The sequence below is a fragment of the Terrapene carolina genome, unplaced genomic scaffold (genome assembly GCF_002925995.2).
Source record: "Terrapene carolina triunguis isolate 2854851 unplaced genomic scaffold, T_m_triunguis-2.0 Scaffold30, whole genome shotgun sequence".
NCBI classification, from domain to species: domain Eukaryota; kingdom Metazoa; phylum Chordata; order Testudines; family Emydidae; genus Terrapene; species Terrapene triunguis.
Window position 1 is genome coordinate 1,774,593 of NW_020664381.1, and position 67,853 is coordinate 1,842,445.

A 67,853-nucleotide genomic window follows, 5' to 3' on the forward strand; every position below is an offset into this window, starting at 1 on the left:
GTTCATTTTTTAAATTGGTGTGAGGGATTACATTCATCTTGGCAGAATGCAAGCAGGAGGCTCCCTCCTGCACCCCCCAGGAGACCAGTAACTCTTCATTTTTATGGAAGTCTTGGATGACTGCCAAAATTTGAGTTTTGGTGGTGGGGAACTAAGGTGGAGACTAGAGTAGCCTATTCTCAAGGTGGAGGGGACAAAGGCATTTGGGATAAAAGGGGGTCTTAATTTTTGTTGTTAAATTAAAAACTTCTCAACGGCCCCTCCAAAATAGCCCTGTTCAGATGGATAGTGATTTAAGATTTGCCACATGTGGCTAGGTCATTTCCCCCTCTTCTAGAAATCACTGTAGATAGTGTTGAGAACATGTTAGCCATAGTCACTAGTTGTGAACCCAAACTGACAGTTCAAATCCTCAGTATTTCAAATGTTCAAAATTATGATCCATACCCCCCCCCAAATTATGAGATTAAAAATAAATGTGAGGGGGTTATATGCCCTCTGGTTTCTGAGCCTTCAGGATGAACTCTGTCATGTTTTTCAAGCTTTCCTCTGCAACCATGAGGGCTAGGAACGTACTCTTATTTTTAAATGAAAGCTGAGATTCTCATGTAATCATTTTATTTCCAGGCATTGGGGCTTTAAATAAAGTCTCATATTGGAAAGCTCACTGTTAAAATTGCAAGAGCTAGCAACACTCAATCCTATGAAAATAGATGGGCACATACCAGTAGTTCACCTACAGCCTGCTCCCATCTACGTGAAGATGAGTTTTGCCACAGAGTTCAGCAAGATTGAGCACTTAACGTTAACACTGGGTCCAATCCTCTCAAGTGCTGAATGCCTCCTGCAACGATCTGTGAAGAATACCAATGGGCATGGGGGCAGCACAGCACCTTGCAAGATCAGATCCAGCATGGTTCCCTAACTTTGGGGAAGGGCAGGGGTTGTAATATACAGACACACATACCTTAATGATTTTAGTAGTTCAGCATTTGAGAAGGAATATCACATCACGCACCAAAACCCTTGCATTGTGTTATAGTTTTTCCTCATAATCAAATTATTTCAAAGCTGTATTGTGGAAATAATTCATGAAATCTTTTTGTGGTGTTTTTTTAATTCTTATTTATCCGTGCATTCTGTAAGCCAAAGAAAGTATACAGGGGTTGGTTTATTTGGTTTTTTTCCCCGTGTGTTTTCTCTTTATTGTTATGTAGAAATTGCAGAAGGAAACAGTGAAACTAACTATACTTTGTGCATTTGACAGCACTTCACCTTCCCACCCTCACTCCAAATTGTCCTTTTCAGTTCTAGTGATCCCTTAGGTGTTAGAGCAATAGTACTATAGGGTTTGGGGGGGTAGAGGAGGAATCACATAAATGTGACTTCTTTTTTTATTGCTTGCGTCTCATTGAATATAAAGCCGAAAGTTAAGATACATGTGAGCAGGGTACCATAAAAAACCCAAGTACACCATAGCATAGGATTAAATGATTACTCGAAGGGAACAGAGCCTGGTAATACAGTCCATATTTACATGTAGCTGCCCTACTGGAAAAGCTATGATATAAAGAGCAGAGTTGTTAATTAAACTGCTTTTAGCAACCAATGGCCTCACATTTACTCCTTGACATCCACATTGACTTCTGTGGGACGATTCATGTACTTAAAGTAAGGTATGTGTTTAGGTACCTTGCTGACTCAGGGCCTTAATGATAAGGAAACTCTGAATACATTCAGTTAATCTTCCCACCATTCAATTAAGGGTGAGCGATGTATTACTCAGGACAGCTATACTGCTGTTGTGCAAGCTACTAGCGAGCCGCAAAAGTAGCCGGCATATATGGAACTGGTTATCTTGCCAATCTTGTTATTTTAACAGCCCTATATAAAAAGTGTAGCTGTTTACCAAGGGTGTAATATGCTTGCATATTCCAAACAGGGTGAAACATTTACTCTTAGCACTCAGCTGTGATAACTTTTTTTAAATTTGTACACTAAAATAACTTGGTGCAATTAAGAGGACTGTGCTGTACAGATTTATTAGACTATCACTAATAAGCATGAAAAGAGGATGTCTTTTCTTTTTTTAAAAGAAATAACTACTGCTGTACATAAAACAATAAACACCAATTGTCTCTGTATAGTATCCTGTCATATGTGCCCAGGTCTTCCAGGTGTACCAGATCGTCTGTCTGCTCATCTGCATTAATAACAAGACTCCATGTTTACAGGGCCTCTTTACCTGTTTTCTTTTAGCAGCAAGCTCCTCCTAGCTGTGCCCGACCCTGTGTTGCTCAGTTCTTATTGTGCCTGAACCCATCGAGGAAGGATCCCTTGCTGCTCTATTAGGAAGCATAGTAAAGCTGTGTTGGGAGGCAGCCTATTAGAGGGGATTGAGGGACTAGTGAATAATTTGAGCCTAAGCTTTGATGTTTGCATAGTTTGTCCAGGTTTATGAACATGCCCAGCTCTTAATGGACAATTTGTTATATCCCAAAACCAACTATCACTTCATCATTTTTTTTGTCAGAAAAGGTCCTTTAGCAGAACAGAATGTCCAGATGTCACCTTGTGTGGAATCCTACAAAAGTAGGGCTGGGTGGCACCTCGACAGGTAATGTAGTCCAGCCCCGTGCACTGAGGCAGGATTATGTATACATAGTAGTATAGCAGTATTGGTTGTCAAGATGCAATGGTGTTTAGATGAACTGAATGGAGCTGTTTGCCTAAAGGATACTTAGTGTTCTGTGTGTTTAGTTTTTGTGTGTGTTTAAAAAAAAAAAACTGGAATTTTTTGATGTTCATTTTCCAAACATTAAAACTGGGATGAAATTGGGGTTTTAAAAAATTGGGGAAAAGGGAAAAAATGTTCATAATATACACATTTTACTACAGTATAATTGAAACATTTTTATGTACAAAGATATTTTTGTCTCACTCAGAGCTAGTAGTTTTTCCAGAAATCCTGATTTGCGTACGCTCATATAATTTTCTTCACAGTATCCTCACTCTTGTTGAGTCTCTTGCTGTCTTGGAGGTAGTCCAACTTTGAAAATAAGCACCCTGCATCAAGACATCCAGGGGGTACACTCAGAGCTCACCATGTCACTTGGCTGAAGTTGAGAAGTGTGTCTTGATGACTTCCAGAAAGCCAGCACATCCAGTTTCACATCAGGGTTAGGCATGTTCAGGTAAGTCAGTACTGGGTTTACAATGGTGCCATGGAGTCAGGTGCTTGCTCAGAAGAGGCCCTGGCCTGCTCCGCTTGCACTGAGCCCCCGCCAGCCTCTGGTTCCCTCTCCCCCGCCCACCACTTGCTCCTCTCAGCCTGCCTGCCGGTCGGCCAAGGGCTCCTCTTCACCCCCTGGCCCCATCTGCCAGCTCCTCTCTGCCTCCTGGTTGGACCCCAGTGCATCTCTGTCTCCAGGCAGACTCTTCTTCCTGTCATCTATGGGGCCCCACCTGTCTTCCCAGAGCTGAGCTGCCTGGGACTCGTGCAGAAGCCTGGCCAGTCTTGGCCAGTTGTGGGGGAGAGCCCTGGCCTGCCTGATCACGCCACTCCCGAGGAGCCGGAGTGATTCCCTGCCCCGGGACCAGCCCTGGCTGCGTTGCCGGCTCAACCTGGCAGACACAGTCACCTCCCAGCAGGGAGTGCGGGAGTTGGGGAGTGGGTCTCTGGGGGGACTGAAGGGGAGCTGGGCTGTGAGGGGGTGGGGAAGATCTGTGTGTGTTGGGGCACTAGGGAGTGGAGGTTCTGTGTGGGGTGCTGGGCAGTTGTGGGGCTGTGGGCAGGGGTACTGTTGTGCAGGGCGCAGTGCATTTGTGGCAGGATCTGGGGGGGCGCTGAGCGTAGGAAATCAGAGGGGTGTTCCCGTATTGTGTGGGTGAGCTCTGTGGTGTGGCATGGGCTCACCCCCGGGGGGAAGGGGCACGCTGACAGCACAGGGCCAGGCGGGCCATTGTGCGTCAGTTAACTACCGCTTTGTAAATAGTGCTCTCACACTGGGCTGGGTAGAGCGGGTCCCTGCCATGCCATGTCATGCCCCTGGCCAGCCCCTCACTCCAGGGACCGACCTCCACGTGCCATGCTCCATTGCCTCCATGATGGCCCACAAATATGTTTGTGGCCAGGCCCAGAAAAGGTTAATCCTGCCCTGAGGTAAGTAGTAAATTCTCCTTTTCAGATTTGAAATTCCATCTTTAGTGGCAAATGGTTGAAACACTCTGGCATAAGGGTCATAGTTAGCTGCAAAATTCACCATGAGGAACAGGTGCAACACCTGGATGACGTTCTAAAATGAATCTTCAGCACCAAACACTTCAGGGTTCATTGTGTTGAAGGTTTTGAACGCGGTTTTTTGTTTTCTTGTGTTCTGGGGTCGGAAGGATTTCTAAAAACAGCTGGGTTTTCTTGACGTATGTTTCTCCTGCAGCGTTTGTACTCAATTCAGCTGAAATTTTGGTTGTCAGGATATGGTAAATGTGTGTATTGGCAAACATGTTGGCAGTAGTCAGAAAAAACTCCTGTGCTTTCTGTGTGTCACACAGTGATACCAAGTTTTCAACAATGAACGTTACCTTGGTGTGCAGAATCTGGTGATCATTTTGGTTATTTGCCAGTCTCGTCAGAGTTTCTGCTTTAGAACCAACAAACTCAGGATGATCTAGGAGACACATTAGTACAGTTCATGCGTTATTTACATGACAGGCAGCGCAGTACAAGCTCATCCAACAATGTGGCACAAAGGGGTACGTAATTGGCAGCCAGTTCTGCACTCATCTCCCACTGTGTAAAACGGAGCCTTCAACTTGTTCGCAAACGGCCCTGAATCCAATGATGCATAATTTCATGTCTTTTATTTCTTCTGTAGCAAAGAAATAGGCAAGCAGCATCTCCTTGTGAGTCAATCATAGTGCAATATTAACATTGTTTGATTTTCGACTTCCATCAGGTGTGTGTTCTGCGTTTTACACTGCAGAACTGCTTCAGTCTCAGCACTGCAGGACACAACAATCGCATAAAGTGTTAGTGTTTCACAAAAATAAGTACCTGAAAAAAATATTAACCGGGTGTAAGTCAGTAAAAAACCAAACTCCCTTAATTAAAAAAATCTGGTAATTTGTCAATGAAAATTGGTAAAAACTGAAAACCCGGAACACTAAGGGTACTCAAGACCCCAGTCCTCGAATGAGCTCTGTGTGGGTGCTGGGGGCCATCTGAATGGAGCCCATTGTAGAATTGGAGCCTAAAGTATTATTTTTAGTTCACTGGCCAAAATGAAAAATAAAGTTCTGGGTTGACCTGAAATGAACCATTTCATTTTTTTACTTTTTTTGCTTTTTTTTAAAAAAAAAATAAAGTAAATTTTGAAACAAAGTAATTTCAAATGGAAAAAAATCAAAATGTTTTGGTTCAACTTTTCTTTAAAACAATTTTGAATTTTTCAGAATTTTTTTCAATCAAAACACTTGGGCAAATTTGACCTGTTCACAAAATGTTGGGGGTCAACCCAAATCTGCATTGTTTGGTGACAAAAAGTTTTGTTTGAAAAATTTCACCCAGCTCTACTTCTGGATAATCCTGCCAGCCTCTTAGCAGCTTGAATGCACACTTTAGCGCTATAATTATTCACTATCCTCTTCTCTCAAAAGGTATGTAAATAGAACTTGTTTCTGAAAAGGATAGTGTTTTGATTTGTGTGGGGGTATAAAGCCAGGGAGGGGTTGATTGTAATGATTTTTCTATCTCTCCCCCCCCCCCCCACACACACACACTTTTTTCTGTGGTGACTCTCTGCCTAAACTGACTTTTTTTTTCTATGGGTTTGGCCATACTGAACTATAAATCTATTCAATGGCCCCCAAAAATGCAGAGTTAGTGTTGCTTGGTGGTATGTCGTCCCGTCCAGTATATTAAGTTGGGCAAAACTCAAACTTCTGAAACAGGGTCTGGTAGTGGGAAGAGCCAGGCAACTTTAAGCATGGCCAGTGCTTCCAGCCTCACCTGTAATAGCATTGTGGAAATCATTTAACAGCTTAATTTATTAATTCTGTGTAATGTTTCAACAGTCATATTACAGTAGCCATCCTACCTCTTTGTGAATGTGCTTTGTAACACGTGGTATAGTGGCTGGGACATGTGCGGGTGTGAGTAATGCCCCATTGTTTACACTAACCGTGCACTGTGGGAAGGCTCCAGCCTGTTTAGTAATGCAGAAGATCTCATGTTTGTGTTAGCATCTGTGGGTTTAATTGTATGGTGCCGGCGTTTAAGTCCAGAGTATCCCAGTTAAAGCATAAAAGTATGTTTACACTACAAGCACTACAGTAGAGGGTAGATCCTTGCTACAGTGAGGGAAGTAACTCCTGTTACTGTAGTAAAGCCAGCGTGTCCCTTATTTTAAGATGTATTAAAACCGATAGCTTCCATTTAATATTTAAAATGGTATTTAACTGCATTGTATACAATAGAGTGGTGGAAATGTACACTGGAAAGAAGAATATGATATCCTAAGGGCAATGGTGTTTCCCTGACATTTCCTTTAAAACACAGTGTTGTCCTGTATTTTTCATGAGGTTTTCCCTTATTTTCATACACCACAGGCGGGCACCCTAATCCACCCCGTGAGGCAGGAGTTGGTCAATGGAAAAATTCTTCTGTGGCCTAAGCTGTGCCTACAGCAGGGGTTAGGTCTACCTACCTGCATCATTTCCACAGCGCTGAGCGATGGAGCAGGTGGCTGTAAGTCAGGGGTTCTCAAACTAGGGGTCAGGACCCCTCAGGGGGTTGCCAGGTTATTACATGGGGGGGGGTTGCGAGCTGTCAGCCTCCACCCCAAACTCTGCTTTACATCCAGCATTTATAATGTTAAATAAATATATAAAAAAGTGTTTAATGTATAAGGGGGGGTCGCACTCAGAGGCTTGCTGTGTGAAAGGGGTCACCAGTAAAAAAGTTTGAGACCCACTGTTGTAAGTGCTAGGGGCAGAGCAAGGCCGGTGTGTGGCAGCCTGCAGCACATTGGTTTGAGCACTGGCTGGGCTGCCCCGTGTGGGTGCACAGGATCCCCAGGTGTGCAGTGAGTGGGGGAGCCAAGAATAAGGAGAATCGTTGCAAGGGGACAGGGAGCGCTACCAAACCAGCTACAAAGCACTGACATAAGGGAGGAAGTATCAGAGGGGTAGCCCGGTTAGTCTGGATCTGTAAAAAGCAACAGAGAGTCCTGGGGCATCTTTAAGGCTAACAGATGTATTGGAGCATCAGCTTTCGTCTGACGAAGTGGGTATTCACCCACGGAAGCTTATGCTCCAATACATCTGTTAGCCTTAAAGGTGCCCCAGGACTCTCTGTTGAAATAAGGGAGGGTCCCTTAACCTGGGGCAGGCGCCCCCCCACCGCCCTGTGTTGCAGACGAGCTTGCAGGGGCGGTGGCTGAGCTCTGGCAGGCAGCCTCCCTCGCCGGTGCGTACAGCGCCCTGCACAGGGGCCGGGGCCCTGCCGGCTGCGACGGCCTCGGGGCGCGACTGCAACAGCGCTGTTGTATAGCCCCGCCCCGACAGCCCGGCGCGGCGCGGGAGTAGGCGGCCCCCTCCGCGAACTACGACTCCCATGGTGCTTTGCTGGCGGGCGGCCGGGCCGGCTTCCGGTGGCGGGTGGTTTCCGGAGCGGATCGGAACCTGGAGTCCGGATTCGATCCGGGTCGGAACATTCCAAAAGCAGGTAACGCAAATCCCCGCATTCCAGCGCGGCGCGCGGCGCTGCCCGCCCCTGGCCGGCGACCCCTCCCCATCCCTACTGCCCCACCACCGCGCGCCGCGCGGCCCCCGCCCCCCTGGGGCTGCCCCTGGCGCGCGGGGCCCCCGGTCCGGCTGCGCCGGAGCCGCCGCCGCCTCCATCTCCATCTCCAGGCCGCCTGTTCTTTGTTACAGCGGCCGCGCCGCCGCCGCCGGGGGGGCCGGGCGGGTCCGAGGCAAAACCCGGCGGAGCCGCTCCCGGATCCCGGCCCAGCCGCCCGCCCGCCCGGCGCCTTGCAGCTGCAGCCCGGAGCCGGGAGCGGCCGGGTCAGCCCCGAAAGGGGCCGCGCGGAGCCCGGCTGGGGCGGGGCTGGGGCTCGGCAGGTGCCGGGAGCCTGCAGGCCCCATGTCGCGCTCTGATGGCTCGCGTGCAGCCCACCCCCATTTCCCCGGAGCGCTCCCCCCGCTGCACACCACCCCCCTTGGTTCCCAAGCCCTTCCCAGGGCTGCAGCCGCTGTGAGCCCGGGCAGGAGCTAAGAGCTACCAAGTCTGATTTTCACTATAGCCACCCCCTCTCGCCCCCCTGGAGAGCCCGGCACGGGCTCGCTGCTGAGACCGGAGAGAGATTTTATCTGTTGTCGCAGGGGTGAAATCACCATAACTTAGGTGTTGATGAACAGACTCTTTATGAGTCTTTCCAATCCATAAATGCGCTAGCTGATTATTTAAACAGCATATTAAAATACAACGTGGAAACACTTTGCACGTCCACAGAGAGGCAGGATTTATTGTATATTTCCAGAGAGGGTTGTTATTACTTCTCTGTCTGGATACACAAGCCCTTTATGAGCTCTGTGCAGAGGTGAGATGTTTTGACTTCCAATTTTAAGGGGTTTGTTCTTCTGTCTTTGGGCTACACATTACCTAGACCTGAAAGGATTTAACTGTGACAAAGCATTATTCTGCCACATAAAGTGAAACCTGTGCTAAAGACCCCACCTCCAGTGAGGGAAACCACTGCTGTCAAAAGAAGCCACTTCAAAATCTCTCCAATTTTCTTCAATCTTTAAAGGCCACCTCTACCAGGCTGTGGGGCTTTTTCTGGTTGGTCCCTTACATATTTTTGAAAGATGACTCACTACTCTCTTGCACTTAATGTAAACAGGATCTTCGTTGGCAATGTTAACAGATTGCTTTGGGCCCAATCCTATCTTAAAGTTAAATTGGATCAGGCCCTTTGTAAGCAGGCTGGGAAGTGGTCTCATTTAGGAAATTATTATTAAGTATTATTTATATAATACAGGCATTACCATCATGGTATTGATATATAAATTTCTTAGTCTTTTTACATTTAAAATAGCCCAGCTCTATTGGCCTCCAGGGGAAATGTACTTTTCAGGCAGTGGTGAGGATGAAAGTGGTATGGTCCTCTCCACCCTGTAACTGTCATGGTTAGTTCTGTATTGTCATTCTGGCCTGTGGAAATGGAAGACACTTGAAAGTTTTGCAGTAACCTTATTTTATTTAGTAACAGTTACATTTTAGCCAAAAATGTAATATTGTGGCCCTATTAGTATCCCATCTATATTTCTTCAAAAACATTTATCTGCTTATTGGGGTGCATCAAATGGTATAAATGAATGTATGTGATACCTAGGTTTATTGCTAAAGTATGTGCTTTAAAGGCATGATGAAAAGTCAGGAAGACAGGACTAAGGGAGGGCAAGATAACCTTTCATGTTACTAGGAAGTACTTTGAGTTTTCTGATGGCAGTTAACAATGTAATGTTATGGTTTTTTATTTCAAGCCATTTAAATTATAAAACATATTGGTCCTATCATTTTGATTCTGCTTTGTAAGTGCTGGCCTATAACTTAAGAACAAGGTGTGATGCTGTAGGTTGAATTATAAAGGAAAAATGCCCTTTTCCATGGTGCATTCAGTGCTGTTTCCTATAAAACATTAATTCCTTGCTGATGCCTTGCATTAAATACACTTTGAAGTTTACTTTTTCTTAGTACGCACAAGTGATTATCGTGTTCACAGAGGGGCTAAATAAAATATGCTGTTTTTAAAAGGTACAGCACAAACTCAGTACTTTACATTTTGCTAATCTGCACTCTAAATGATTGGGGCATAAAAAATAGGACATCCTTTCCCCATTTCTCAGCAAAAAAATTAACAGTAGAATTGTATACTGAAGCCTTGTGTTACTAAAACTTTATTACTTGAGAAAATATACTGCAAGATATCTTTAGTATGGTAAGAAGTATTATAAGTAAACTACACCGTGAAATAAGTGAACAAAGTAAATTTCTGATGAATTTTTCTTGTTTTATGTGTGTATTTGCAACCTTCATTCAGTTGTTGTGTGTTCCAGTTATTTGTGCAAATTAGTGAAGTTCTACTGTAATGTAGAAAGGGAAACCTGTATCATACACTCTCATCCTCATTTGTTTTCATAATGACAGGTATCCTCATAAATTCAGACAGAATTAAAGGTTTGAGTCTATGCATCTTATGCTTGAGTTTTAAAAAATTATATTGTTTCCCTTTATATCTAGGTTACCAGTTCAGTTTGTGAAACCAAAATTGCGCATCTTGCCACTATGACTTACACATTTAAAACACAGAGTTGGAAAATGTAACAATATGCACTCACTCTGGTATGCTCAGATAAATGGAAATATTTTTATAAGAGCAATTTAAATATGTAGGTCCTGATCCTACAACTGGCACCATGTGCCTGTATAGATCCTCAGTGGGGCTGACTTCAATGAGGCTCCACATGGATTTTATGGTTTGTGCATATGGAAAAGCTTTCAGGATCGGAGCCTTAATACAATTGGAAAAAGGGAGTTTACCTGGTTATGTTCTTAGAGCTCTTGCTTACATACAAAATTGCTCAGGTATAAAATCAGAAAATAGGTATCACCTACATTTACAATCTGCTGATGATTATTAGATTATTACAGTAATGCTGCAAACTTTTGAGGGGTGAGTAAAATTCTCCCATTTACTTGCAAAATCTTAACTGGTTTAACATATAACTATTTATAGGATGCTATCTATCACTTGGGTATAGTTATGTATATTGGTAACTGAAGGGACAAACCAACAGATTCTCTTCACTAACTATTATATTAAAAGTATATCAAGCTGATGATAGCTTGCTGTTTGTGGGCTGACAGAACTCGTATGCTCCTTGGTGTAGATAATTTGCTAAAGAAACTTGGCTGTTCACACATCATTTCTTCAATCCTTGACCCCCAAAACAAGCGCAGGTCGGTAAGTCAAAAATCACCTATCAAGCTAGGGCGAGGAACTCACATCTTCTACTTAAAGGGTATACTGTCCTGCCCTTCCCGCATTGCTGAGAGTACACTCTGCACCTGTGATCTAATGGCCATTGTCCTCTTAGCTGAAACGATATTTGCAGAACTCCTCATGCATAGTGATGGGAACATTGCTGTTCATTTGCTTAGTCACCACTGAACTATTCCTGTCAGTGTCGTTGGGCTTCGCAGAAGTTCATTATCATCTCTATAAGCAGATAACTATGTGCAGTGGAATGAGTAACTTAATAGATTTCTCCACTAGTACGAATTTTAGTATCTTAGGGAGGAAATGAACATGGTCTTAGGGTTAGAGCAGAAACTGGGAGTAACAACTACTGGGTTCTATCTTCAGCTGTGCCACACAGTGTGACTTTGTACAAGTTTTTCCACCTCTTCAGGCCTCATTTACCTATGTGTTAAAGGGACATAATAACACATTTCAAAAGGGTATTATGAAAACTTACTTCAGGTTTGCAAAGACCTTTGAGGTCCTTGCCGGAAAAGTTCTATGTGAATGCAAAGAATCATCATCAATCCAGTTGTAGGGTTACGCTTCCTTCTTCGAATTTGGAAAAACCAAAGATGTAGAGACTAGACAGAAATCTGTATCATGAGAGTGCATATAGTAATGTACAGTAGTCTTTGAGATCTCTCTCTGCACCTGAGGTGTTTCCTTTAGCAAATTTTATTAGCTCAGTCCCAATGGATATATTTACACAGCGATTTTGAGTCTACTTGATACATAATTACGGCTTCTGGTTTTCAGGATTTTTTAATTTAATTTTTCAGGGCTTATTTTTAGCAAGTTTTGAGTTCCATGTAGATGTCCGAAATTGTTTTTTGGGAGGGACTTTCTCTTTGTACATATATGTAGTACTGTTTCAAAAAACTCTACGTTAAAGCGCACTAGGGGAACCTTTAGTGCACCCCAGCAGTCTACACCAGTGGTGGACAACCTGCGGCCTGCAGGCTGCCCATCAGGGGAATCTTATTGCGGGCTGCGAGACATTTTGCTCACATTGACTGTTTGGATGCACGGCCCCCTGCAGCTCCCAGTGGCCGTGGTTCGCCGCTCCCAGCTACTGGGAGCTGCGGGGGGCTGTGCCTGCAGACGGTCAATGTCAGCAAAATGTCTCGCGCCCCGCAATCAGATTACCGTGATGGGCCACACGTAGCCCACCACTGCCTTAGATACAAGCTGGGGAGCAGGGACGTTGCCTGAATAAACAAACTGCACTTGGAAAGGGGTGATGTCAACATGAATTGAGTAACCATTTCTGGTGTTTTTCTGGTGGTCATGGGATAAACAGCAATTTATTTAAGTGTTTCATTGGTGTTTGTTGGTGAAACCCTAAAATCATCAGCCTTATACATATTGCATTATCTGTTCTGTCAACATAATACAGTAGGTCATTGTGCTAAACTTGCTGAAAAGACCTCTGATGCATCAGAAATCATTGTGCTGTGTAGGAAAAAAAACACTTGTTTAGAAAGGTGGACATTAAGTTGATGTAAAACATTTACTGAGAGTTAGTACCTTCTTATCAATTAATTAATGAAGTGTATTTGGGTGACCTCTTGTTTTCTATCCACATCTCCTTAAAGGGTAGCATTATGATATTACTGTGTTCTCCCCTTTCTCTGTTAAATCACTCACACTTTCCCAAAGCAAATAGCAGTTTTGGTTCTTCCACAACAGTACACATCTGCATCCTCATTATTATCAAAAACATGTTTTGATTTAATCTGCTGTTTGTGAAAAATGCCATTCTGATAGTCCTGGAGCCAGAGTTGCTTGCACAACAAGTCTGACACAGGCAGTGTGCCACACCAATGAGTCTCAGCCCAATTCTATAGGGATTACTTTAGGACCCATCCACATGACGTATGGAAACCATTGCAAGGGCACAGACTATGTATAACCTAGAATTCCACAAGTGTCACAGCCATAGTCAGCACTGAACACACTAGGGAGAAGCTGTATGGGCTCTTTTACTCTAGAACAGTAGTTCTCAACCTGTTTACCATTGTGGGCTACATATGCAGCTCTCTGTGCGTTATGTGGGCTGCATCCACACAATATATATACTATCTGTATGGCCCTGAGGATGTCACATGGGCTGCAGCTGTGTGCTGATTGGACCGTGGGTTGAGAACCACTGCACTGGAAGCACATTTCATTAAAGCTTGAATGAGTGGCAATGGTTGGAAGTGGTGTCTGGTGGAATTCATAAGGAGACTGTGGATATCCAGATTATCGTCCCAGGGGGATGTTCCCTGGAGGACAGATCCAGGAGGAGTCCGAGTGACTGGACAATAGCGGCCCACCTTGTCCTCTTTCTTGCTATGGAACTTGCCCAGTGGAGTGTTAGCTCAGATCCACTTGGTAAGGAAACAATGTTGTGCCTAATTGATCGGAAATAGCTTCTTGATTTCAGAAGGAGGAAGAACATGTTTAGTATCTCTGTGCAGAGCTGACCCTGTGTTTCAGTGATCATCAATATGGCTGAGAGCTGTAGGGGAAATATCAGATATTGCTTTCTGGTACATATATGTGATACTGGCAAGTCTGCAGCTTGGGTTATTGTGCTAGGAGTGTGAATTGCAGGGAAGTCTTAAAAATATCCCGGGGGCTCAATAGAAAGAGTTGAGCATGAGTTGACCTCATTTACGTGGTAGGGCTGTTGATAAGAATGGCCATACTGGGTCAGACCAAAGGTCCATCCACCCCAGTATCCTGTCTGCCGACAGTGGCCAATGCCAGGTGCCCCAAGAGGGAGTGAACCTAACAGATAATGATCGAGTGATCGCTCTCCTGCCATCCATCTCCACCCTCTGACAAACAGAGGCTAGGGACACCATTCCTTACCCATCCTGGCTAATAGCCATTACTGGACTTAACCTCCATGAATTTATCTAGTTCTCTTTTAAACCCTGTTATAGTCGTAGCCTTCACAACCTCCTCAGGCAAGGAGTTCCACAGGTTGACTGTGCGCTGTGTGAAGAACTTCCTTTTATTTGTTTTAAACCTGCTGCCCATTAATTTCATTTGGTGGCCCCTAGTTCTTATATTATGAGAACAAGTAAATAACTTTTCCTTATTCACTTTCTCCACATGACTCATGATTTTATATACCTCTATCATATCCCTCTTTAGTCTCCTCTTTTCCAAACTGAAAAGTCCTAGCCTCTTTAATCTCTCCTCATATGGGACCCATTCCAAACCCCTGATCATTTTAGTTGCCCTTCTCTGAACCTTTTCTAATGCCAGTATATCTTTTTTGAGATGAGGAGACCACATATGTACGCAGTATTCAAGATGTTGGCGTACCATGGATTTATATAAGGGCAATAAGATATTCTCCGTCTTATTCTCTATCCCTTTTTTAATGATTCCTAACATCCTGTTTGCTTTTTTGACTGCCGCTGCACACTGCATGGACGTCTTCAGAGAACTATCCACAATGACTCCAAGATCTCTTTCCTGATTAGTTGTAGCTAAATTAGCCCCCATCATATTGTATGTATAGTTGGGGTTATTTTTTCCAATGTGCATTACTTTACATTTATCCACATTTAGTTTTGTGAGATCTTTTTGAAATTCTTCACAGTCTGCTTTGGTCTTAACTATCTTGAGCAGTTTAGTATCGTCTGCAAACTTTGCCACCTCACTGTTTACCCTTTCTCCAGATCATTTATGAATAAGTTGAATAGGATTGGTCCTAGGACTGACCCTTGGGGAACACCACTAGTTACCCCTCTCCATTCTGAAAATTTACCATTAATTCCTACCCTTTATTCCCTGTCTTTCAGTTCTCAATCCATGAAGGGATCTTCCCTCTTATCCCATGACAACTTAATTTACGTAAGACACGATTTCCCTTTACAGAAACCATGTTGACTTTTGCCCAACAATTTATGTTCTTCTATGTGTCTGACAATTTTATTCTTTACTATTGTTTCAATTAATTTGCCCGGTACTGACGCTAGACTTACCAGTCTGTAATTGCCAGGATCACCTCTAGAGCCCTTTTTAAATATTGGTGTTACATTAGCTATCTTCCTATCTATCTAGACTGAAGCAAAGAATTCATTTAGTTTCTCCGCAATGACTTTGTCGTCTTTAGGTGCTCCTTTTGTATCTCGATCGTCCAGGGGCACCACTGGTCATTTAGGAGGCTTCCTGCTTCTGATGTACTTAAAAAACATTTTGTTATTACCTTTTGAGCTTTTGGCTAGCTGTTCTTCAACCTCTTTTTTGGCTTTTCTTATTACATTTTTACACTTAATTTGGCAGTGTTTATGCTCCTTTCTATTTACCTCATTAGAATTTGACTTCCACTTTTTAAAAGATGCCTTTTTATCTCTCACTGCTTCTTTTACATGGTTGTTAAGCCATGGTGGCTCTTTTTAAATTCTTTTACTATGTTTTTTAATTTGGGGCATACATTAAAGTTGGGCCTCTATTATGGTGTTTTTGAAAAGTGTCCATGCAGCTTGCAGGGATTTCACTCTAATCACTGTACCTTTTAATTTCTGTTTAACTAACCTCCTAATTTTTGCATAGTTCCCCTTTCTGAAATTAAATGCCAGAGTGTTGGGCTGTTGAGATGTTCTTCCCACCACAGGAATGTTAAATGTTGTTATATTATGGTCACTATTTCCAAGCGGTCCTGTTATAGTTACCTCTTGGACCAGATCCTGCGCTCCACTAAGGACTAGGGCTAGGTCTACACTACCCGCCTGAATCGGCGGGTAGAAATCGACCTCTCGGGGATCGATTTATCGCGTCCCGTCAGGACGCGACAGTCGATCCCCGAATCGACGCTCTTACTCCACCAGCGAAGGTCGGAGTAAGAGCCGTCGAAGGGAAGCCGCGGAGGTCGATTTTGCCGCCGTCCTCACAGCGGGGTAAGTCGGCTGCGATACGTCGAATTCAGCTACGCTATTCGCGTAGCTGAATTTGCGTATCTTAAATCGACCCCCCCCCGTAGTGAAGACGTAGCCTAGATCGAGAATTGCCTCTTCCCTTGTGAGTTCCTGTACCAGCTGCTCCAAGAAGCAGTCATTTAAAGTATCGAGAAATTTTGTCTCTGCATTCCATCCTGAGGTGACATGTACCCAGTCAATATGGGGATAATTGAGATCTCCCACTATTATTGAGTTCTTTATTTTGATAGCTTCTCTAATCTCCCCTAGCATTTCATAGTCACTATCACTGTCCTGGTCAGATGGTCAATAATAGATCCCTACTATTATATTCTTATTAGAGCACGGAATTACTATCCATAGAGATTCTATGGAACATGTGGCTTCATTTAAGATTTTTACTTCATTTGATTCTACATTTTCTTTCACATATAGTGCCACTCTCCCCACCCCCACCCTGCACGACCTGTTCTGTCCTTCCGATATATTTTGTACCCCGGAATGATTGTGTCCCATTGATTGTCCTCACTCCACCAGGTTTCTGTGATGCCTATTATATCAATATCCTCCTTTAACACAAGGCACTCTAGTTCACCCATCTTATTATTTAGACTTCTAGCATTTGTGTACAAGCACTTAAAAAACTTGTCACTGTTTATTTGTCTGCCCTGATGGAGCTTGCATGCTTATCCTATGCGCATTTTAGGAGCCATCACCCAGAATGACTATTGCTCCATTCAGAAGCAAGTGCTGGTGACTGTGAGATGGTTCTTGGATATTTCTGTTTGCTGGACAGGCAAAGTGCATGAAGCATGAATTTTTAAGAAATCTGATTTGTACAAGAAGGGACAGTGTTTCCATTGTCAAAGGGGGTCTCTGCCTCTACAGTGATCCTGGGTGACTGCTGTGCTAGATGCATCTTTAGTGAGCGTTTCCTATGGCAGCATGAAGACCTTTCGATTCTCAGATCAGACTAGCTTTGCTGTTTATCACCATCTGCTGGTGGTCTTTCTCCCTCCTCCCTCCGTTTGCAGTTTTAATCTCTCATTCTTCTGCATTTATCCTCTCTCAAATGCATCCAGCCTCTTTCTCTCCTTCCTTAGTTCTTCTGCTGGTCATTTTGCCTCCTCCTCTCCCACTACAGCTCTGGGAAGAGCCTGTCCCTTGTTTGGGGGTTCTGCTTCTCTTTCTTATGCCTCTGGATATGTCACTACAGGACCAGAATGACCTCTCGGAGTTGGGAGAGAAATGATCTTCCTGACCTTGTTTGTGCTTGCCCATTTTTTTGCTGTGAGCCCCAGATAATCACTAACAAAATATAGGGCCCAGTTATAACAACCGACCATTGACAGTTTAGGTTATTTAGACATCAGTGAGAAGCAATTATCAAATGATTTTCATCCGTTAACACTCGAAGTGCTTTAGAAGTGAGGGTACGGGTTCTTAGCCTCATTCACTGGTGAGGGGAAACTTGTTTGCATAGAGGTCAGGTGACTTGAGTAAGTACAATCACACAAGTCAGTGGCAGAGCTTGGACTAGACTGTACGTTTCCTAACTCCCAGTACTTAGATTGTAAGCTCTCTGAGGTAGGGACTGTCTTTTGTTCTGTGTTTGTACTGCGTCTACCACCGTGGGATCCTGATCCATGACTGGGGCTCCCAGTAATAATAATACTGCATCCTCTCCATCAAAGCACGCTACCTCTCTGGACCAGATGTGCAAAGGCATACATGATTTACAGCCACCAAAATTTAACCCAAGCTTGTGGTTGGTGCGTATCAAAGAAGTAACTCTCCTCTCTCAAATAGAGTTTTTCCTTTGTTGTTCTGTAATACCAAAAATAAATCAAATAAAATCAGTCTTCCACAGCTGGGGTTGCCATTTTTAGAATCCCAGCTCCTTAGGTCTCTGACCCATGACCAAAAAACCCAGCATGATGACTTGAGCATTGGGATTCACATTGCAGCATTTCTCCATTCTGCTTGCTCTCTCCAATCTTCTTAGTGAACAGAGGATTGGCGCTACGGATTCTTGTCATTTTCAGAATGTCGTCTTGTCTTGGCTCAGAAGAACGGTATTTGCAGGTGGAGGGAGGAATGATGACGTGACTGTGCCCCACACCAAAGCTGGTAGACCTCATTTCAGGCTTGTGAAGCAAAGACATTGAGAAATGAACAGGAGTACTTGTGGCACCTTAGAGACTAACAAATTTATTAGAGCATAAGCTTTCGTGGGCTACAACCCACTTCTTCGGATGCATATTGAGTGAAAATATGTTAGTCTCTAAGGTGCCACAAGTACTCCTGTTCTTTTTGCGGATACAGACTAACACGGCTGCTACTCTGAAACCTGTCATTGAGAAATGAGTCTTCTACTTCATGCTCAACTTGACACTTTATGGCTGAGAGTTGTGTAGGATCTGAGCTCATTGTGTGAGGTTATGTACCATGTGCTGTACTGTCTAGATCAGGGCTAGGCAACCTATGGCACGTGCACCGAAGGCAGCACGCGAGCTGATTTTCAGTGGCACTCACACTGCCCGGGTCTTAGTCACCTGTCCAGGGGGCTCTGCATTTTAATTTAATTTTAAATGAAGCTTCTTAAACATTTTAAAAACCTTATTTACTTTACATACAACAATAGTTTAGTTATATATTATAGACTTACAGAAAGAGACCATCTAAAAACATTAAAATGTATGACTGGCACGCGAAACCTTAAATTAGAGTGAATAAATGAAGACTCTGCACAACACTTCTGAAAGGTTGCCTACCCCAGTCTAGATGATAGAGGGTATGAGTTCCTGAATAGTTGGTGCACACTTAAAACATTTGTGCCCCCTTTTCTGTGAACCTTGCCTTAGCTGACACATTACTAACAGGTGCTGTTGTAATGTACAGTGGAATGCATTTAGAGTAAACTCAGAGAGAAGGTCAGTTTATAGTGAAATGGAATAAAAATCCCACATTGTTTAGTGGGTGTCTATTCGTAGTGAGCCGTTATGTGGAAGGGAAAAAATACTTGACAATAAAAGAAAAAGTTACATTGTGTTTATGTGCCTGCTTGTAAAGGTGTGATAGTGCATGAACTGGTGTGAACTGTTCATAAATGATTGTGTAAGGATTAAGGATTGAAGTAATGTATTTCCATTCTTTTCATTAAAAAAAAAAAACCTGCATGAACAGAGTGGTTAGGAAAAGCATGATATTTAGCATAGGAGGGGTCTTGCAAGGCACCTGACATCACCCTTAATATAGACATTAGTGGATCATTAACCACTTTAATTTGTGTTTTACGTTCTATGAATGATATACTCTGCTAGGGTTCAGTAGTCTCTTTGCACACACATTGGGTCAGTTAATATTATCACTCAGTAGGTAACTCTTTCATTAGATCTGCACATTAGAACTGTGTCAGGAAGGAGCATTTACATTATGCTCAGTTTTCTCCTTTGTATTTTGACAGGTTTCAGAAATGGCAGAAGATGGCAGCGATGAGACCATGTTTATTTGTAAGTACTAGAAGAATAATGATGGAGTCATAATGTGACGTGTATTTACAGAGCATTAATTTTAAAGCTCAAACCCACTTACTCTTGTATTGTTTTCCCAAAGGTGATTATTTAAGGGAAATCTAAATAGTTTATGGCAATGTGGAGGGAATCGCACTAAAGTTAAGAATACAAATTCTCAATTTTTTGTTGGGAAATGCAAGAAATGGCTAGATATGAATTAGTAGCTCAGCTTATTAATTGCTAGCCTCCAAGAGACTAAGGGTATGGCTACATTGCAATTAGACACCTGTGACTGGCTCATGCCAGCTGTCTCAGGCTAAGGGCTCTTTAACTGCAGTACAGGTGTTCCGGCTCAGGTTTGGACCCAGGCTCTAGGACCCTGCAGAATGGGAGGGTCCCAGAGCTGTGGCTCAGCTGGAGCGCGAACGTCTACACCGCAACTAAACAGCCCCTTAGCCTGAGCCCCACGAGCCCAAGTCAGCTGGCATGGGGCAACCGTGGGTGTCTAACTGCAGTGTAGACATATCCTAAAAGCCTAAAGGTCATCCGTGGCTGAATAGTTTCCTTTAGGTTAAGTGACTGCTGCCACTTTGTCTGACACACTGGGGAAGGAACCGAGGAGCTCCAGAGTTAAAAGCTTGAGCTGCTACAGCTTGGGCTAAAGAGTCAAGACTCTCTAGTGGGGGCTGAGACAGTGTTGCATCCTCTGTGGATATGTCACAGAGGTGGAACTGGAACTGGAACACACACTCACCAATGAGCTGCACTTACATAAGTGGACGAGACCTTGATCTATCTGGCGTGGGGAGATCAAGAGCAGAGAGTGCTGCCTTGATGGTATGTGTCATAGTCCCTTCCCCTCGCAGTCCCTGTAGGTGCACTTCAGGGTTGGGGCTCCAAAGGTCAGGACGGGACTGACTGGGACATCTTCTCGCTTTTCAAAATTTGCTAGGGTTCCCCCCCAAACAGTAATGCTGATTCAGTTGATATAGTCTTACTTGGATTGTTCAACTCCAGAGGGAGCCTTCTTCCCTTGCCCCTCCTCAGAAGAGCTGTAGAAACTGGAGAGGACTAGGAAGCAGAGAAAAAGGCTCTGATCTCTATGGGTTTCGGGGGGCCAGTTATCTTGCCAGTTCCACAGATGGTGTATGTCAAACAACCCCCCTCCCCCAACCCCAAATGGGACAAGATGGATGAATTCATGAAGTTTCTTGCCTCCTATGTGAGATTTTTCCACAGACTTTAAGGGCCGCTTCTGTTTCAGAAAAGTGAATTTCTAGACCTGACATTGTGGGCTTCCATAGTTACTGACCATCAGTGAGTTTCATATCCAGTTACCTCAGTTTATAAGCCAGACAACTTGTTTCTAAAATGCCAGTTCTTATTGCTCAGTCTGGGGCCTGAAAATTGTGGCTGACTCTTTCTGTTCCATGCAGCATCACCAGAAATAAGAGTTCACAGTCGTGTTGGTAAACCTGAGGCCAAATATAACATGCGGTGCTCTTCAGCAATTATGATGACTTTGCAGTGCCAACAGCAGTGACACTTTTTCCTTTCTGCCAGCAAACTAAGCACGTGTGTCTGAAAAGATGCACGTAAAGTCCCGTACTTCGACTTCAGTGGGAGCAGGGAATTCTGTCTTTGAATTCAGTGGGAGCAGGATTGAGCTGTCATTAGGGAATAGGAATATGCAGTGGAGGGAGTTGTAGTCTAGTGGTTAGAGCTGGGAATTGGAAGCAGACTTCATGTGTTCTGTTCATAACTCTCCCAGTGACCGTGCCAAAGTTTACCCAGTTGCAAAATGGATGTAATACCCACCTCATATGTTACTAAGACTTAGTTGTTCGCAGAGTGCTCTGAGATCCTTGAATAAAAAGCACTATATAAATGCAAAATATATTAAGGTTTGTACTTTTAAAATATGTATTGATTAGAGTTATTCTTCTACCATAAACTCAATTTTAAAAGGCATCTTCACTGCTAAAGCCCAACTGCATACACTCCCCTTAGAGAAATCTACGGTTTATCTCTTTGTGTCTGACTTTGTATTTCTTCTGTGGTCGTAAGCCCTTAAGTATCACATATGGTGAGCACTCCGATTCAGGGGAGGGTCTGGTATGAGGCATCCTGTACAGATTCTGTAGACTTCAGAGACATATGTCAGAAAATGCTAGAGTTCCCCACTTTGATGATCTTTAATCCTCTAGTGGATGAACAAAAATGATATATGCTTCTTGTACTCCTCAATAGTGCTGGACAATAAGAAATGTGGAGAGCCCAGGCTGTACAGTGTGTGCTATCTTTGCACAAGTTTCAGGCACTCTTAATTCGAATGCTGAACATTGAGTGAAAGCTTCAGCTACAGCAAATCCTTTAAGGAAGTGCTATGTAAGTTTCACAGACATGAACACTGCTGGTGAGAGTTTAGTTTCCCATTGTAAAAGCAAGGTGTTCTTTCTCACTAGCTACAGTCTGGAATTAAATTCTGTATCACATTAATTTACAAACATGTATGTAATAATATACTTGTGCAACCTTACTGAAGTCCTCAAGGTTCCCCACGTTTGACTTGAAGCAGAATTTGGCAGCTGGGGAATATCCCCTCTGTGATGACTTCTTGTCCCTATCCAATCAACTGGCTTCACAGTAACATTTTGACAACTCTTTATGACAGAAATGTTTGTTTCAACTAGTCCTAAATTGACTCTTACTTTATCATTATCCAGGGCTAAAGGTTGTTTCTTGGGATCCCTTTATCCCTGGATAACTTACAGTATTTTAAAATAAAAGTCAGATTAGGGGAACTGAAAGCTTGTATTATTTTGCCCTGTAATAAAGAATTGCCAGATTACATTGGAAAGGGACCAGAGGTCCAGAAGAGCTGTTGCCATTGTGCCAAATTTCCCCCCCAGCCATACACATGCAAGGGAGGGTTGCATAGGTACAACTGTGGTAAACTATGTGCTGTTTACTTACAGGGTGCGAGGATTGTGGTCAGTACCATGATTCGGAGTGTCCTGAGCTGGGCCCAGTGGTGACAGTCAAAGACTCCTTTGTGTTGAGCAGGGCAAGGTAAGTAAGTTTAGCATGACTATATGGCTTGTTTGTTTTTTAAAGAGAATTTCGTCTTTGTGAAAGGTGCCAGACTGACAGCTGAAAAATGAAGTCCTCTCTTGACAAAATAGATACAGCCTCAAGTAAACAAAGAATTGAAGCATATGCTTAAATGATTTGCTGAAACAAGGCCTAAGAGAGTCTGTTTATGCATTCCTTGGCAACTCTCAGAGATTGCCAACAAAGGAGTCAGATAGTACCAGTTGTGGTGGTGACTTGTTTCCTATATTGGTTGAAAATCTTTGATATTTATCCCGTTCCTCCTCCTTACATGTGCTGCACTACATTTTCAAATTTCAAAATGGTTCATGGGAATTTCCCAGTGGCATTAATAAGAGTTACACAGCTTTGCACTGCCTCTGTAATTCCTCTACTGTGAGAAGCAAAACTTGGGGACTTTTCCATCTTTGTAAATCTTCTAAAGAGTGATCATCAATCCCAGTTTTGTCAGTAAATCTAGGTCTATGATACAATAGCAGAAATATTTATGCTCCCCAAAAGAAAATAACAAATTAAATATAGATTTAGGAATAGGATAAAACAAAATTGAGGAGTAAACTTTATATTGAAGCATTAAATGTTTCCATTTGGAATTATATTCTGATGTAGAGTGTTTGATTTTTTGCTTATAATGGCTGTTGACACATGGTAGGAACACAGGAAATCAGAGAAGGATACTGATCTCTAACGTATAGCATGGGGGCAATGCAGTGAATGTTTGATCAGTACCAAACTGACTCATTGAGAGCTAAACTGTCCATATCAACTTTCTCTTCTTCATAGCGCCTCTGGTGGATGAACACCCCCTCATATCACCAGCAATTACAGTAATGCTTAGATAACCCAACTGGTGTCGCTGTACAAATGTATTATAAGAAGAGATGGTCCCTGTCCTGAAGAGCTTACAGTCTAAATAAACAAGATAGGCAACGGGTGGGAGAAATATTGCCATCCCTGGTTTACATTTGGGGAGCTGAGGCTGAGCGAGATTGACTTGCCTAAGTTCAAATGGGAAGTCTGCAGCAGAGCTGGGACTGGAACACAGATCTCTTAAGTACCAGTCCAGTGACTTAACCACAAGATCACCATTCTAACAAATGTCCTTTCCTCTCTTATAACAACATGATCTCTTAGGATATTAAAACTGCTTTTAAAACTCTCCTTTGCTTTTCACTAAAAGTTTAATTGGTTTACTTTCTGTATTTCTCTCAGCCTTGACAGTGAAAATAGACTGGTCAGATTCACCTTTGTTTATAGTTGGTTTCTAGCCAATTTCATTCTCAGGTTCTCATGCACTAGAGCGGTGTTGAAAAGTTGCGTAGCAACAATGCAGGGGGACGTTTGTCTTTTTATAAACTTGACTTAATTGGAATTTTAAAAATGTTTGGAAACCATTTCCCTTGAGCATAGGCTTTGTAACAACTTGCTTTTATAAAACTTATATTTGGGCCAAATTTGACTAGCCAGCATAACTTTTTGAAGGTTAAAGTTCTATAAATGCACGGGGTCAGATCACTCCTCCAGTAGGAAAACACATGGGGGAATCTATGGGGGGGAGAAACTTTGAATTACCCCATGTACCCCATCCCTCCCTTCTGAGGTGAGTTATTGAGGAGGGAGAGGGGCATGGATTTTGGAGGCTCTGCCCCATGCCAACCCCACACATCTGGAGAACTTGGGAGCATGGAGGGAAAGGAACTCACTGGCTTTTCTTTCTTGTAACGCAGCTGTTACTGAAGCTGAGTTGTCATTGCCTCAGTCCCCCTGCAGGTGAGGAGCGCCGCTCAGTGGGAGGCAATGACGGCACTAGCGGTATTATTTGCTGCCATGATTTGCATGAGGAAATCTGAGCCCAAAGGAAGGGATGGTATTGTGGAGAGCAGCCCCTCCCTGGTCTCTTTTCCTTACCCTTCTACAAAGCCCTTTCAGCGCAGCTCTCACTGGGGGCATTCATGAGGGGCTGGAAGGGGGATAGTATAGAAAAATACAGTCCCTCCTCTCCATTTCTATGCCTAAAGTTTGGGCCACAGTAAGTTAAATAGGAAAACAGATTTACTGGGTGTGGCTGCAACACTTGAATATAAATGCATGCTTAGGCTTCTTACACCAACATATTTTTCTTCTGTTTGTTACACCAGTATTGAAGAACAATGGAGAATGGTTTACAATCTTTTACATCAAGTTCCCATACAACTATTACCTAAACTGCATGGTGGCTCTCGTCACAGAAAGTTATTTTCAAATGTGTGTCACATTTGGATACGGTTCCCCTTAAAAACAGATTTGGAAAAATGGTGAGGCACCAATGACCAAGGCACCTATAATCTGAGGGAAAGCTACTGCTAACCTCTGGATTTAGAAAGGAGACAGGATTTGACATCAGAGATGGGAAAGATTCTGATTAAAGAGGAAAATATGTTGAAAGCAAGTGATCTTTGAAAAGGGCTCAGATTTGGACCAAAAAATAAATTATTTTAAAAATCAGCTTTTATAGAATTGAAGCTCAGTAGAAATGTTTCCATTGTTTGTTTGTTTTTTTTAAATTCCAATGGAAACTAGTTTTATTCAGCGTAACAACTTCCTGTCATTGCAGCATTGAGAAATGGGTGCTGATTTCTTTTGGACATTGCAAGAATTGTGTTCTGCACAGCTACTTTACATGGTATTTAGATTCTCTCATTTTTGTTTTCAATAGGTCATCCCTTCCTTCCAATCTGGAGATCAGACAACTAGAAGATGGGACTGAAGGAGTATTTGCAGTGACGCAGCTTGTCAAACGTACCCAGTTTGGCCCATTTGAATCCAAGAGAGTTGCCAAATTGGAAAAGGAGTCAGCATTTCCACTGAAGGTACAATATGGCACCAGCAAAATGATACTGACATGAAGTTAGTTTTAAGGTCATCACCTACAGATGATGTAAAGAAGCTGATAAGTAGAGACGGGTTCAAGCCACAAAACTTGGAGTCAGCTATTGAACTGTCGGGTGCTCCAGGTATTTTTAATGAAGGGTTCGATTTGATCCCACTTCTCTAATAGGTAGTCACAAAAGCCAGTACACTTTTGCCTTGACAAGAACATAAGATGTGGTGGTGCTGTTTACATAACATCCAGAAGAAAAGTTTGTTTCTTTCTCATTTTGTTTCATTCTCTCCCCTTGAAAAGTTCCAGTGAAAAACTACTTTGGGTGTTTCAATCCAGTCTTCCCTTCGCAGTAATATCTGATTCAGCAATAAAGATCTAGAAACCAAATTCAAGGGTAATAAGTGTTCAGGATTTTTCCCCTTACCCTTAATAGGTAAACAAGTTAAATGACATTTCTGTTTTGAGGGAGGAATTGTGATCTAGAGGCTAAAGCAGCTTACTTTGAGTCAGAACTCCTGGGATCTTCTCCCACTTTGCCACTAGCTTTCTGTGTGACCTTGTGCAAGTCTTTGTGCCTCAGTTTACACATCTGAAAGCATATGTGATGCGTACCTTGCAGGAGTGTTGAGGCTTGCTTTGTTTCTAAAGCGTTTTGAGACCCATGGATGAAAGGCACCATCCAGGCACTAAATACACACTTATTTATTATTAATAACAATAATGTGTTATAGGGCTGTCACAGTTAACTATCACAGTTAACTCATGCAATTAACTCAAAAAAATTAATCACGATTAATCGCAGTTTAGTCGCACTCTTAAACAATAGAATACCAATTGAAATTTATTAAGTATTTTGGATTTGTTCTACATTTTTAAATGTATTGATTTCAATTACAACACAGTATACAAAGTTGACAGTGCTCGCTTTATATTATTATTTTTTATTACAAATATTTGCATTGTAAAAATGATAAACAAAAGAAATAGTATTTTTAAATTCACCTCATACAAGTACTATAATGTGTTCCCTTCATTGTGAAAGTGAAACTTACAAATGTAGATTTCTTTTATTACATAATTGAGCTCAAAAACAAAACAATGTAAAACTTTAGAGCCTACAAGTCCACTCAGTCCTGCTTGTTATTCAGCCATGCTCAGAGACACAAGTTTGTTTACATTTACAGGAGATAATGCTGCCTGCTTCTTCTTTACAATGTCACCAGAAAGTGAGAACAGGCATTCACATGGCACTTTTGTAGCTGGCGTTGCAAGCTATTTACGTGCCAGATATGCTAAACATTCGTATACCCCTTCATGCTTCGGCCACCATTCCAGAGGACATGCTTCTATGCTGATGATGCTCGTTAAAAAAATGTGTTGATTAAATTAGTAAACTCCTTGGGGGAGAATTGTCTGTCTCCTGCTGTTTTACCTGCATTCTGCCATATATTTCATGTTATAGCAGTCTCGGATGATGACCCAGCACATGTTGTTCATTTTAAGAGCACTTTCACTGCAGATTTGACAAAATGCAAAGAAGGTACCAATGTGAGATTTCTAAAGATAGTTACAGCACTCGACCCAAAGTTTAAGAATCTGAAGTGCCTTCCAAAATCTGAGAGGGTCAAGGTGTGGAGCATGCTTCCAAAAGTCTTAAAAGACCAACACTCTGATGCAGAAACTACAGAACTTGAACCCCCAAAAAAGAAAACCAACCGTATGCAGGTGGCATCTGACTCAGATGATGAAAATGAACATGCGTCGGTCCGCACTGCTTTGCATCGTTATCAAGCAGAACCCGTCATCAGCATGGATGCATGTCCTCTGGAATGGTGGTTGAAGCATGAAGGGACATATGAATCTTTAGCACATGTGGCACTGAATATCTTGCATCGCCAGCTACAGCAGTGCGATGCGAACGCCTGTTCTCACTTTCAAGTGACATTGTAAACAAGAAGAGGGCAGCATTATCTCCTGCAAATATAAACAAATTTGTTTGTCTGAGCAATTGACTGAACAAGAAGTAGGACTGAGTGGACTTGTAGGCTCTGAAGTTTCACATTGTTTTGTTTTTTGAATGCAGTTATTTTTTTGTACATAATTCTACATTTGTAAGTTCAACTTTCATGATAAAGAGAGATTGCACTACAGTACTTGTATTAGGTGAATTGAAAAATATTATTTTTTTTTACAGTGCAAATATTTGTAATCAAAAATAAATATAAAGTGAGCAATGTACACTGTGTGTTGTAATTGAAATCAATATATTTGGAAATGTAGAAAACATCACAAATATTTTAATAAATGGTATTCTATTATTGTTTAACAGTGCGATTAATTGCAATTAATTTTTTTAATTGCGCAATTAATCACGATTAATTTTTTTAATTGCTTGACAGCCCTAATTTTATTATTTATTGTGTTTGTATATATATGCATTTTGTTTGTATGGGTGGCTCACAGGTTTTCCAGAAGGATGGGCCCCTGGTTTATTTTGATACCTCTAACGAAGATGACTGTAATTGGATGATGATGGTGAGAGCAGCCACTGAATATGAACACCAGAACCTGACTGCCTTCCAGCATGACAGTGATATTTACTTCACCACCTCCCGGGACATCCCACCAGGAACTGAGCTGCGAGTGTGGTACGCAGCTTTTTACGCCAAAAAAATGGAAAAGCCAGTGCTGAAGCAGGTCACTAGTATTGCCAATGGTACGTTTTGGGGGCCTTTTTCTTCTTCCCTAAGGGCCCAGTCCAACTAGGTGCTGATCATCCTCCTGAGCTCAGTGGCAGTTGAGGGTTCTCAGTACCTTGGAGGATCTGGCCCCGAATTTATAAATTGTGTAAAAAATTGGACTCTCAGATGCATTTCTGCCCTACAAGAAAGAAGCCTAAGTTCTGCACCAAGAGGTATCTGAGTCTTTAAAAAAAGATGCATGTCCTAATTGGTTCTGCAGCAGTTTGAGACCCAAGACTGGAGGAATGGTCGTTAGCTGCAGAATCAGTAATTTCATCAAAACGTTTCTTCATGGAAGAGCTTTCCAGTCTCTTCCCAAAGAAATTCAAATGTCAGCACAGTGCAAACACCTGAGAAGCAGTCTTCTTTTCTTTTAATTGCAATGAAGCTTTCTGTCCTTGCCATTGAGTGTTGTACAATTGGGAGCAATTACATGCGCCTTCGGAAGTCTTGTGTAGAGCCCTGTGAAGCAAGGAGATGAGTTCAAACTGAGCTTTTGTTCCTCATGATTACTCGAGCTTCTGCAAAGGAAGGTAGACAGCTTTGTTAGAGTTCTTTAAACTGATGTTAAAGCTTCTATGCTTTGTGCTATGGTAATATAAATAATAATAATTTCCTCCTCAATTCTCTTCTACCTTTACATTTCTGCAGCCAAACAAACTTCTAACATTGCAGAAGTGTTATTGTTGCTGTTTAGTTGAGAATACTTTAATGTACAGTGTGGTTCCTGGACTGAGAAAAATTTCCAGGATTATGAATGTAGCCATGATTGCTTAGTGATGTGCCAGCACCATCAGTGTGCTTGGTAACTTTGTGTTCTTGACAGTGCAGCAGGCAATCTGAAGTGTCGTAAAGCTGATTGGTATTTAGGTCATTCTGGCAAAGTAGTTTTGGTCCCCCAAGATGTTTCTCAGTGGTGTAAATTGAAAGCCTACCTTTTGTTTGGTTGTTTGTTTTTTTCTGAGCAAAAGAGCACCAGGGTTGGTTAATCTTGTGAATGTGTTGCGAGATTAAATCAAATATCCTCTGTCCAAGTTTTCTGATTAGCTTAGATCAAGCTTCAAGTCTGTGCTAAATATTGGAATGAATATATACATTTGTAGGTTAATCCCTTCCAAATGACTTCAAAGCATTGGTGGCTTATATAGTGTTAGTGATCTTTGTTGTCGAATGAAAATATGGACACCGTACATACCTCTGTAAGGTAGTATATCCATACACAGTGAAATCCATATGTTTGCATCCTGAGTGCACACCTATGCTGTGCGATGCCGCTGTATCCTGGATTCTAAACTGGAAGCTATTCTGCAGAATTCAGGCATACGTAATGTTTTGCCTTGATTAGGCTCTCTCGCAGAGTAAGTTGTCGAAGACCTGCTGGGTGGCATAGCCTGCAGCACCCACATATGTCACACTGGCACGACAGCAAGGATACCAGTCAGATATTGGGAAAATAACAAAAAGGAACTATTTTTTCCTTCACCGCAGATATATGCTTAGTAGTGATGGAATGTGACAAGGAAGGGAACAAAATCTCTTCAAAGCCTCCCAGTGCAGTCTTCTCTCTTAAAAAAATCAAGAAGTCCAGTGTGCCTGTAGCTGACTTTGCAGGTAAATAAAATATTTCATCCTCTGTTCCTGTCTGTGCTGTATGGAGCCAATAGTGACAGTTTAAGGGCAGATCTGGATGGAGCAAAGGAGCTGCTCAGTGCACAGTGTTTCTGCGGTGATGGAAACATCATGATTATGTGACATACAGTAAATATGTAAGCGCTTAATCCATCTCTGATAGTTAATGGGGAGAGAATTTAAGTCTATGGATTTTCATTTTATTACCTTCCTGGGTGCTGTGCTTAAAAATCCACTGAAGATAAAAAAGGGAGTGAAGGGACATGGAAACTTTTTCAAGCAAATGTTTCTTATCCTAAATGCCACTGACTGTTTTTAATTTGTTTTTTTTCATATTACCTCTTTTTTTTTTTTTTTGGAAGACATAATATCTGAAATGTGGTAGAATACAGGAAGAAAACCAAAAAGATACAGCAGAGTGGGAGCAACGCCATTTTGGAGATGGCAAGAACAGTGGTTACCCCTGAATCTTGTGTTGGCTAAAGTAGAAGGATGTAGTTAAAAATCTTAAATAAACTTGTAAGCCAGGTGGATAATATTGATAAAGAACAGATCATTTGGAAAGCCTAAATGTGTTATAAAGATTGGCTCCCACTTCCCATAGGCATGAAGCAGAAAAAAAAAATCTAATCTTTGGTAACTGGGGCAAAGAAAATTTTTAAAAAGCATTAAACTTTTAGAAATTGCCACACTAAAAACCCAAATCAGGGTACATTCATGATCCTGGAATCCAGATCAAAAAGAGATCATCTGGGATTGGTCTTTGAAAAGTAGTTACGCTAACTTTTGCATATTAACATTAAAGATGTCATTTTCGTGGTGGCAGAAGTGTAAAACACTCCACCAGAACATCCCCCCTTTGTTAGTTCCAGTACTGTTATTGCCAGAATGTAGAGCTGGACAGGAAACTGAAATTCAGTTCTGTGAGAAATTTTAAATTTTCAGAAAATTTTTCATCCACAATTGGGACAAAATATAAGACTCAAGACATTTTCATGGAATTAAGCTTCTGCAATATTCTGTGTTGGAAATGGGAATGTGATTTCAAAATGAAATATGGCCCTTGGGATTCCTGGCTACCCACATGGCAGGCTGTGAGATTTCAATAGATTGTGAAATATTCAACTTTGGAGATCTTAAACAATCTGCAGAATGTTCTAGATTTCTCAGGTCCACCTGATGGATCCTTAGATGACCTGTTTAGAACTTAATCTCTGTTCACAGCGCACAGTTATTTAACAGTTTTCCTGATTCTGTTACCTTCCTTTTCCCTGAAAAATCCATAATAGCATTATGTGTCTCATGGTTACTTAAAATAACGTCCTACTTTTCTTTCTTTGTATGTAAGAGCTGGGAAGTTGCTTAAGCAAAACATCAATATGCTCGTCTGGCAAAATATCCAGCTCATTAAACTGTTCAAATATGTGATTTCCTTATCACCACCCTTATTTACTTTAACCCAAATGTTAGTGTTTCCATGATGCTTTTCAGACAGTACTTTGTTCAGTCTGTATCCCCAGTTTGTCCAGAGCTGGGTAACTCCGGTTTTGAAGGTGCCCAAGATTGGTTGCTCCAGGTGTGCTTTTTGTACTGTTTCTTTCATCTCCACTTAATTTAGGGAGAAGAAGATCCAATCTACAACTCAGATGAGACGTAGGAAGGCTCCCACCTCATAAATCTCTCCTGGTTTTTTTTCCAGTTTCTATTTTGTCTCCTTAAATGTTGGTATGAGAGAGTCCTGTTTGCAGCCTTCTCATGGAGTAAACGTTAGTCTTTGAGTGTCATTTCTGGCATTTTGTACATCTTAAAGTATCTGAGGAGGTGTGGTTTTTATCCCTCCTGTTCTTTACCAGACTACAATACTAGTGCCAAGATAGCAGCAGCCGCCTCCTGGGGTCTTTCATGACTGATTGATTGTAATCTGCTCTTCTGGGGGCTTCCTTACAGGATAAACAAGATAGTAAATCCCAGAAAGTTGCTGAAGGGTTTGCTGTCATCATTTTAAAAACTTGTAATAATTTCTCCTTGGCATGTCCTAGTGAGCGCTCCAGAGAGTAGTGGGCCCCTTGAAGCGGAGTCCAGCCAGTGGACATGTAAAGTGTGTTCATCTGTTTTCCCGGAACCTCAGCTACTGACAGGTAAGGGGAATATGGAATTCGTATAAAAAATATACCCAGAAATATTCTGGAAGTTCTGTCCTTCCAAGCCAACAGATTATGGGCAGGGAAGTGGCTTCACAATACCATAAATTACACTTTTGTAGATTTCCTTCCCCCACCCCGATCCTAAGAAAAAAAGAGTAAAACTGCAGTAGCAACTGATATTGACTGTAGGCATCCTGTCTGATAAAATGTTTGTGTTACTGGATCTGGAATGAAAGAAACACTTGTATAACATGGTAGATGAATATTAAGACTCTCAAAGGATAGGGAATTGTATACGCAAAACGGTGCAAAATTAGTGACAGGCTTATGCTCAGTGTTATCAACAAAGCGATTGGAGCTGAAAGACACTATAAGTAAAAGCTAATGGAACTTGTCGTTTTCATACTTTGTGTTTATAGCTATTGAGCATAATTTTTGAGCACCTAAAAGGCTTAGCAGTGGCGGTCCCATTGACTTTCAATGAAACTTAGGCTACTAAGTCATTTTTTAAAATGGCACGCTGTTAAATCATTGAGGTACATCAGTGGGCTGTAGATCTGTTCAATAAAATATAATGTAATCATCTTGGCTGATACACCAGGGATTGAACCAGGAACCTTCAGAGCAAAAAGTATGAACTGCTACAGCTTGAGCTAAAAAGGCAAGGCTCTGTAGTTGGGGTGTGTAACAATTCCTATCCTCTGCAGAGTGGCTCAGAAGGGGGACCTGAGCACGCACTCACCAATTTAATAACAAGTATTAAAACCTCTAAAATGTCAATCCATCTCAATGATCAATTTAGTTTATAATAGAGAGCGTACTTTTAGTTAGAAAGGTGTTTTAACTGCAGTGAAATACTTGATCTAGGCAAGATTCCGTTCAATAAAGGAGATCTAATTATAAGTTTTGGTGCTGGAGCTGTCTACATGTTACATGACTGTGTTTCCCCCACATACACGCCTGCAGAACATCTGTTGAGTCACCTGGAACAAGCCAAAGGAGTCCCCCAGACAAGCCAAAATGATGCAACTCCAGAGAAGCCTGCAGAAGCTCCCATTGCTGATCAGCCTGTGACTGGCGAAGGTGCTCATGCCAACGTAGACTCCAGGAGGACTCCACGAAGGGGAAGAAAGCCCAAAGCAGCAAAAGCAGAAACACCTCTTGTCATCACTGAAGATAAAGACCCAGCAGGTGAGATGAGAGAGGTTTAACAAAAGTAGTTGCCAAACATGCTTCCACCTTAATGATCTATTCTCAGCAAAGTCTGCCGAGCTCAGAGTCTAAATGGGGAAATCTGGAGATTTTTTTAGTTCACATTGAAAACCCTAGTGACATTGCAGAAAATGATTGTCAGTCTTTTCTAGATGCCTCAGTGCTAAACACTGCAGCAGCTGCGTTTAATCTGGTTGGCAGATTTACCACTGGGCAGCCAAAAGAAAGCCCAAACTTTCAAGTTCAGGTCCAAGTCCCTTTCTTTAGGGCTGGTTTTATTAAAGCAGAAGATGCAGAAAGACTCAAAGACACACAAAATACTGGGTAACAGAGGCCTAACTTGCTTTCCGCAAGCTGGGAAGGGAAAGGACACATCCTTCTTCCTAGCCTCTCCTGGCTGTCCCCTAGGCCTTCTGCCTTGCTCCCATGAAGGGACTTCCCTTAGGGTCTTTCCTCGACCCTCATCTTCCCAAGATTGAGCCAGGAGCCTTCCTTTATATTGTCTCCAGTAGAGCATCACATAATGCATGGTCAGCCAACCCTTCATTGACATGTGCCCTGTCTTGAAACCACTGTTCTTACAAGGCTGTGTCCCTGTGACAGACATGTTGGCTGTGCCTCAGCTACAGTCTGGCACTCTGTTACACGAAACCTGTGTTATCAGTGAAGCTGTTGAATGTGCCAGTGCCACACAGGGCATAGCACCTGCTGTCCATGCCCTGCACACCAAACTGTGAACAGCTCTAGCTTTAGCACTCCCCTGGGGGAGTGGCTTGTGAACCTAAGTTTGCAAAATAAACTTGACTCGTCCTTTGCAGTACACTATTCCGTGGGTGTAAAGTTTTTGTCTGAGGCGGTTAGCTCAGCAGGAAAAAAAAACAGATTGGACATTATGTGGCTAACAAGAATATCTACGATTACATTAAATAGGATAAAAACAAAATTTGTAAAGGAGATAAACCCCCGTGCTTCTGAGAGAATAAGCCAACCTCTTACTTGAGTTTCTTGGCAGAAACATTTCTTATGGGCAGATTTTTCTGTAATTGCCTACTTCCAGCTAAACATCTGAATCCTGAACACTGCTGGTGCTGACTAGAGGCTGTGGCAATTCTCTTGTTTCTGTTCTTATTGTAGATCAAGGTGGGCAAACTTTTTGGCCCAAGGGCCACATCAGGGTTGTGCAACTGTATGGAGGGCCGGGTAGGGAAGGCTGTGCCTCTCCAAACAGCCTGTCCCCCGCCCCCTATCTGCCCCCTCTCACTTCTCGCCCCCTGACTGCCCCTCTGAGAGCCCCCAACCCATCCAATCCCCCTGCTCCTTGTCCCCTGACCGCTCCCTGGGACCTTCTGCCCCTAACCAACCAACACCCCACCCCCCCACCCCCACTCCCTGACTGCCCCAACCCCTATCCACATCTCTGCCCCCTGACAGGCCCCCATGGGACTCCCATGGCTATCCAACCCCCCCGTTCCCCCGACCACCCCCTCCCAGAACCTTCACCCCATCCAACCGCCCCCTGCTCCCTGTCTCCTGACCGCTCCCCTGGGGCCCCCCGCCCCTTATCCAACCCCCCTCCGCTGCCCGCCCCCTTACCATGCCGCTCAGAGCAGCGGGAGCTTGCAGCCATGTCACCGCGCTGCCCAGAAGGAGCAGTGGGCCAGAGCGCTGGCGGCGTGGCGAGGTGAGGTTGTGGGGGAGGGAGAACAGCAGGGGAGGGGCCGGGGGCTCAAGGGCCGGGCAGGATGGTCCCATGGACCAGATGTGGCCTGCGGGCCACAGTTTGCCCACCTCTGTTGTAGATAGATCTGTCTGGAGACCTTGGTCTCTCTTATGTAAAGAAGGGTCCTGTGGAGAAAGAGAAATGTTTTCTTTTCTGTTCCTTCTGAGACTAAATTGTTCCAAAAGAGTCCTGCCCTCCCCACGTAATCAGATGGTTTTGTTTGTCTTGGAGGTGGCTGTTGAGTTGGGTTCCCATTATGGATTTGAATTTGAATCTTCATTTTTGACTGTCCTATCTATTTTGAACTCAATCGGATGCCAAGAGTTAAAGCTTCATTTCAGTTTATTTCTGGATCAAGAGTGTGTCAAAGTAAATATAATGGTTAACGTCTGCCTCAGAAATATTCTGAGTTTTATTCGTGTGTGCGTGTGTTTAAAACTCTTCATGTAAATATTGTATTTTTATAATAATGTATTCACAGTGGATCGAGTAGCTGAAATTATAACAGAGATCCCACCTGATGAAGCAGCCCTTCCCTCTGCAGCGGAAGAGAGGATTATGGAACTGGTTTTAGGAAAGTTGCCAAGCACCACAAACAACATCAGTTCAGTAACAAAGTAAGTCAGAGTGGGTTGCAATCCTTCATAACGGGGTAGAACCTTCTCTCCTAACATCTATAAAGCACCATTGTAGTTTCCCCCTGTTAGCATGGAGGAAGGGCTCATTTGGAGCAAGTGATGAGAGCCAGATACACTTAGACAGACTTCTTCAGAGTATAATGACTCTGATGAGAACTTGGACACATAGCCACATCCATTCAAAGCCTTCTGTCTTGTATGTGCATGCGCACACATGCATGCTGCCAGTGGAACAGCTGGTCAAGGAGTCTCTGCACCCTTGTATGCCACAAAGGGGGATTCATGCAGGCCCAATGCACTGATGCTGGGTTGTAGCCATGGGTGATGGGAGATTGGTGATATGATTTTCACCCTTAGAGTGCAGTGCAATAGGATTATTTCTCTATCTTGCTACAGTTTTGTACAAAATGGGATATTTGAAACCCATAAGAGGCTGCAAAGTTAAATGTTACTCCCACTGAATGTTGGTGCTAAAGATATGGATGTTTAAATAACATGCCTGGGAGAGATTTTGTGTCTCACTGATATTTGTAACTTGTGAATCGCGTCTCTTGCATCACTGCGAATTTCAGGGTTTGTAATAAACCTTGAGCAAAGGGGGAAAATGTCTATGAAATTTACAGAACCTCATAGAGGCCTTTGTTGTTCATTTAATTACATATTTAAAAACTTGTTCCAGTGAAGCTAGCTTCTTGAGAGACTTGGAGGTGATCGATCCGTTAGTATTTTAAGGTTCTAGTTCATAGTGCTATAAATAAATTGAAGTCCACAGCAAGTAGATGGCAATAAGAAAGTACACATTCAAAAACATGTGCCAAATGGCATTTAGACAGTGAAACAGAACAGTGCTGCCTGATGGTTCCACGCATGCTCATTTTGTACGGTTCTTGCATGAAGACTACAAAGCTTTTAAGTGAAAAATGACATTGAGATACCTTTGGAGGGTGAGAAGAGCAGTTCCTGTGAGAGCCCTGAACATACAATCTTTGACTGTGGTGGCCACTGTTTTTCTGCCTGAGAGAGACTGGAGCAAATTCTCTTCCGACAGATCAGCTACTCTTCATATATGGCCAGGAGGAGTCACCGTTGTCGGAACGAGAGGCTGACTTCCCCCTAAAGGCTGAGGTAGCCCTCCTAGCCTTTGTCAGCAGATGGAACTCTTAACTTTTTATTTTTTTTTAACTATGGAATGCTGTTCACTCATTGCCTTTCTTTCTCTAATCCAGTAGGTTTGCTCATCACCAAAACACCATGTCCCTCAAAAGAAGTTTAATTCTCTCCAGTAGACATGGAATACGTCGAAAGCTCATAAAGCAACTTGGGGAACACAAACGGGTATATCAGTGCAACATCTGCAGTAAGATCTTCCAGAACAGCAGCAACCTCAGCAGGCACATCCGGTCTCATGGTGGGTTTCCCTTCAGCTCCCTACTATGCTGTGGTTCTCTCCAGTCAGTTCAGGGGTTCAGTAGAGGAACTGAGATATTCGAGATGCAGATGTTTTTCACAGGTTCCATCATTAATTACTAGAGGGCTCCTTAATCAAACAGACAAAAGCATGATAAGATCCAATGGCTGGAAGTTGAAGCTAGATACATTGAGACTGGAAATAAGGTACAGACTTTCAACAGTGAGACGGTGTCGTGTGTTCTCCGTCACTCTGAGTCTTTAAATCAAGATTAGTTGTCTCTCTAAAATACATGGTCTAGTTCAAGCAGGGGTTATTGGGCATGTAGAACTAAATGCAGGAATTATGTTGGGGAAGTTCTATGTCCTGTGCTATACAGGAGGTCAGACTAGTTGATCACAATGGTCCCTTCTGACTTCAAACATCAATGAATTAATCCTTTTAATGATTGAAGCTGCTCACATTTCAGCTGATTGCTAGCCTATTTGTTTGGAGCAACCTATAGAATTGTTCAGATATCACACATGGAGTTCCCAGTTGGTTACATCAGTCGCTCACTCTTTGTTTTGTCTTGATGGATCCCTCAGGTGACAAACTGTTTAAATGTGAGGAATGTGCAAAGCTGTTCAGCCGAAAAGAGAGCTTGAAGCAGCATGTTTCATATAAACACAGCAGGAATGAGGTGAGTAGAAACAACCAGATGGTTCTTCATGAGGAGAGATGAAAATGTGCTGAGATTTCAGTGCTGATGATTGGGGTGTGTGAGTCAGTCCTGTGTGAATGGATCCCTGGGATGAATTACCTATGGAAAAGTGTCCAGGCATTTCTTACCTCAAGGGGGAGTGTCACTGAATCAGAGCTAGCTGGAGACTCAGGGCAGGATCTAAAGGTGTGCTCTGACTGCTGTTCACTGTACTAAGTAGGATTGTTTCACTGTTGTCTTGTTTGCGTGTCCTCTCTGGTTATTGCCACCTGTTGTCTCTTGTTGTATGTTTAGACTGTGAGCTCCCTAGAGCAGAGATGGTCGTGTGTGTGTGTGTGTGTGTGTGTGTGTGTGTACAGTGTTACTTGCACTGGGGCTCTGATCTTTGATTGAGGCGTCTGAATGCTACTGCAATACAATTCATAATGCTAGTAAAACCCATTAATGGCAATGAGAGTCTTTCCACTAACTTTAGTGAGTTTTGGATCAGGCCCTAAACTCTCAGATTACTGGCATCTGATGCCAAGAATATTGTGGAGCCTGACTATGGGTCAGAAAACATCTTGTTTTTCCTAAATCAAATTCTTCATTGCAGGGCTTAGAGTAGCCAAAAAGACACACTCTCTCTCACCTACACACGTACATATGTGTCTTTTATAGATCAGTAAGTACAGCACCATATTTTTTGCAGCAAGTTTAGAATTAGGAGTCATTCTTTGAAATTTAAAATGTCAATTCTGCGCTGAAACGTACTCAAATGTTTTGAAGAAAAATATTTCTGTTGAAGAAAATGAAATGGCTGTCACAATAAAAAAGCAGCCTAGAATTTTTTGCAAGCTCTCTTTCCATTGTGTATGGTTTCTCTTTCTTCTCCCTCTTTTAAATGTTTACTGTTTACAATCCTCAGGTCGACAGCGACTACAGGTACAAGTGTGCTACATGTGAAAAGGCCTTTCGGATAGAAAGTGCATTGGAATTCCACAATTGCAGAACAGGTGATAACTGCTCACCAACGTTATCTAATCTTGAATCAGCTTTCATAATTTCCCATATATGATGGCATTTACAGATCCCTCACTTAAGACTAAATGAGCGATGGAGCAGTACTGGGCCAAGAGGGCCCTGCCCCTCAGCCACTGTAGAACTTGCTCCAGATGTAGGACCGGTTTAAAAGGGGAGTCTGGCACTCAAGCAGGCGGGAGAGTGAAGAAAAAACTGTCTGCAGGAACGAAGCCAATTGGTTGGTAGCTTCTGGGACAGGAATCCACAGGGGAAGGGCCTGGACTGTGGGTAAGACCTGACGTAGCAGCCAGAGGCTCGACCCCTTTTTCTCTCCCCTTCTCTCTGACAGGGGGAATCACTGGACCATGCGAAGGGAGCTGGGAAGCCCTGAATGACTATCTGAATTGTTGAGAGTGTCTGAGCAACTCTCCCCCGGGGAGGGAAGCAGTGTGCTGTGACCCTGCCCCAAACCGAAGAAAGAATAGGGAAGATAGGAAGTTGTCCAAGGGTAGCTGGTCTGATGTACCAGCAAGAGGGGGGCTGAGACACTCCTCACCCTTTTCCCCCTTGGGCTGGGACCCAGTGGAGACGGAGGGCCCAGGTCCCTGTACCCTTCGCTCCCCCCCTTTGTCCAGCTGGGAGAACCCAGGGAACACCCGAGGAAGACAGCTGTAACTCAGCCGCCAGGCCCTCAGATTGCCTGACAAGGCCATCCCATGATTTTGGGGAGTGTTGAGCCATGGCCTATGGACCCCCAAGTGAAGTCTGCTACACCATAATTCATCTCTATAGCAACCAGGAGGGAAGAGTAGTCATTTCAGGCTTCACCTTCCTCACACTACAGCAGCACTGTAAAAACAAACATCTGTTACCTCATCATGGAAAACTATTTCAGGCAATCTGTACAGCAACAATTCCACCCATGCGTTGTATTTTATCTCTTTCCCTCTCTCGAATCTCACATCCCCGGCTGTGTCTCGGATATCTCCTCCCAGATATCCTACCACTTTCTCCAGCTTGCTTTTTCTAAAACTAAACTTCACACCTTTCCTTTCAGTCCATCTCTGCTTCCTCTTATCTTTATCACCGTTGAAGGCTCCAGACTTGCAGCCTCCAGTTTCCCAGACTTGCACTCTTCACCTGCTTTCTCATTCCTTCTCCCAGTAAATCCAGTCTCCCACTAGGTCCTGTTGTTTCTTCCTCTGTGATATCACTAGAACCTATCCTTTCCTCTGCATCTCCTCCCTAGAGCCCTTAGTCGCTCCTTGGACACAAAATATCCATCAGCCTGGAATCCTCTGGGTAATTGTTCCTCCAAGCACAACTGGAGGTAACCTTACTTAAGACTTTTCTTCCAAGGGGCAATGCTTGTATAAAAGGACAGATGGTGCCAAGACCTCCCAGTAATCTGCCTTCGTCAGTGGCAGCTCTCTCTCTCTCTCACAGAGTTGATCCTTTCCCAAATTAAAAACATTTTGGACCTATTGTTAACGGCCTAATACTTCTTTCTTCTGTCTTCTCCCTGTGGCATCTGCAGGACCATGCAACAACCCTCAGACTTTTGAACAGCCTCTGAGTTAGGAAGAAACTTCCCCAGTAGGCCTGTTGTTGTATAACTGTCCATTATGGGGGTTTTACGCCTTCCTCTGAAGCACCTGGTACTGTCTGTTCTTGGAAATCAGGTGTGGACTAGGTGTGCCTTTGTTCGAAGTTGGGATAGCAATTCCTATGCTACTGTGTTCCTCAGACATTGCTGCTCCAAATAGGACGTCATATTTGGAAAACCTGTGACAACCCAGTTTGGATAGAATTAATGAGAGTATGCCAGACTGCAGGGTCAGGGGCCTATATGAGGAACTTATTTTGCTAGAATCAATGTACATGTTAACATCTTTAATATTTACCATTGCTGAATTAACTTTGGAAGCAATTTTGGTGTGTTTTGGTGACTTCTAGATTTTCATAGAGCAAGACAAACCTGAGGGAGCGAGGGTGGAATCTCTAGTAGAGTTGCCTGTGATTGATTTTGAGGAGCAGATCTTAACCTGTCGAGATTCTAGATTGATTGATTTTATTTTATTTTTTGACAGAAGATAAATTGACAAGTAAGAACAAAAAACTCATGTTCTGCTTTCCCCAGATTCATGTGTGGTGCTTTGTAATGCCAGATCTAACTATAGAATAAATTTCTTATCATATTTTTAAAAAAATACCATTTTTATCTTAAAATAATTGCTTTATTTTCATTACCTACAGATGACAAGACATTCCAGTGTGAGATGTGTTTCAGGTTCTTTTCCACGAATAGTAACCTCTCCAAACACAAGAAGAAGCACGGGGATAAGAAATTTGCATGTGAAATCTGCAATAAGATGTTCTACCGGAAGGACGTCATGTTGGATCATCAAAGGAGACACTTGGAAGGTAAGTACACTTGGCATGAACCTGATTGTTGCTTTTGAAGTGTCAGTTGGCTTGGGGAAATTAAGTAAATCATTCTGCATCAGTTTTCACTTGATGCTGGCTATCATTTCAAAACTAATTAGCTGATCTGGTGTAGCTTATCCTTGGGAAGGTTAGCAAATTTTTAGCAATAAGGATAATGAACCATTGGAATTGATTACTGAGGGAAGTGGTAGATGCTCCATCATTTGGAGTCTTTAAATGAAGATTGGGTGTCTTTCTAGACTATATCCTGTAGTTCAGTCACCAGTTGTTGGGCTACATGCATTAACTGCCTGGTGAAAATTGTGTGGTTTGTGTTGAATAGGAGGTCAGACTAGATGATCACAATGATCTCTTGTGATGTTAAAAATCCAAGTCTTCTGAAATTTCTGTGGTAACTGAAAAGCTTGTTGGCAGAGTTGCTGTCTTTCATTGGGAATTGGACGGCAGTGAGTAAGCACAGATCCATTCCAGAGAATAATATGGGATTATGACTATCAGTTTAATAAATAAATTGAATGCGGCACAATATGTTGCCTTACAACATTTAGAGCACTTATGAAACCAGACCAGAAGAGCTGAGCACTCACAAATCTCACTGAAGTCAGTGGGCGTTGCAGGTGCCCAGCACCTTTGATAATTAAGCCATAGCCTCTGAAGGAAATGATAGTCACAAAGAAGAGGTTAAAAAATGACAACATACAATGAAATCTGGGTATTTGTTTTAAACTGCCACTAGTAGTTTTTAGGGACAAGATTGAAAGTAGTTTAGAAGTAGGGCCAGATTAAACAATCTGGGCCCTAGGCACGTGACAAGAGAGGCCCCTCCTTTTGTTCTGCCCCCATACCACAGCCCCATCCCCCACTTTGAGTGGTGTTGGGGGCAGTGGGTCTCCCCTCACCTGTCACAGAGGCTGGGCCAGTGACCTGGGGCCCCCTTCTCCCCTCGAAAGCAGCAGGGGTGGAAATAGGGGTCTTTGTTAAACATGAAGTGCCTGGGGTTGAGCGGCTGTGCATCTACAGCACCCACTGACTGACTGGCTGGAAGAGTTTCTATGTTAAACTGCTCACCACCCTAGATAAAGCACCTCACACCGGGTAGACTTTACTGAAACAAATAATGAAAGTGATTTGCTTACAATAGAAGTATCTTTTCTCGTACTTTAAGATTGGTACAAGGAACCAATAGGAAAACAAAAATATATCTTCAACACGCCTCTCTTGTATTTCTAAGATCCCTTTCACTGCTGTAACTAAGCATTGGTTCGTTCATTCAGAGACAAAATTACACATAGAGCGCTACTCCCCTGTCTCACTGCGCTTTACAGGAATAGTGTGTATTCGACTGAAAAGGCATACAGGAGTGGAAAATGTGGTTTATTTTATTTTATTTTTTTTTGGTGGGGACTGTGACGTTAAGGGGTGAGGCGTGTGAAAAGAGAAGATTTTGAGCACAGCACGGAGAACATGGTGCGCTACAAGAAGGAACCCTCGGGATGCCCTGTGTGTGGGAAGGTAGGCTTTTTTTGCCAGTTTGTGAATGCAAAGCTCTATCTGACAAGCTCCAGCAATCCTCCAGTCCTCACTACAGACGCACCAAGAAAAACTCTGTAGCCAGCGTTCTGAGGAGCTTTTCACTTAAAGCAGCATTAAACAAAACCCTAGTCCAACCTCATATTTTCCGAGGACCAGTTATAAACTGTTACGCTCCAGATTTGTCTGTTAATACAGTCTCTTTATTTGGCTTAGGTTGGAGTGAAGGGTTTGTGTTGGAGTGAGAGGAGCTGGATGTGGGCTTTGTGAGCAATTCTGCATTAGAACGGAAAGTGAGTGTGTGGCGTAGTGATGGAGGCCACGAGTGCAATTGGACAGTGTTGGGTGGTAAAATATGCAATCCAAGATTAGTGTGAATGGCATGGACGAGAATGTGGGCTTAACTACTGTTTCTAAGATGTTTAGTGATTTGTGGTGGTGGAATTTGCACTCAAGCAACCTTATTTCTAAGTAAATGATGGGTTTTTTTACTTGGGAATAGCTAAGTGTTACTGCAGTGTCGCATATATAGAAGGGGACCACCCTTCTTAGGCAATCCTGTTTCAAGGGACCATCTCCAAATATCTCCAAATGTATTAATTGTAATTCTACTCCACCTATATTAGATGTCCACCTCTGTTACATAACCGATCTCTGCTAATCCTTTGAGTGATTATTGTTGCATAAGTCACTATGTTAACAGCTTGTGTAGCCTGGTGTGGAATGGATGATGGGAGCTCTTACTTCTCTGAAACACAAACATATAGGTTGCCCTGCCCAGGAACAAGTAGAGCAGTATTAAATACCTCCTAAACCTAATTGCAAATTAAGTTATGAAGAGGAGTAGCTCAGATGCCTCTTGAGGCATGACAAGAAAAATATTCTTCAGTGTTCTTCTACCCTAGGTATTTTCATGCAGGAGCAATATGAACAAACACCTCCTGACACACGGAGACAAGAAATACACCTGTGAAATCTGTGGACGTAAATTTTTCAGAGTGGACGTTCTTAGAGATCATATTCACGTCCATTTTAAGGTATTCTGTTAATATTCTGATAACTTGCATTTTTTATTGGAAACCTGTTCGAGAATACTAAGGTGGTGTGATCGTGCTGGCCACGTAAGAGGGATCACATACATCTCCTTGCCCTGTACGTACTTCTCTATAAGGGTCTGTTACACCTGTTTCTCGATTCAAGCCAGAATTTGATGTTTGGAATCTCAGAAACAAGAGTTTTGGGTTTTTTAAGGTAAATCCTTTGCAGCTTATCTTCAACACTGTGGGTGGTTAAGTATGAGAAAAAAACTATGAAATAGGAGAGTTGAGGGAACCATCTCTTTAAACATTAATAGATAGGTTACATAGAGGAGGTGTTGTCTAATGGCTATGGCAAGCAACTAGAAGTTAGGAGGACAGCTTAGTTCAGGTCCCAAGATTGACCCCTGACACTCTGCCTGACCTTGGACATGCCACTTAACCACAGTGCTTCAGTTCACCCACCTAAAGCAAAGAGAACACTTACTGCCTTTGCAAGGTGTGGCGGCTCAATTAACTAGTGTTGGTATGATCCCTTTTAGAGCTTTGGGTGGAAGGTGCTATGCGAGTGTTGGGTAGAAGTATTATTGATTATTATAGCAGTTGTCACACTGATCCACAGAGCACAGGCTGGTGGTCCGCAGACATGGTGCTGCTGCTCCTCCTCCTGGTTGCCAGCTGCTAAACTGCATTAAAAGGCAGCTATATACTGAATCTTTTCTTGATGTTACTTTTGCATATAAGCAATTGCTATAGTTGCTACAGGGCTGTTAAGCAATTATGAATGGGAGGGGAGGCATGCCTGAAATAGTCTCTCTGCTATAATGTGGTCCATACTCTGAAAGTCTTTCAGAATCCCTGAGGTATTGCAGGATCCTCACGGGGAAACGTCTTGCCTGTTGAACTGTCTGGAGAACCCTTGTAATGCAGTTAAGAGTCAAGTGGCTTAGTGAAATGGTGCAATTTCTTTAACACAAACTGAAAGGTGTTACAATCTTCAATGGTTCCATTAAAATGGTGCTATGGATTTAACACTGCTGCGGTTTGGTCCCTATTTATACTAATATTCATAAAATATGCATATATTTGGCATTTAAAAAATAACAACATTGTGTCTGTCTACAAACTGGGGACCTTTTGCAGGGATTTCATTATATGGGAGAATGCCTTGAATCACATTATTGTTGCAGTTTATGTAGTTAATGAGTGTCGCAGAAGGGTTGGAGCTGTATTAACTTTTGACATTAGATCTGATTAAGATGGAATCTCCTTCCCCACCCTTGTATAGGACATTGCACTAATGGATGACCACCAGAGGGAAGAGTTCATTGGTAAAATCGGAATCTCATCAGAGGAAAACGATGACAACTCTGATGAAAGTGCAGATTCTGAGCCTCACAAGTATAGCTGCAAAAGGTGCCAGGTAGCTTTAAATTCTCCTTTCCAACTAAATGTGTGTGTCAGTTTCTTCTGTCAAAGAAAAAGTTGTTATAATCAGAATTTCACAGAACATTGAAAATAAGCTAAAAGAGGGCCAGTCTGATGGTCTAGCAGCAGCACAATTTGGGGGATTCAAGACCACGACCTAATTCTGGTCCTGCACTCCCACATCAGCAATGAGAGGGTGCCACACTCCTCCCTGCATCCGACGCTAATGGAATGGCATTCATGGCCTCTGGAGCATACTTGACTGAGCCATCCACTGTGGGAGGAAGAGATGATCATCACAGGACAGGGCTTTTGGGAGTTGGAAAGAAGTGTGTGGGGGTGGGAGTCATGGCCAGGGGGAAAATGTCATCTTCAAGATTCTTAGAATTCTCTGTCAGAGAACTGATTGGTTGGGACAGCTAAACTGACTGAATTATTACTTATGTCAGAAAGGCAGAATGGCTTTGTGGTTAAGGCACTGGGCTGAGATTCAGGAGATCAGGGTTCAAGTCCTAGCTCTGCCACAGATTGTGTTACCTTGGGCAAGTGATTTAGTCTCTCTGTGCCTCATTTGTTCCCCATCTGTAAAACTGGGATAATAATACACCCCTTCTCCCAGCCTTCGTCTGCCTTGTCTATTTAGATTGTCATCCCTTTCAGACAGGAACTTACTATCTACACCGCCTCACACAAAGGGGCCCTGATCTTATTTGGGGCCTCTAGATGCTATTGTCATACAAGTAATCATAATAAAGATGTGTGACCTCAGCAGTGACATGCCTCACTTTCAGCTCAGTACAGTTTAAACAGCTGAGAAGCGAAATCCCTGAGACGGTGCTTTGTGGTAACTCTTCAGGCTGCCTGTCGTGCCAGGCTGACCGTGATATAAATCATCCGATAACGTAGGTTTTAAAATAAGAGAATTCACGCAATTCAGGTTAGAAAGCTGTTCCTTTGTCAGCTCTGGTATCAAGCATCCCTGCAGTCCTAGGCAAACAGAACAATCCACTATCAGAGCTGACAGCAACAGCTGTGGAAGATGAGTAAGTGCTGGGAAGGGAAGGTTCTTCCCGCTGGAAATGTCTCTTCATGCATTCTGAAGGGAGAACAGAAAAGTAAATCTTAGCAAAGTAAGACTCCTGCATGAAGAGACAATTTCTCTTTATCCTCTCCGCTTCCCCTGTGAGATGGGAAAGATCCTTAGAGTCCAAAAGCTACTCTCTCCCCTGCAGGTCTGCTGCATTGATGGCTAAGGGAGGTTGGCTGTAGCTCCCTTCAGGGCCAGAAATAATCAGAGGATTCCTAGCAGAGCAATGTGAGACATTTTTTTCCGTCTCCAGCGGCTGAGTGAACTGCCTCTGCCACATTCTTAGCCCCTGGGAGGGGAGCACCAACCTGCACTAGTATCCCAAACTACAGTCTCCTATGTGGAGGGACTGGTTTTGGATGTTCTTTATAGGTGTGCTTAGTTCTTCAGTGACAAAACAGGTTCCAGGAAGGAGTATAGATTTCCCTGTACTCTTTGTCTGATAGTGAGGACAGTATTTCTGATTATTGGCTATTTATGCTGTAGATCCCAGTACTACATTAACTGGTCACTATTTCCTGAGAGATTTTTTTCCCGTGCGTTCACTATTGGTTCGTTCTGCAGTTAACCTTTGGCAGAGGGAAGGAGTACCTAAAACACATAATGGAGGTTCACAAGGAGAAAGGCTATGGCTGTAGCATCTGTAATCGACGATTCGCCTTGAAGGCAACTTACCATGCTCACATGGTCATTCACCGGGAGAATCTGCCTGATCCAAATGTGCAGAAGTAAGATGACATGTCTGACTAATATTGTATGAACTACTTTTTTTTGAGATCATGGTGGCTGTGCCAAATAGGGGTGCTTGGTTAGTGAGAGATAGACACACATTGACATTCTTGAGGCTTTTCTCTTTAATGTCAAGGTACCAGGAGAAATCCCTTCTTTTTTCAGTTTCTTTTGTGATATGAGTAGCTGATGTTTTCTGACATTGTCTCAGGTTTATACAGTCCTGCAGTTCTTGTGTCCCATTGAGACCTCTTGCTTCATTAAGGGTTGTAAGATCAGGTCCTCATTTACTAAAGGGGTAAAACATACCCCCGACTGTCAATATGTCATGTCAGATATAGCAGGTACACCATCGGGCAGATAATAGTTCTGGATTTTTAAAGTAAAGATTTTTAATCAAATCAAAAAATGACTGTATAATTTGAGAGAGCAATACTGCCTGGCCACACTTACTTTGTGATGCACTTGTACGTTTTTTTTTAAGGCTTATTTTATTTAACCCTATTTTACCATACACTTATATTTCAAGGAAACCTTTCCAGTAACAATCTTTTCAAACAAATTTCAGTTGCTGATTGAGGGCTTGTCCACACTACCCGCCTAATTCGGCGGGTAGAGATCGATCTTCTGGGATCGATTTATCGCGTCTCATCTGGACGCGATAGATCGATCCCAGAAGCGCTCCCCCGTTGACTGCGGAACTCCTGCTCGCCGAGAGGAGGAAGCGCTGTCGACGGGGGAGCCTGCCTGCGCCGCGCGGACCCGAAGTAGGTATTTTTAGTTCGATATAGGAAACGTCTACTTCAGCTACGCTATTCTCGTAGCTGAAGTTGCGTTTCCTATATCGATCCCCCGCCCCAGTGTGGACCAAGCCTGAGATTACTGAAACCATAGTCCTGTCAAAAAGAGAATGGCAGAGTCTGCTTCTTTTTCTGTTTCAGATACATCCACCCATGTGAAATTTGTGGAAGGATTTTTAACAGCATCGGGAATTTGGAACGACATAAGCTTATACACACAGGTAACATGATGTTGTTGTTGTTCTTTTATTATTAATATCAAAGGTTTCCTTTTCTGGATGCTTTCTGAGGCCATACTTTTACTTGTCAGGAAGAAACTGGTTATGGTAGTTTACAGTAAGAACCCATACAGTTATTGCTGTTTTAATGGTTTTATGGCAGGCCAGTTTTATAAAGTGTGTGTATGTATGTATGTATAAAATTGATGAGGGTAAATGATACCAGAGCATGATTTAAGAGATTCCCTGATTGTATAATTTAGCTTTCATCCAATAAAAATGTTGGCTCTCTACTTATCTCTGCTGAAATACTCATCCGGGCCTTCATTTCTTCTCACCTTGAGAACTGCAGTTCCTTCCAGCTCTTTGGCATCCCAAAGTGCCAGCTCTTTACTCCAGCACGTGCAGAAGGCTGCTCCCCATCTCCTCTGAGGTGGAGAGGAGCACGTCCACATCCCTTCATCCTTAAATGACTTTGCTGGCTCCCCACTGTGCATTTCAGAATGCAGTTCAATCTAGCGCTCTTTGGTTTTTAAAAATCTCCAGTCAGACTTCTGTCCCTTGTCTCCATCTACCCCCACCTGCTCACTTAGCACCACTCACTCTTCTGTTCCTTTACACAATCTCAGCACTGTTGATACAGAAACATAAGTCTCTACGGCTCATCAAGAGATCCTTCTCTACAGCTTTCTTCCATCTCTCTCTGCCTCCGTCTTGTTTCAAAGCTCAGATGAAAACCTCTTCTCTCCCTTGCCTATTTCTCATAATTCATTTTGGGATTCAGTTTGTCTGAGAGGAGTTGTTCAGGAGACAGTTGGATTATTGCTCAGTGAATCTATTGCCAGAGGTTTGTCGGCTTTTAGCAACACTCATTTTCCCCTAGAGATTCTGCTTATACTGCAATAACTTTTTTTTTTTTTTTGAAGGTGTAAAAAGTCATGCGTGTGAGCAGTGTGGAAAGTCATTTGCCAGAAAGGACATGTTAAAAGAGCACATGAGAGTCCACGATAACATCCGAGAATACCTGTGTGCGGAATGTGGTAAAGGTACAGACATCGCCTTTGAATTAGACATTTTGTTGGTTACATTTCCCATATTAAAACCAATAGCTTCATTAAATACCAGGAAAGTCCTCAAAGTAATGAGAGTCTTGTATTTTGAATAGGAAGCCATGCTGATCAGGATGTATGGGGCCTGCCTTAATTTTACATCCATCAGTTCCCTGGCCTGCAGCAACCAAACCTGACTTCTAAAGTTCTTCATCTGTGCTGCTGCTAATTTCAGGAACGCTTGCCTGCCTGACTTCCATCGCATTTACATCCCAGAAAAGAGTCAGAAAGAACACAGTTTAACTGTGCATTCTAGGCTGAGTTTTCAGGACTTAGCAGTTAGAATAAATATTTTTCTTTACTTTGTTACTTGAACAACCTTGAACTGAAATCCCTGCAAGACACTAATATGGTGCCTTAGATTAACGTTCTTGTCAAATTCCCTGTCTCTCCGTGCTTTTCTCTTACCCTCCTTAGTGATTGTTTAAATGTTTTTCATAGATTTTTTTTTTTTAACTTAAAAACCCAAACCCACTATTTCAAGAGCATTTCTAGATCACCTGTGGGCATTCGTGGACATCTTCTATTCGGGATGAAGTTAGGATCATCTGTTTGAAACATGCTTATCTTGAGTCCTTACTCAGGGTGGGAGGTGAAGGGTAATGCAGATGAATTTTCCCACCATGTCTTCAGTTACATCTTCATGGCTCACAGGAATGAAGACAAAACATGCTCTGCGTCACCACATGAAACTCCACAAAGGGATTAAGGAATATGAATGCAAGGAATGCCATCGTAAATTCGCACAGAAGGTCAACATGCTGAAGCACTACAAAAGGCACACAGGTGAGAGCAACCCAGAGGACCAGTCATCCTGCAGAAATCACACTTAATCAGTTAAATGGTTGTTTTGGAAATATATGACATTACCCTGCTCTGAATAGTCAAAGAGCATGAGCAACACAGTTAAAAAGAATATGCATATACTGTATTTTAAAAGGTGTGAAGACTTTGGCCTCTCATGAGCAGAGATCTGCCCACTGTGTCATGGTTTGTTTTTTTAACATAGACCATTGGGTGTAGGATACGCTTTTTGTCTCGAATTAGGGTTTGAACTCTGATCCCCAGAGACAAACGTCTCACCCACTGCACCAGCTCCCATTAGTGCCTGCATTTCCTACAGTACTTTTGCAAACAATGGAAAAAGTGGCTAGTGAAACTGATTTTTCATAACCTAAGATTCACAATTGTACCTGATACCTTAGTCTATTATCACTCCAGTTTTAAATGTAATCTCTCCATATAGGGATCAAAGATTTTATGTGTGAGCTCTGTGGGAAGACATTTAGTGAGAGAAACACAATGGAGACCCATAAACTGATTCATACAGGTAAGTGCACTAATGCAATGTATCGAAAGACAACAGCTTGACATTCTGCTTCAAGCAATCCTGAGTCCGCATTCTGCACTACGTAATTAAAAAAAAATGTGTTCCTCTTAATGCACTATTACAATATTCACCTTTAGAGATATCTACTAACTCCTTTTCATTTCATATGCCACCAGTGGGGAAACAGTGGACATGTTCAGTCTGTGATAAAAAGTACGTCACTGATTACATGCTTCAGAAGCACATCCAGCTAACTCACGATAAGGTAGAAGCTCAGAGTTGTCAGCTCTGTGGGACAAAGGTTTCTACCAGAGCTTCAATGAGTCGACACATGAGGCGCAAACATCCAGAGGTGAGATCTGTGGCAGATGGATTGTGGCTTATTATAAATTCACTTGGCGTAGCTATGACTTCAAGTGAGTCATCTACTTCCTCCTCCTTGCATTCTGGCAGGACTGATCTTGGTCATTTGTAGACCAAGTGTCTGTGTTAGGCTTGATTTTCTTCATTAATGGCAATTCCACAACCCCTTGCCCCTCTGTTTTTGTTCCTTCTAATTGCTGATTCATAAACATTTAATAATTCCTTTTTCCTATTAATTCAGCTAATTTTTTCTGCTGCATCTTAACTCCGTATTTTTCTGTTTTGTCCTCATCAACTAGTGTGGATAATTGATCCCTGTTCCTTTTATGGCATCCCTTTCACAAGTTTGTTGACAGCTATCATGTCTTCCCTCAGAATTCCTTTAATCTAGCTCAGCTATGACCTGCTCTACTAACTTTTCCCTTGGAGATCTTACTTTATAAACCGTTTATCACTATTATTGCTCTTCCTTGATCTCTTTTGTTTCCCAGTGAAGGCTGGGAAACAAAATAAGGGGCAAAACTCTTGCCCTCTCTCTTTTGCATTAAAGCCAAGCTGAGTAATAAAGTACCTGAAATGTGGAGAGCTGGTTGTTTCTGATCTTCAGTGAACTGAGATTTATAGATCCTGTTGTATACAGTGGAGCACGCCACACTCAGAGACTTGTAGTTCAGGGGCGCTGTAATTTTTGTTGCTCACTGAAGCATCAGGGCAGGTAAATGAGGGTTTGTCTTCTCCTGAAGTCCTTCAGTTTTAATGGGGTATTGTCTGCCTAGGAAGCAAGGATAAAAAGATGGACTGCAGTTGCTGTTATGTTTAAACTAAATTTCCAGCAGTGTGGTCACTTTGTTCATATGGCAGTATAGTGACCCATATATTATGCTTATTTTTTCCCACAGAAAGCAATGAGATTTTATGGAAACTAAATGTTATGAAGTTGGTTGCTGTGGTGTCAGTGAGAGGAAGGAAGATTATATACCATAAGATTATTATTATCAATGAAAGTAAAACACATTAAACCTCTTATATTGATTAACCAAATCAATTAAAATGCGTTCGGTTGCATGATCCTGTCCTGTGTTGTTACTTGTCAATGGAGCTCTCCATTGCTGTTCTGTACTGGCCATAATTTGTCAAGCTGACCAGGATCTGTTTATCTGTAGGTTCTTTCGGTTAGAATTGACGATTTAGAGCAGCTCCCAGAAGCTACCACCATTGATGCCTCCTCTATTGGGATTGTTCAGGTAAACTAATCGTGGCAGAATCCTAAATTCTTCTGTGGCTTTGGGTCCTTGCCATTCACATGCTGGAACCTGCTCATGAATGCTGGGGTTGGATTCAGGATCCTGTATGCACTATGGGCAAGTGTTTTGCATTTGTCCCAGGCTTAGTCTTAACTGAGGATGAACAAACTTCTTTTTCTGAAGGTGGAAAAACAGGTTTGAAAACTTTACTCAAACACTGTAGCTTATTGTTACGGTAGTGCCTAGAGACTCCCGTGGGGTTTGGGTTTGTGCTCTGTTTATAGAGATAGTGAAAAAAGAAGCAGAGAGAAAATGCAGTGGAAAAATGGAGCAGAGAGTGGGAAGAGTTAACAAACATTATTATTAAGCGTTTCGGTACTGTCATTGTGTTTGGCTCTGTGTTGAATAGATCAGAGACAGGGGCCCTGCTCTCAAGGCTCAGACCTGTGGTGATCAGACTGTGAAAGAAGCATCACAGGGCAGATTTGAGCTGGGGCTTTATAGGCCTTGTGGAAGAAGTGTGTTTTATGGAGGGACAGTAAAGAGAAGAGATTGATCAGATCAGAAGCAGGATTCTGAAGAGGAAAACAGAAGGTGAAGTCCTGGTCTTACTGAAGTCAATGGAAAAACTCCCATTGACTTCAACTGAGCCAGGGTTTCAGAGAGGAGTAGGAGAAGGAAATGAAAGAGGGATGTTAAGTGCTCAGGTAGAGCAACAGGGAGCAAGGGAGCTTGAGTGGTAAGAGATGTGGTGGTCAGGGCGCAGTGCTAGGCAGAAGGTGAGGACAGGGAGTTTTAATGTTATGTTCAGTGAGCAGAAGGCAGTGGAGGGATTCAAAGAGGCAACAAACATGATCAGACTGTCTGAAAAATGGAGCAGTGAGGGGACCAGCAAAAACTCCAAGAAAAAAATAGAGTGACAAATAGAAGAGGGGAGTGGGCAGAGTGAAAAACAAATCTAGAATGAGTGTGAAAGACTGTGTAGGGAGGAAGAAAAATTCTAAGGAAAACCAGATTCTGTGCCTACTGTAAATAAGGGTTATGTCCTTTGCAAATATCTTACCTGTGTTCAGCATGGTTGGTGGGGAATGCATTTTTCAGTGACTCAGCTCAGCTGGTGTAGGTCATCTACAGAGATGCTAATAACCTCTCTGCTTTGTGGTTTAGTGGGGGTACTGGTATTGTAAAGAGTTAATTACAGGGAGAAAAACCATTCCCTCAAATCTGGTCATCTTCACCTGGGGATGGACAGAAAACCAACCTCTGGTGACACACTCGGATCTATGCTGAGCTAAATGACTTGAGTAGCGACATTCAGTTGTACTGAAAACTCTCTTCTTGTAGCCGGAGTTAACCCTGGAACAGGGAGAGTTACCCGAAGGCAAGCATATGAAAGCTCCTAAACGTGGCCATAAGCGAAAGCAGAAGCCGGGTGAAGAGGAGGAAGTGCAAGTGCCTGAGGACCCTGCCTTCAATGAATACACAGAGAAAGAAGCTGAATTCACAGGGAATGTGGGAGATGAAACCAATTCAGCTGTACAGAGTATTCAGCAGGTGAGTTCCCATGAAAAGCTACTGGACAGACATTGCAACAGGGGTTGATGGTGTTGGAATCCTAAGGCTAAATGTGAATGAGCTAGAGATTTAAAGCTGAGGGTAGAAATCACAATTCAAAGAGATATAGAAAGATGGGGAAGGAAGAGGGGTCTATTTAATCCCCTCCACTTCCACTAAACTCCTTATCTTCATTTCAGCCCATTCGGTGCCACTGCCTCTTGCTGAAGCTGTGCTTGCAAGTTTGGAATTAATTCAGGGAATCGTTATCAATATTACATTTGTCTCTAGCTTGTTAGTTGCTTTCTTCTGCTTACAGCAGCAGATTCCCTTCAGCATGATATCCATGGCCAGCAGTAGGGGCACCAAAATGATCTGCATCCAGCTAACATGTTTTATTTCAGAGAGCCAAACAGAAGGTTGAGGTTTTATTTCTGTTTTTCCTTAGGTGGTGGTGACCCTTGGCGACCCAAATGTCACGGCCCCTTCTAGTTCTGTTGGGTTGACAAATATTACCGTCACCCCGATTACCACGGCAGCTGGAACCCAATTTACCAACCTCCAGCCAGTGGCTGTGGGCCACCTTACTGCTCCTGAACGCCAGTTACAGCTCGACAATTCAATCCTTACTGTGACATTTGATACTGTCAGTGGTTCTGCCATGCTGCACAATCGCCAAAACGATATTCAGATACAGCCACAGCCAGAGGCAGCCAATCCCCAGTCTGTGGCCCATTTTATAAACCTGACAACCCTGGTGAACTCCATTGCTCCTCTAGGGAACCAGATCGCAGAGCAGCATCCGTTGACATGGAGGGCAGTGCCTCAGACCGATGTCCTGCCGCCCCAGTCGCAGCAAACACAACAGCAGTCAGGACAGCAGCAAGTTCAAACAGAGCAGCAACAGCAGATGTACAGCTACTGATTTATACTTGAAAAGTCTTGAAATGGACTGGACTATGAGACAATTTTTTAAAAAGTGGGAAACTATAAGTGAATTGTTTGCTGGATACCAAACAGAGATGGAAAAATGTTTATACAATGAAATGTAAACTAAAATTGGCATAGCACCCTGCAACACCGTGGTCTTGAAATTCACACACTATTTCTAAACGCAGCACCATCTAGAAGTCTCATGCTAAATTCAGCACCCCAGTGTGGTGGTGTGTTTTGTGCAGTGATGGTTCTGGGTTTTGACCAGAGCATCACAATAGACCTTACACAAAGAGGGGAAATCACAAATAGTACATATGACTAACCCCTCAGCCATACAATTTAATTGTTTTCCAATCTGGAGGGAATGTATACACTGAGCTGGGGTTCACTGGTTGTCACCTTCTAGAGACTGAAATGTAAAGATATAATTGAGCCCCCAAAAAAGGATTGTCTTGCTTTTTCCATCCTTAGAAGGTCTTGTATCTCTGGTAAAGTAAGGGTGAGGGTTTGGGGCTGGAAGTGGGGGAAAGTCCATGGGGTAAAAGAAAATGCACCCAATTTCACAAAGTATTTCCATTGTGGTGATGGAAAAATCTTTTATCAGTAAAACATGTCAGTGCTACCTGAAGCAAATAGCCAGTCTAATGTTAAAACAACTTTCCTAGAAGACCATAAAAGTTGTTTGAATCAAACCGGTTCTGAGCTGAAACCAGAATGTGATAAAATTTTACGTAATTTTGTCAAAATTGCTCCTTCAAGATTGCTTTTAGCTAGGAGGCCGGAAGAGCAATCAGTCCCCTTTGATCAAGTTCAGGATGTGGATTTACCAATTAGTTTTCTTTCATCACGTAATAAACATTTGAGAGAGTAATTTTTTATATAGCCTTTGTATTTCACTGTGTGTTCTTGGTGGATATTTACGTATTGACGGCTGGTCTGACTTGGTTCCATGTATCTTTTCATCTCCTTATTCTTCTGCATGGCAGAACTAGTGTGTGGATTCTGCTTGTAGAACTTCCAAATCTCATAGCCACACACTGGCGGTCATGAAGTCATAAAGTGCAATGTCTAACATTCATGTATACTGCCACAAGGAGGCACTCTGAGCCAATGGATATAGGCCTGCCTGGATATATGACCCATCTATGCTGAGACTGTCATTTCCAATGCCTGATAAGCTGTATCCTCCATATCTTCTGTTTGTGCCAGTGCGCAGTCTGGATTGTTGCATATCAAAATGACGATGATATCCTCCCACACAAAGGACAAAGCACTGCTGTTGTCAAAGAGCAGTGAACAGTAAAAGTTGCTCTCTGCCACTGGACACCTGAAAGGCAAATTTTCCCAAACCAGCAATGGATGAAGAAAAAGTTCCTTTGCTGCATTACAAACAGAGGCACTCAAACTTGCTAAGAGGGATATTCCTTCATACGGCAATTGCTGCACTTCACAATGGAGACAGACTGATGTTAACGAAAAGCCTATCTGTGCCTAACACATTAATGAAAATGTTCAATTTGTAAACAAAAACGTGACGAGGAATGAGTTAAACTTGAAAGTGTGTGTCAGCAAGATCTACCTCACCCTTAGAGAATGAATTATAGTATCCACAGAAGAATAATTCTACTTAGAAACAAAAACAGATCCCTCAGAAATATGAATGCCTGGAAATGAACAGTTAAGGGATGTGCAACCACTTTGCTCATTATTAATTATCTGTATTGTAGCATTGTCCAGAGGCCTGAAATAGGAGTGGGACCCTGTCGTGCCAAGCTCTGTACAAACATTCAACAAAGAGAGTCCCTGCCCCAAGGGGCTCACAACAAAAATAAAATTCAGAACCATATATTCTATTGCCCCATGCAAATTACACCTTCCCACGCAACCTAAATTATGCACCCTTGTTGTGGTCTGAAATAATAACAGTGTTAGCGAGATAAAGAAGAAATAACATTCTGTTTAATTAGAACTAAAGATTTCAAAACTAACAAATCCTGCATCTTGGCAGGGTGTTAAACTAGATCAGCATTTCTCAAATGCGGCCACAGCCTCCTGGGCAATGATTGGGGGAGGGGGCAAAGCCGCCGCCCCCCCCCCCCCCCCCCCAGCAGGGGTTGGGCCCTGTCCTCCTCTGCCGACACAAATGCTGGAGGAGCAGGCAGCCAGTGAGTTCCCCACCTTGGGGGGGAGGGGGGAGGTCAGGTTTCAGCCCTGGAGTGGTAGACAGCAGCGGGGCTCCAGACTGCAGTGACAGGCTCCTTACCCCAGCTGCAGTGCTTCAGGCTCTGTCTCCGGGCCCCATCCCCTAGGCGCGGGGCTTCAGGCTCCATCCCCCACCCATATGATGACAGACTCCAGCCCCAGGCTCATCACCCTTGTGTCCCACTGCCTTCTCTGGCTCAGGGCTTCAGCCACACCAGGGCAGGCTCCAGCCCTGGGCTTATCCCCTATCACCCCTGGCCTTCGCTGCCTCCTCCAGCCCTAGGCTTCAGCCACGCAGCAGTTGTCGGACACTGGCCCCTGCTGCCTTCCTATCCACCTCCCCATTCAGGGCTTAATTTGTCCCCAGGCTTATCAGGGTTGAATAATCTGCAGTGAAAGTGCTATTTGTATGTTTGTTAATATCACTTTTCACAGCAAAATTAGTAGCTAGCTGGGAGGCTGTGATATTAACATACAAGCATCACTTTTCATAGCAGCAGACTTACTAGACTTAAGTCTAAAATCAAAAAAGCAAAAGGGACAACAGAAAAGACAAGAATGTGCAAAGCACCTTATTTGTATTTCTATTCTGTTTAGACCCAGTAAAGAATAGAGACAACTGTACATTATTTTTATTATTGAGTCTGCAAAAAAAGCCAACCCTACATAAGTGAATTACATACACATGTCCAAATCAGTGTACATATTTGTTTTTCCTAAAGTTAATTAAGTATTTTAGGAAAAATTGACAAGAATGGCCACCAGCTAGAGTTGGTGGCTGCAATCTGAGGCCACCAAAAAAATCGTTATGAGAATCCCTGGACTAGATGACCCTTGCTGTCCCTTCTAACCCTTATGGTTCTGTGATTCTGTGCCCCAGGGTACATTTGCTTCGGAATGCATCCGAAGAAGTGGGCTGTAGCCCACGAAAGCTTATGCTCAAATAAATTTGTTAGTCTTTAAGGTGCCACAAGTACTCTTGTTCTTTTTGCGGATACAGACTAACACGGCTGCTACTCTGAAACCAGTTTTCTGCAAGTGTGTTGTGCTGATTGAAAGTGTTTTTGAGAGAGAGAGAGAGAGAGCGCGCGAAATGGAAAAAAAAAAAACTTGTGGCTGAGAGAAATCATTATGGAGTTACAAAATGTGTTGCTATATGTTGGTGTAAAGTTAACTGGTACATTTTACCTAAATTTACTAACAAACATATGTATAGCTTTTAAAAAAGTGTACTATATGTTAGAGCCATATCAGACTGAAAATAGACCTCTTGATAAGGAAATGTTTGGGGTTTTTTTTTTTCTTCTTTCATTTTCCTAGAAATATGTTTTCAACTTTATATGTATTTATGCAAACTGAAATTTGCCTGGGAGGTGTAAGTTCATCAGATGGCAGTAAGTAAAAGGAGTATGTGGCATGAGTGTGTATTTAGTTTCTTTCATTTCTGCAGAGCCTAGTAGATTGGTGTTTCTGCAATATAAATAATGAGGAAAGTGGCTTCATCCCTTAACTGTTCATTCCCAGACTATCATATTTGAGGATTTTTGAAGCAGAAGCATTATAATACATGTGCAGTGGGACAGGATAGGCTCTATTGCTAAATGCTTTCAAAATCAACTCATTCCTACTGTGGTTTGTTGTTTGTGAATTTCCCTGCTTTTTTCTCCTTTAAGTGCCAAGTGTTGAAAGAGGGTTGATGTTTATATGGTTTGCAATAGAGAGAGCCCTACTGAGACAGATCTTATGAGGACCAATGAAGCAGAGCTGCTTTCCTCTGGATGTTAGCAAGGCCATAGAAGGAGAGTCCAGGGTGTGGAAGAGTTCCCTGGGGGCGGGATCAGAATGGGCACAGTGGAGAAGGAAAGGCTTTTATCTGTGTGATCATATCATGAATGTTTGCATGCCAACCATTTATTTGATCTACTGTAATCCTATCAAAAGAAATGTGTCTCTTTTGATCCTCCAATAGCCTTCCCTTAACCCTAAAATACTAAAAGGCATTTCACCGCAGGAGAACAAAAAGAAAAACATTGAAGTTCCTTGACCAGGCCACTTTGAAGAGATTATGAGCTAAAAAAGTATTAGATAGTTTTTCAAAAATTAAACTTCAGCTACATTTTTCAGAGCACCACAACTTTAAAACTGTTCTACTTGGGTCCGTATACTGAAAACATCACATTTATCAAGCATTTCTCTTAATTTTTTTCACTAAACTTCCCCCCAAAAAGCCATGTACCCAGGGTGAGATGCCACGTGTGGAACTGCAGCATAATTGATGTCTTTTTGGAGAAGTTGGGGGTGGAGGATCTTAAAAATGAGCTGATCTTGGAGAGCTAGTGAGTGCTGCAGCTTCACAACTGCTCTCCCTGTGAAAACATGGCCTTCGCAATGCTCCCTCACGATTGGCCTGCTTTTAACTTTTTTCCACAGAGTTTGTCAAGGATTTTTCTTTAATACTTTGGCCCAATATGAGGAACTTGCTTATCTGAGCAGTTTCCATATCTCCTATGCTCAAGAAATATTGTCTTTAGATAAAATGAATACCAAAGTTATGCCACTTTTGTTTCAAAGTAAAAATACAAGGGGTGTGTAATCCAGCACAGAGACGTACATTTATTGAACAATATCTTTGCCAATACATCACCAGCCTTTTTTGACTAACGTTAAGTTATTCCCTGTCTTTTCAGCAATGATTTGGGAATTTTGCACATTGATAATAGCAAAATATTGAATTATTTGGAGCCAAAATGGCAACATTGTATAGCGATCCATGTACATACAATTGTCTATTGGTAAAATATTTATTTAGTTGAACGGTGCTTATGGCACATTGACACTGAAACAAAGGAGCCTCAAGCTGCAGAATCTTTACTAGCGCGATCATTCAAAACCAAAAAGGGATTAGTGTACCATAGGGCTTTGCCTACAAGTTACATAGACTTGCTGTAAAGGCAATAGGCTTACTCAATAGTTATGTGACGTTACATTTGTACATACCACAGAATACAAAAACACAGGGTACAATTTTCAAATAATTATACTATAGCAGTGCCATTGTAAAGAAGTGGGATGAGGAAGAGGTTAAGTCCTCCTCACTTGTAGTCTGAGTTCTCTCAGGAAAACGTACTGTATCAAGTGCTATTACACTGTCTACTATTAAACTTTTTTGAGACTTCTCAATATGGAAGGTGTATATTTTATGTAGAAACTTACATATCACTTTTCCATCTGTCTAAATAGCCAAGTTCTCTGTACCTTTTAATGTTCTGGAAATTTGGTCTGAAGTTGACAAGTGGGTAGGTATTCAAGAGTTAATTTTTCAGAAAAGATTTCCTATCACTGTGTAATAGAACAATCCAGTAAATGGTGCTCTGTGTGTATGCAAAGGTAACTGAATTTCTCATCCTGAAACCCATGAGTAGAGCCATATACACAGCCTATATACACACAGACTATGGATGCCATAACGTCTCCAATTCCTGGCTTCCTTACACTGGATTTCCCTTCTTTATCTGCTGTGGACTGGGCTTCCCATTGCCATTCAGGAGGCCGGAAGAATTTTGTAATTTTGCCTTCAGTTAACAAGTTGAGAGTCACTGGCTTCATTCATAGCATTGTTGTCCTCACCTAGAAGCCAAAGTTGCAATGGTAGAAAGAACAAGGAACAGCTGCAGCCTGTTCCCGATTCTGATGTTACTTTGAGAATCTATATGAATTTCAAGTTACAGCTGTTTGAATGTTAGCTAGAAATGTACATGTGTTCATTCCCGATGTAACAAGTAAAGACTCTCCCTGGTGGGGTGTCACAGGTCTGAGGAAATACTAAGGGTAAAAGCGGGAAATCCAATTACTATTTTTATTCTTGGAGCAAAATAGCTACCTTATACCATTACAAGTATAAGATCTTACAAGAGGGCATTGGAGGACATCAGGAACTTAGTAAAGAAATGAAACTGAATTCCTTGTAAAAGGGCAGGGGACGGGGTTCAAAATACCGTTGAGAATATCGAAAGTGAGGATACTTATTAGGCCACTGGAGCTGGTGAGCCTTGCAGGGGCGAAAGGGCAATGTGGAGGACACACTTCTCACAACAAATGTGGCATTTGTACTTTGCAACTCCATCACTCTGCAACCCCAAATAACAACAGACAAGCTCATGCCAGCTAATGTCCAAAAAAATTAAAAATCATTAGTTTCAAGAAAACAACTGAACATGGGGAAAGACACAGATGGTTGTTATCAGGTCTTCCAAAGGGTGTTTCCTCCAGCTCTGAGATGTTTTATTTTTCTGCCACTAACCCATTTGCACTGCAATAGGTAAGAAGCAGCTGCAGTTTTCTTGATTAAATCCTTGATTTGGAAACCTTTATAATGCTGCTGTAAAAATTTACTTCAGGCTCTGACTTACACAAAGTGTAGCATACAGCACATTTTAAAACAAACTTTGAGAACATTGTCTTGGATGTTTCCTTCGTACCTTTCTACACACATTACTTGTTTGAGCTACAGAACTCACATTTCCATTTCAAACTGAAATTCATCATGTGAAGCATCCATAATGTAATCAAACCACATTTGACGTTTTGGATTGTTTTCTGAAGAATCGAAGAAATCCCCCACTGCCCTTGTACAGGGCCCTGAGCTCTCCCGTGACACTCTGTTATCCTCGGTCCTGAGTGTACTCATGCATGCTGTCTCAGCACTCACACACGCAGTCCCCTACTGCTGCCCTGCATCCAGCTCTGAGCTCTTCCCCAGATAGATAGGCTGAAAAGCACCATCCTCACCAGGGGCCCAGCAGTTCTGGGAACCCAAACTGCATTCTGTGTGTCTGCTTCTCCAGGAAGAACCAAATACCCAGATCCAATCCTCCCACGTGCCTGTGACTGGGGATTCCTGGTTAGGGTGACCAGATGTCCCATTTTTATAGGGACAGTCCCTATTTTGGGGTCTTTTTCTTATATAGGCTCCTATTACCCCATACCCCCTGTCCTGATTTTTCACACTTGCTGTCTGGTCACCCTATTCCTGGTGCTACTTGCTTTGCTTCTCCCAAGGATTGGGAGTGCCCAGGGACACCAAGACTACAAAATGTAGCACATGGAATTGCAGTGCCTTTCAAATTTGGCCACGGAAGGGTCTGGACTGCTCCCTCATTGTGCCCCTGCCTAGCAGCGGGTCCTCTAGCCCCACGCACCACCAGAAAGCTCCTGGGCATGACTGTGCCAGTAGTCCTCCCAGAGCTGTGCTACACAAGCTGCAGGGCTTGACTCTGCAAGGTGCTCAGCACACTGGCCCCAATTCAGCAACTCACTTAAGCATGTGCTTAACCTTCAGAAGCATAGAAGTCCAGGGGAACTACTTATGTCCTCAAAGTGAAGAATGTGCTTAAGTACTCTGCTGGCTGAGGACCAGAGTGCTCAGCACCTTGCAGGATCAAACCCACAGTGCATGGACTCCCTGCAGCCTGTTCTCCCGTCCCGTCCCTATCGCACTGGAAGTGCAATAGTTCGGCTGTGCTGGGTACCTTCTGCTTCCCTGCAGAAAGATGAAGGCTTTGGGCTTTAGTTTTCTTTTGAATGTTCACAAGACTGAGGTTTTATCAAAGGTACCTGTGTTATTCGCCAGGAGCAAATACTCAGCAACCTGCAAAATGTCAAGTATGTGGGGAATACTATGAGAGTGGATGGGCTTTTGCCACCATAACAATAGATGAGAGGTGCATAGGGAGTGGGGCTGAATTGACATTTATCTTGTACCAGCCCTAACGAGATGAGCTGGTGTCCAGTTGTCAAGGCTGTATCCCTACTTTGAACTTTAGGGTACAAGAGTGGGGGCCTGCATGAGGACTCCTAAGCTTATCTACCAGCTTAGCTTTGGTCCGCTGCCACCATCACAAGAACTCCCTCCCTGGGAAGCCTTGAGAAACCTTTCACCAATTCCCTGGTGAACACAGATCCAAACCCCCTTGGATCTTAAAACAAGGAGAAATTAACCATCCCCCCTCCTTCCTCCCACCCTCCTTTCACCAACTCCTGGTGAATACAGATCCAAACCCCCTTGGATCTTAAAACAAGGAGAAATCAATCTGGTTCTTAAAAAAGAAGGCTTTTAATTAAAGAAAAAGGTAAAAATCATCTCTGTAAAATCAGGATGGAAAATAACTTTACAGGGTAATCAAACTTAAAGAGCTCAGAGGACCCCCCCCTCTGTCTTAGGTTCAAAGTACAGCAAAACAAAGATAAACACTCTGGTAAAAGGTACATTTACAAGTTGAGAAAACAAAGTAAATCTAAGACACCTTGCCTGTCTTTTTACTTACAAGTTTGAAATAGGAGAGACTTGTTTAGAAAGATGGGGAGAACCTGGATTGATGTCTGGTCCCTCTCAGTCCCAAGAGCGAACCACCCCTTAAAACAAAGAGCACACACACAAGCCTTTCCCCCTCCCCCCAAGATTTGAAAGTATCTTGCCCCCTTATTGGTCCTTTGGGTCAGATGTCAGCCAGGTTACCCGAGCCTCTTAACCCTTTACAGGTAAAAGGATTTGGAGTCTCTGTACACAGAGAGCTGTTACCCTTCCCTTTATAGTTATGACACCAGTTATGGAACTGCAGCAGACTGTGTTTTCTGTCTTATCATCCATCATCTTCTGGTACAAAAATAAGGAAACATGATTTTGACTAAATGACCCTAAAAACCACACCAAGGGAAAACACAGGACTGAAACAGCCTTTGGCCTCCTGGCACACTACAAACTTCTCTCATGTGCTGCACTTAATATCCAATCAACTTTTGTCTTCTCTTCTGCTATAGACAGTGGAGCTTAAGTTCATTTAAGATTATTTTAATTTATTTCTAATAATGTGTTCTGGGTTTTAATATTTAGTTTTGTTACAAATTTATTTAATGTTTCTAATTTTTCCATTAAAGGCCATTGGCATTTTGGGTGCAGAGGGAATGAAGGATCAGGCAGTCACTTAATAAACAGTTATCTGGTAAAAACACTTTTGTTTCAAGGTTCTTTAGAGAAGGAACTGAGGAAGACTGTCAGAACATTATTCTAGAAACACATGCCAGTCCTATAGACAGAGCTTGGTTGGGCAACCTCCTGTCCCACACGGAGCACTTCTTTATTATTATTTGTCCTACCCTGTAGCACTAAAAGCCCCAAAACAGATCACAGACCATAGTACTAAGCACTATATCAACACATAGTGAAAGATAGTTTGTGCCCCAAGAAGCTTACACAGAAGGCCTGGTTTACATCTAAAACTTAGGCTGACCTAACTATATTGCTCAGGGCTGTGAAAAATTTCATGTGTGGTGCATATATCAACTCTCTCTCTCCGAATTTTTCATTTCAGTGTCTAAGGGACATAAGGCTTGAGAACAAAACTTGACTGTTTTGTGTATAGCAGCAGAAGCCTATCATAACCATAGCATTTTACTAAGGAGTACAGCTCCTTGATTTTTTTCCTGACCGGTTATAGCACAAAATTCTTACCTGCCTTCGCAAAATTCACAGTGAAAAGGATGAGCATCAGAGTGGCTCAATTTGATGTGCATTTTCAAACCTGCCACTGAGTTGATCATTTCATACAATTAATATTTTACTCGATTAACTGAAAAGAAAAACATTCTTATTTCTAGTTGCAGTGGTTCGATAGGAAAGGCAGATACGCAAAAAATACATGAACAGAAAAATATTCCATAAGTGCTCACAACCCAGGAAAAATGACATCACAGTCTCTAAATAGCCCACTAAAATCCCTAAATATTTAGGGGCAAATTTTGCACATCAGTTACACACTCGCAAATCCAACAAAAATCTTTTCTTAGGCAAGTGAGGTAAAGTACTCCTGGGGACATTCTGCACCACTGCGCAAGCACAGAATTAATGACCCCCACAGATTTTTTCCCCCCTGCAGAATAATTGTTTCTGACAGGGAGGTGAAGGGAAGCCGCAAGAGGGGTCACACACCTCTCCTGGGCAGCAGTCCTGAGTGAGTGCGTCGGTTTAGGTGTCGTGAGCAGCCGGGGGAGATATAAATCACTCCCTCTGTTGGGGGGGACGGGGTAGGTGGGGCTGGGTGTGCGTGCGAGACTCTGCCCCTTTTGCTTGCTATCATCAGGGCTGGCCCACAACATTTTGGCACCAGAGGCGAGGAGCTCAAAGGACGCCCCAATCCCCCTTGCTTGGGCCAAAACTTTGAAAGGTCTCAATTCTTCCTGTTCTACTCCTCTCATGGTACTGCTCTGCTACCTACCCCAATAAAGGAGAACTAACAACTTAAAATGCCTTGTTCAAAAATTTTTAAGTAACACTTAACTTTCAAATGCCTGAACTGCAAATGTAACTTTTCTTGTCTGCATAGTAAACACTGGCATTTTATCTGTTTGAATAATTAAAGTGATGCTTTCCGTGCCTTCTTGGTTGCAAAGCTTTGAACTGCTTCCTGCCGAAGGTCCACAGTCTGGGCCAGCTCATGCTCTACTGAGATGGTTGCAAGGCCGACCAGCCTCTCCTGTGTCATTGTGGAGCGTAGATATGTTTATATTAACTTCTGCTTGGGGAAGCTGCGTTCTCCACTGGCAGCTGTTACAGAAAGTGTTAGAAATATACACAGAGCAACAAAAGCATTTGGAAAGAGGGTGGTCATCTTATTTGTGCACATATATTCCAGAACAGCCTTTAGAGTTGATCCTGCTGAAATGTATCTTGAAAGGGCTTTCAGTTCATCACCTAAATCACTAGCATCAATATTGCGCATGTCATCATGTGTCAACACTGTCTCTAGTGCCCTGCATTGCTGGTGTAGGTCTTCTTCAGGTATAGTGAGGAGTTTGGGAATATCATACAATATCCCAAATATACTGCTGTGTTCCTTGAGCTGCATGAAACATTCAACTGACTGTATTGCACAATCTAGCACCTGGTTAAAGAATTCAACTTTGAATTGTTGTTTGGGGTCTCTTATGGGATTATCCCGTCTTCTTCTTCGGTGACTCTTGTATTCTTGAATAGGTGGGAAAATAACTTCAGTGTGAAGTTCCTCTGCCAACTTCTGTGTACTCTTCAGAACGTTTTGAAATCCCTCATCTGACTGGTAAGACAGTAGGTATGACTTTGCTTTGTCCAGTTGTTCCATTGCTCCAGATATATCAAGGTCAACACCTTGGAGTCTCTTGCTTACAACATTTATTTCAAACAGTATGTCATGCCACAATACTAAGCCACACAGAAATTTGAAGTTATGTATGTTTCTGGTGATTCCATTTCCCTCTGCCACTGTTCTCCCACGAACAGTTCCTGTCATAGCATTATCCTCCATAATGGCAACTATGGCATCATCTATCTTCCCAATTTGGTGTTTGATAGGCTTTATCGCCTCCACTCGACTTTCCCATCAGTGGTTTCAGTGTCAGAGAGGATGTTCCCAGATGTTGCTTCAAAATTTGCCATTGATGAGTTGATGCAGAGAAAAATACAGAGATGCTTTGAATTACATTAAAAAATTCAGCAGCCTCACTAGAAGCTGATGCTGCATCACTGACCACCAAGTTCAATGAATGAGAACTGCATGGGACAAAAAAAGCTCGAGGGTTTAATTCTCGGATCCGTGTCTGCACTCCTCTGTTCTTTCCTCTCATGTTGGCACCATTATCGTAGCTCTGACCTCTCATGTCAGCTATCACAATTCCAGTATCTTCCAGCTTTTTAAGAAGCACATTTGTCATACCAGCTCCTGTAGTATCATCAATGTCAATAAATTCTAGAAAATGCTCTCTGACAGTCACCATTGCAGGGACATTTTCACTAGGTTCTATTGTTGTTACAAAATGCACCATTCAAGTCATTTGTTCCGTATGGCTGATGTCAGGTGTGCAGTCCAGAATAACAGAGTAATAGCTTGCTGACTTCAGATCTGCCACAATCTTCTGTTTGAACTGTATGATCTCATTTTGAATTGTTTTTCCAAGGTAGTGGTGGGTGTACATTTCTTGGGTGGTGACTCTTCTTAGATACTCCTGGAGTACAGCATCAAACTCAGCCATCAGCTCCACAATTTTAAGGAAGTTTCTATTGTTTGGCACATACAGCTGACTCCATGTGTCAGTATATAATGCCTGCATCTGTAACTTTCACTCTATGTATCTGAAGAAGTGAGGTTTTTACCCACGAAAGCTTATGCCCAAATAAATCTGTTAGTCTTTAAGGTGCCACCAGACTCCTTGTTGTTTTTTCAGCTGATCTGAAGTGCCATGCAGTGCTAGGTTTTGGGTAGCAAGCATTCTCACAATGGCAATGAGCCTTTTCAGAACATTTTGCCAGTAAAGAGACTCTGACGCAATCTTCTCTTGATGCTGATCATCTATGGTGGCCTTTAACCTTAGTCTCATCTCAAGCTCTTTCCACCTATGGAATGCTCTCTGGTGATTTGCTGCCTTCTCATGGCAGGCCAGATTTCTAGCCAGATTTTTCCTGTCCTTTGTTCCTGTAGAACCCAATGTGGCTGGAACATTAGACTGGAAGAGTTTGCAACAAAAACAGTATGCAGCATTCTGGGTTTTTGAGTACATAAGCCATGGCCTCTCCACTTTATCACCACTGGGGATTTCACGCCAGTAATGTGTTGGATGGAAACTTCTATTTTCATTGTCTTTGGGGGACATGAAGTTTTTCACTTGCTGTGGCCCATGCAGTACAAGGAAGTCCCTCAGGCTACTGCTCAAGTGGGTCCACAGTCCTGGATCATCTAGACCAGGGGTCTCCAAACTGCGGCCCGCGGGCCAGATCCGGCCCGAGGCTTCCATTTGTCCGGCCCTCCAACAAACAGGGTAGAAGCGAACAGCTGAGTAGGCACGCAGAGCAGGCAGGGGGAGGGGACGCCGGCAGCAGCTCACGCGGGGCGGCAGCACAGCTGAGCTGTGCAGAGAGGTGAGTGCCCCCGGGAGCCAGTGTCCCCCCAAAAAGGGGAGCCAACTTAGGGGAGAGTTGCTGCTGCAGCCGAGCAGGTACAGGGAGAAGCAAACAGGGAGGCTGCAGCTGAATAGGCACGGGGAGGGTGGTAGAACTAGGGGGGCCCCTGCCTTACCTGCAGCCAGCCCCTGCTGCACCCCCTGCCCGGCCTCCAGCCCC

General features: G+C 42.8%; 1 protein-coding gene across 1 annotated transcript; it reads left to right on the top strand.

Moving 5' to 3' along the window:
- The first annotated feature begins 19,475 nt into the window (after window positions 1-19,475).
- On the top strand, window positions 19,476-54,683 carry LOC113406413 (PR domain zinc finger protein 15-like). The gene is made up of 23 exons (XM_026651173.1): window positions 19,476-19,518; window positions 22,500-22,593; window positions 25,331-25,484; window positions 27,962-28,214; window positions 31,908-32,006; window positions 32,979-33,203; window positions 35,426-35,561; window positions 36,809-36,990; window positions 37,578-37,672; window positions 38,601-38,688; window positions 40,952-41,119; window positions 42,561-42,655; window positions 43,579-43,710; window positions 44,999-45,133; window positions 46,790-46,953; window positions 47,896-47,975; window positions 48,899-49,018; window positions 49,736-49,867; window positions 50,328-50,411; window positions 50,588-50,763; window positions 51,938-52,018; window positions 53,363-53,572; window positions 54,021-54,683. Exons 1-23 carry the CDS (start codon window positions 19,482-19,484, stop codon window positions 54,495-54,497), a joined length of 3,417 nt encoding a protein of 1,138 aa, XP_026506958.1. The 5' UTR covers window positions 19,476-19,481; the 3' UTR covers window positions 54,498-54,683.
- Window positions 54,684-67,853: the final 13,170 nt, after the last annotated feature.

Coding starts and splice junctions, on each gene's coding strand:
- LOC113406413 (XM_026651173.1), top strand. CDS start 19,482: ATGGCAGAAGATGGCAGCGATGAGACCATGTTTATTT. Junction 36,991..37,577: donor CAGGCACATCCGGTCTCATG/GTGGGTTTCCCT, acceptor TGGATCCCTCAG/GTGACAAACTGTTTAAATGT. Junction 53,573..54,020: donor CTGTACAGAGTATTCAGCAG/GTGAGTTCCCAT, acceptor GTTTTTCCTTAG/GTGGTGGTGACCCTTGGCGA.